At 34.0% G+C, this 69,215-nt stretch overlaps 8 protein-coding genes across 28 annotated transcripts; 4 read left to right on the top strand and 4 right to left on the bottom strand.

Annotated features, from left to right (window-relative positions):
* The first annotated feature begins 2,121 nt into the window (after positions 1–2,121).
* Positions 2,122–7,564, top strand: LOC133700812 (uncharacterized). Of its 2 annotated transcripts, none has more exons than XM_062124489.1 (7): positions 2,122–2,288; positions 3,358–3,657; positions 4,975–5,145; positions 6,357–6,443; positions 6,583–6,641; positions 7,036–7,186; positions 7,256–7,564. In XM_062124489.1, exons 2-7 carry the CDS (start codon positions 3,367–3,369, stop codon positions 7,319–7,321), a joined length of 825 nt encoding a protein of 274 aa, XP_061980473.1. In that variant the 5' UTR covers positions 2,122–2,288; positions 3,358–3,366; the 3' UTR covers positions 7,322–7,564. The 2 variants fall into 2 exon arrangements, with proteins under 2 accessions (XP_061980473.1, XP_061980474.1); XM_062124490.1 differs by having other exon boundaries at positions 3,355–3,657.
* A 4,507-nt stretch (positions 7,565–12,071) lies between these two features.
* LOC133701854 (putative disease resistance protein At4g19050) lies at positions 12,072–18,671 on the top strand. The gene is made up of 3 exons (XM_062125992.1): positions 12,072–12,210; positions 13,706–17,558; positions 18,358–18,671. The coding sequence occupies exon 2, from the start codon at positions 13,708–13,710 to the stop codon at positions 17,506–17,508; it is 3,801 nt and encodes a 1,266-aa protein (XP_061981976.1). The 5' UTR covers positions 12,072–12,210; positions 13,706–13,707; the 3' UTR covers positions 17,509–17,558; positions 18,358–18,671.
* Positions 18,672–21,563: 2,892 nt separating this feature from the next.
* Positions 21,564–22,959, top strand: LOC133700360 (protein BOBBER 1-like). The gene has a single exon (XM_062123859.1). It carries the CDS (start codon positions 21,906–21,908, stop codon positions 22,722–22,724), a length of 819 nt encoding a protein of 272 aa, XP_061979843.1. The 5' UTR covers positions 21,564–21,905; the 3' UTR covers positions 22,725–22,959.
* Positions 22,960–23,164: 205 nt separating this feature from the next.
* LOC133702240 (growth-regulating factor 5-like) lies at positions 23,165–27,359 on the bottom strand. Of its 3 annotated transcripts, none has more exons than XM_062126534.1 (5): positions 27,267–27,359; positions 26,876–27,145; positions 25,714–26,050; positions 23,553–24,013; positions 23,165–23,448 (listed from the first exon to the last, which is right to left on the bottom strand). In XM_062126534.1, exons 2-5 carry the CDS (start codon positions 27,075–27,077, stop codon positions 23,414–23,416), a joined length of 1,035 nt encoding a protein of 344 aa, XP_061982518.1. In that variant the 5' UTR covers positions 27,078–27,145; positions 27,267–27,359; the 3' UTR covers positions 23,165–23,413. The 3 variants fall into 3 exon arrangements, with proteins under 3 accessions (XP_061982518.1, XP_061982519.1, XP_061982517.1); XM_062126535.1 differs by having other exon boundaries at positions 26,924–27,145; XM_062126533.1 differs by lacking the exon at positions 23,165–23,448 and having other exon boundaries at positions 23,497–24,013.
* Positions 27,360–29,920: 2,561 nt separating this feature from the next.
* LOC133700572 (uncharacterized) lies at positions 29,921–33,090 on the bottom strand. 2 transcript variants are annotated; one of them, XM_062124142.1, is made up of 3 exons: positions 32,654–33,090; positions 31,417–31,883; positions 29,921–30,548 (listed from the first exon to the last, which is right to left on the bottom strand). In XM_062124142.1, exons 2-3 carry the CDS (start codon positions 31,761–31,763, stop codon positions 30,065–30,067), a joined length of 831 nt encoding a protein of 276 aa, XP_061980126.1. In that variant the 5' UTR covers positions 31,764–31,883; positions 32,654–33,090; the 3' UTR covers positions 29,921–30,064. The 2 variants fall into 2 exon arrangements, with proteins under 2 accessions (XP_061980126.1, XP_061980124.1); XM_062124140.1 differs by having other exon boundaries at positions 32,658–33,089.
* A 9,383-nt stretch (positions 33,091–42,473) lies between these two features.
* Positions 42,474–52,779, top strand: LOC133702071 (protein ENHANCED DISEASE RESISTANCE 2-like). 3 transcript variants are annotated; one of them, XR_009843651.1, is made up of 23 exons: positions 42,474–43,332; positions 43,447–43,521; positions 43,920–43,973; positions 44,523–44,588; positions 44,884–44,987; positions 45,316–45,389; positions 45,471–45,587; positions 45,698–45,738; positions 45,840–45,940; positions 46,884–46,979; positions 48,041–48,105; positions 48,185–48,256; positions 48,347–48,502; positions 49,531–49,754; positions 49,826–49,865; positions 49,971–50,125; positions 50,244–50,345; positions 50,857–50,901; positions 50,983–51,123; positions 51,442–51,537; positions 51,634–51,735; positions 52,170–52,475; positions 52,615–52,779. XR_009843651.1 is itself a non-coding variant. In XM_062126259.1 (22 exons), the coding sequence occupies exons 1-22, from the start codon at positions 43,195–43,197 to the stop codon at positions 52,275–52,277; spliced, it is 2,166 nt and encodes a 721-aa protein (XP_061982243.1). In that variant the 5' UTR covers positions 42,474–43,194; the 3' UTR covers positions 52,278–52,779. The 3 variants fall into 3 exon arrangements, 2 of the variants coding, with proteins under 2 accessions (XP_061982243.1, XP_061982242.1); XM_062126259.1 differs by having other exon boundaries at positions 49,977–50,125; positions 52,170–52,779; XM_062126258.1 differs by having other exon boundaries at positions 52,170–52,779.
* Positions 52,780–54,385: 1,606 nt separating this feature from the next.
* Positions 54,386–56,370, bottom strand: LOC133700574 (abscisate beta-glucosyltransferase-like). The gene has a single exon (XM_062124144.1). It carries the CDS (start codon positions 56,127–56,129, stop codon positions 54,516–54,518), a length of 1,614 nt encoding a protein of 537 aa, XP_061980128.1. The 5' UTR covers positions 56,130–56,370; the 3' UTR covers positions 54,386–54,515.
* Positions 56,371–59,571: 3,201 nt separating this feature from the next.
* LOC133702249 (protein LPA3) lies at positions 59,572–68,498 on the bottom strand. Of its 15 annotated transcripts, none has more exons than XR_009843693.1 (12): positions 68,321–68,496; positions 68,115–68,243; positions 67,904–67,951; positions 67,775–67,814; positions 67,586–67,686; positions 67,145–67,337; positions 66,970–67,068; positions 66,554–66,671; positions 60,884–61,011; positions 60,680–60,784; positions 60,540–60,590; positions 59,572–59,934 (listed from the first exon to the last, which is right to left on the bottom strand). XR_009843693.1 is itself a non-coding variant. In XM_062126549.1 (10 exons), the coding sequence occupies exons 1-9, from the start codon at positions 68,393–68,395 to the stop codon at positions 60,891–60,893; spliced, it is 924 nt and encodes a 307-aa protein (XP_061982533.1). In that variant the 5' UTR covers positions 68,396–68,498; the 3' UTR covers positions 60,026–60,799; positions 60,884–60,890. The 15 variants fall into 15 exon arrangements, 2 of the variants coding, with proteins under 2 accessions (XP_061982533.1, XP_061982532.1); XR_009843695.1 differs by having other exon boundaries at positions 59,572–59,900; XR_009843691.1 differs by lacking the exon at positions 59,572–59,934 and adding an exon at positions 60,026–60,252.
* Between the last annotated feature and the right edge of the window lie 717 nt (positions 68,499–69,215).

Raw genomic sequence — 69,215 nt, 5'->3', positions numbered from 1 at the left:
TAATTTTTTCTATTAACGAAAAAAAATATTTTTATTGCATATAAACTAATAGCAATTAAAATAAAAATCTAAAAAAATTCTAATAAATATAAAATAAGTAAAAAAAAATCTCTTTAATCAAAACCTTTTTCCCTCATTAATGTATTCTTTTCTTATTTGTTTTTTTACAGATTTTTTTTTATGAAAAGTTTTATTTTTTAAAACAAAAGCTTCTCATAATCTTAAGTGAATCTTCATAAAACAAAACAATAAAATGATGGATTGATAGTTTTGAGATGAATATATTAAAATAAAAATAAAAATAATAATGATAATTTAGCGAGGAAAAGTTGTTGATGACCTGTCTAATGTATAAACGAGCCTTTATTTATTTAGCTAGGAAAATTTTAGACATTAACTTCAATTATTTATAATTTTTTCTTGGCTTCTACTGTAATAAATTATAATCCTCAAAGCTTACTTCATCAATATTTGTTATATTCACATAATTTTCAAACATATTTATCTTTATGACAACTATAAACTTATAATTAAAATATTTAACATAGTTTAAATTAAAAAATTTATTGAGTATTAAAATTTGTGATTTTTTTCAGTTATCTTGTCCTTATTACTTGGATTATAAATTTGTCATCTTAACTTGATTTGACACATATTAATTTTTTTTTTATCCTTATCACCTAATTTTATTCTTTCATATTTAATTAGTTAAGAAATAAATTACATTGTTTTTTTATCTCATAAAATATAGTAAAATAACAAGCTTGCCATTGGAAAAAAAAAATCATGTCTAAATTGGTTCTTTAGTCTTTTCACTTCAACTTTTTTTTTGTTTTGGTGGTTATTAGGTTTGCCAATAACTTTTTAATCTTTTAATAGAGATAAATACTAATTAAATTAAAAAGATTGTTTCCGCAAGCATCATATCGTGGGAGATACCCACACACTTTAACAACAAGTGAGGTGCCTCCTGGTGGCATAAAATATATTTTTGTCGGGTCGTTGGAAGTATTGTCTTATCCTTTTCCTCCTAGTATAGCACGTCCTGGCACGGGGTTTGTCACCAATCAACCTTTTTTTTTCCCTTTATTTTCTCTCTCATTCCCCTACAAATTATAGGTTCGTCCTTATTATTGTTGATATTTTAGTTTTGGTCTTTATTCTTTTGATTTTTGCTCTTAGTTTTTTTGTAAAAGTTATGTTTATTTTAAATCTAGTCTTTTAATTCCAATTTGTTATATATATTTTTTTCTATTTTGGTGCTTATTCTTTTGATTTCTATTTTTTTTCTTGTTCTTTTTGTAAAAGTTTTATTGATTTTCAATTTCATCATTCAATCCAAGTTTATGGTGTATTGTTTTTGTTTTTCATTTTGGTCCTTATTCTTTTAATTTTTTTGTTATTTTTCTTTTCAATTAAAAATTCAAGTAAAAGATTTACAATTTCCCTCTAATTTATTTTTTATTTTGATTTTCACGCTGATGTTTTTAATTGCTTTTGTTTTATCTTTTTTTTTATTTCATCGTTTGATTTTTTAGGGATTGAACTTCATAATTTTTTCATGAATATTGCTTCCAGTCTAATGACTCAGGTCACGAGTTTAAAAAACTAACACGAGTTAATATTCATTTTTTGGCTTATTTTATTTGTTGATTTCATTCGACATTAGTTTTTTTTAAAAAAAAATTGACTTTATAGTTTTCTTCAATATTTTTGTTATCGGGCTATCCCGATTCCATGATCTAAACGATGTTTTGTGGGTTAACATGGGTTGGCTCACTTTTTATTATCAAGGTTACATGTTTATAATGTTATCTCAAGTTGACTCAATAATTTGTGTAATTTTTATTCAATTTCTTACTTCTAAAAGTTTATTTTCAGATTGTTATGATATTTTCTTTTAAAAAATTTATCTGTTTATTTTTATTGTCTATTTTTTATTATTATTTAATTCAATTAAAATTATCTTATTAAACTCAATCAAAAGTATAACATGAGTTATTGGTTTTTTTAAAATTTGAAACGTGCTTACGTCACCTGAGGCAATGTTTTTTACGGGGAGAAAATTGAAGCACCGCGGCCACGTCTAATTAAAAGCCGATGCCAGGTGCCAAACACAAATCAATCGACAGATCATTTTATTTTTTACGAAAAGATTGAAGAAAATAAATAAATTTTGAAACTAAAAAGAAGAAGCCCTTTTGCATTCAGCAACTTAACTCTCCATTGCAACACCATCGCCCGCGTCAAAAAAAAAAAAAAAACCCGATGGAGGCGAAGTAAGCAAGGTAATCTCTGAATCTCTTCATCTACAACAGTGTTTGATTTTAAGCAATTTCCATGGTTATTGATGGTGCTTTTTTTTCCTTGCACTTGACTCTTAATCTAGAAGCAGCCTTCCTTAAATTTCTCTTTATCGTGAATGATTCTATGCTTTCTTTCATTTGGGCAATGGTGCTCTATAGAATTAATACTAATGATCGTTTTGTGGAAGATTAGGAGACGTCACACTTCACCGGGCTTTGCCTCTGAATGTTTGCCCTTTGTCTTTTACGCATTACCTGGGATAGAAGGCCTCTCAATTTGTTTGCTCTGTTTGGTCTTTTAATAAAGTGACAGATTTCGTTGATTTTTTTCCTTTGGGCTTGTGGAGAAGGACGGGCTATAAGATTTCGTGGGATTGTATCATTCTTTTAGTGATTTGGTGTATCTACATAATCTTTATTTATCGCATCTTGCCAAGGAAAATTGTTGCGGTAGAAACTAGATTCCCCCCTTTCCAGTTATTTGAGTGTTAATTCTGTGTGTGTGTGTGTGTGTGTGTGTGTGTGTGTGTGTGTGTGTGTGTGTGTATTTTCTACTCTGGAGGATCACTTATTCTTTTGTGCATTCCAATGTCTATGATATTTTATTTTCTTATATGAGAGAAACGAGCGTAATAATTTTTGCGAAATCCATATTTAGTCCATGACCAACACAAAGTAGGTTGAGGCTATGGGATTTTGTCTTTCTTTCAATTTGAAATGATGCAAAGGTCCCTTTGCTCGCCCTCCAGTGTTCTCAAGGCTAGGATTCGAGCATGATTCCCCGCCTCTCCTCAAAGGGCCATTAATTATGGGAAGTTTGCTTTGGGTTCATGTGTGTACAGCAAAAAGAATAAATTTCTTTCCTTTTATTCTAAGTGAATTCCTATCTAGCACATATATCATGTTATAATCGTGTCTAGCATGTATATTGAGGAAGGGTTTGTTTTCATTTTTCCCTTTACTCGATTATTTATCAGGGATCAAGTATCTATAATTTGATCCAATTTGGAAATTTCTTCTTACTGAATATTATCATCATATGCTATAGTAGGTCTTTGTTATGTCAGAAGATTTAAGGGGTAAACTTGGACCAGATCACTTCAGTTACTATGCAAGCGAAGTAGAACGATTGTTGCAAGATGAGGATAACCATTTTTTGACTTCACAAACTGCTGAAATTCTTGGAAATAAACATGAGCATGCCAAATGGGAGGACAGGCTTCAACCCAGATGTGATTTGGGTTCTTCCTTTAGTAATTCTGTTGGACCACGGCTTTCGGATTTCCAAAGAGAAATGTTGAAGTTACGTCTTCAGCAATCTGTGGTGGTTCTAACATCAGAAGTCAATGAGGTACACTCCCTCTCTCTTCTGTAGAATGAAGGAAAGTTCATATTTCATTGTACAAAGTTTGCAATTTGATAGATGCTGTGTGGTTGTTTTACTTGTGATATTCCTTCTATGGAAAAATGATTATTTTTTTCTTGGAATATATGATGTATTCTCTTGGAGGTAGATAGTGAGATGGGGCATATTCCTTTGGTTTATTGATTTAATTTTTTTGTTGTCAGTTTAGTCAGCAAAGGACAATGATTCATAATAAAGACAGGTGGGACACATTTTCAAAGTTTTTTGAAGGATACATAAATTCTTCTCTTCAGAATTGAAGACACTTTCTTAATTCTGGAGATACAAAAAAGTTAAGGGTACCTAGGTGTAGATTGCAACATTGTGGTTAGGGATGATGAGATTAAGGAAGGAGGAGAAGTTATTCTTGCAAGCTCTTTAATGACAATTGACTGGGAAATCTTAAAGGTCTCTGTGAGGTGTGCCTTGCAATTTGCTTTGGTAATCCATTTCCTCATCTAACCAAAGAAGCTGAGAGGAAAAAAAACTCGATGGATATTCAGTGAGATCTGTTTTCATATGGGTACTTATTCTGTGTTATTAACATTTCCTACCACGAGAGGTTTAGATTCTATTTGTCTTGGAATTAGTAGTTTTTTTTTCCTGACCAAAAATATATAAACTTTGAACTTAGCAAAGCCAAGACTACAGGGCTTGTTATTTGTTTTGATGAAGCAGGGGTGCCTCATCATGACCATTATTGGTTCCTAAGATACAAAACAAAACAAGGAACATCAGGGAAGATATTGGAAAGAAAGCAGAGTGTTTGGTATGAACATGTGTGTTTAGAGTGCAGTATTAGCTGAAATGAAAAGGTTTAAAGGTAGATGATGTATGGAAACACAAAAAAGGATTGAATCAGAAATGATTGCATCTGTTGTAATGTGTCTGGTGGAAGTGGCTTCTATTAAATGTAAGTTGAGGAAGGGGTTTCTGAACTTTGGCCATGTCTAGCAAAGGTTGTGCATGCAATGATGAGGATGTATAACTAGACTGAAGCAGTGAGAGAGGTAGATAAATAATGTTGCCAGTTGAAGTCATAAAAAAATTATTTAACATCATAGCAGCTTACAAAAAGTTTGGTCTATTACATAACATAATGAAAATTGCTTAGCTTTATGTTCACCGCCTGTCATGTTTGATGTGTCCAATCATGTGGCGCCTCATCTCATTTGTTCCTCACTTTCTGCATGTGCACATTGTTCAGTTAGCTTAATGGCAGTATTATTAGCAAGAAATAATTCTTTGATATGGTTGAAACAGATGCTTGATCCGGTCTTATCCATGTGCCGGTTACAATCACAGCTCACAGCAAGACCTGCATTATCTAAAGCTGATGCAAAGCAAGTTCCCTCTCAGAAAGTTATGGTTTCTTCATATTCCTCATCAACCAACACTCCTTTGGCTGCTAGTCCTTCTAACTCTTCTACAGAGGTTATACACCCCTAAATTCCTTTTGTCATTTATCTACCTTTAATCTGTTGATGTCTTAACATGCAATAAAATGCAACGAAAACTGTGGCATTTATATTCAGTTTAAAATACTTGTGACTAATAATCATGCGGTCTCACTTCCTGGTTTAATATGTGTGGGTTTGTTATATGGAAACTGTAGATATCATCTTTCAAGGCATTTGCTCCAATGTCATTATTGTGTTTGATTTTGTGAATGCCATGGTGTTTGATTTTCTGTTTGAGTTTGGTTTATGGAAACTCCTTACTGGAGAACTCCATCCCATTCCAAAAATCAAGAGTAATGCTAGAGATACTTAAACTTTTGCTAAATTTATTTTTTCTAAATGGCATGACAGCTTGTGATTGGGCTTTTATTAATTACTTCATCCTTTAATTGTGTGTCATTGAATGTGATAAGACATACATTTCATAATTTGAAAAAACTTTCCCTATCAAAAAACACTCAAATTCAAACTCCATGCCATTCCCAAAATAAAGATATAGATCTATCTGTACAAGATAAATCTTCAGGATGACAATGGATAAAATGGCGATCTCAAGTCAATTTGATGCAAATCTTTCTTCATGTAAATATACAGGAATTCTATTCCAGTAAATATTGTGTTTAAAAGTGTGAAAATTAAATTATCATTTTTTTCAAGATAATGACAACCATTTTGAACTTGTTGGCAAAACATATGTTGTAAGAAATTGTTTGTTCTCATACTAATATTCTCTTTTTAAGAAACTCATTTTCAAGCAATCTCCTCTTCACGGATACACATAAACAGACATGCATCTTGATATTGCTTTGATACTGGCAAGCTTGTATTGTCTGAACTTTTTTTTATGACTTGGAGATTTACTGGAACTAAATATTGCTTGATCTGGTTTTAATAGAATTACTGTTTTCTGTTCTTTTCTTAAACTATCCTTTTACCCCTTTGCAGTAAAAGCAAACTGATAAAGAATTAATAAGTAGACGTGTCTTTTTTGCTGGTAATGTGTATATATTATGAGAGAATAAAACAAATAACAATGAACTGGCAATATTGAGATTGTGGATATGTTTGCATGTGCCTTCGTGATATTTGTCTTCCCGGTTGCTAAAGCCTATATTATATGAAATATATTAATTATATGTTGATATATCAAGTATTAATGCATGGATGAATGTATCTGTCATTTAGGATGATGATATGAAGTTCCTTCTAGAGAATAACAGCTCCCATGTTGAGAAGACACTGAAGAAATATTCTGATGAACTACTTTCAACAGTAAGCTTTTCAAAATTGATGTTGTCTGTACCATTTCTTCAATATCACATGTTGCTCAGAATTAAGAGTTTGCTGTGTGCTTTGAGAAGCTGTTATACGTGATCAATAGCCGAACTGAGGTTATTTTTTCACATTTTAGTTGGAACACATGGAGCAAAAGCTTGAAGAACTTCTTGATGCAGTGGCATCTAACTGCAGGTAATATCATCTCATGGAACAGAAAAAAAGTTGGTATGGTAGCTTTCTGTTTTCTTCATATGCTTTCGATTTTATAAACCTAATATAATTATCCTTTTCTAACTGTGTTTGGCTGGTATGAATCTGATGGTTTTAGAAATTACGAATCAAGCTGAAAAACAAAAATGATGGGCCAATATTTTAGTGGATAATGCACAATTCAGTGGTCTATCTGCAAAATGATAAACATTGTTTGATTAATCAAGGTGCCTAATTCCAAACTGGTGAAATAAAAATCCATGTTACAGTAGCTCTCATTCTGATTTCTGAGATAAAAATATGTGCTGTATAAGCAATGTATTTTAAGTTTTAAAACTGTTTTTCCTTGCCTCACAATGCCAACTACAACTTGCAGGCCAATGACTCATACTGAGAAGCAGCAACTTCAAAAACTAATTAAGAAGCTACCACCGAAGAAGCTTGACCGGGTAGTTGAGATTGTTCAACGTAGCAAGCCAATAGAAAGCCAAGACCATGATGAAATTTTTGTCAATTTAGAAGAAAAGGTAGTAAAGTGCAGCAACATAAGTTTTGGAAAATGTATTTAGAATTCTAATCCTTCAAATGTGTTGCAGGATAACGCAACAGTTTGGAGATTGTATTACTATGCTGAAGCAGCGGAGAAGGCTAGACTCCTCTAATAGCAAACATCTATTGCTCGTGCAAACAAATGACGAGGTGGTGCATTTAGTATAATCAGAGCTGTGATCCTGAGCTGCGAGGGCTTGGCATTAACTGTCGCTGATTTTTCAGAAACATACTTTCCTTTCTATTTTGTTTCCTCTCATTTGTCTAAACACTCTATTCAACATCATGAATTTATGTAGCTAGCAAGGGGAGATCATTGAGAATTCAGGCAATTAAATCATTCTTTTTGAAGTGCATGTGAAACTTGAGATCAACCAAAGCATTTTTTCAAGTGGGGCTGTAACAAGATATACTACCAGCCTTGCGCTTATGTTATCAGTTCTACATTTCATAGACTTGGGAGCAGTTTGGAAATACGTTTGACCTTAGGTATCCATGAGAACTCACGTATGTATGCCATGAGTATGACTTAACATAGATGACCATGATTGACTCTCGGTTTAAAATTTCTCCTTAAAGATTCGACTGAGTGCTGCTCCCATTGAGTCTCTAAAATCACCATGTATTGACTTCATTGCTCATTCCATAAATTAAAAAAAAAACATTTATTTTTTGTCCCTAATATTTTTTATTTTTTAAAATTAAAAAAACACACCAATTACAATGTGAATGCATTATGATTATTTATCACATTAATCTATACCATGTTGCGCAACTTGAGTTTTAATAATTGCCAAAAATGAAGTAAGAAATAGCCTGGTCAACGAACGATTAATTTAAAAATAAAACCAGAAATCATACTACGGAATGCTCCCACTCTGTCATATGAACACTTATTAAACAAATAATAATAATAATAATAATCAAAGTGGTTAAGATGTCTATATTCATATATTGACAGACTGATTATTAGCTTAGCAAGGTTTTCTTTCTTTCATTCATTCTTTGTATTCTTATTGTGCTAATAACCAAGTAAACTAGATATTCATCTGCGCTAAGTTACGTGGCAGGTTGAATTTTTCTTGAACATAAAAAAAATATTCAGATATTGTCAATATTTTATTTTTTTTGCAAAAAAAATTAATTGTGTGAGGGTTGACCCGATGTAACTGATTGACTTTGCGAATTCAAAAGCAATCTGGAAGACATGTATAAATATAGTTTGATTAAAAAAAAATTAAGATCATATCTTTTTTTTAATATTAATATAGCAATATATTGGATTTATATATGTCAACAAGGGTTAACATCTCAAATCCGCAACTCGGTTTATGAGACTATGAATACCCATATAAAACAAATCAAAACAAATTATGAAGTTTAGTTCTCAATCAACCAAATATTGAAGGACAAAATTAAAAATTAAAATCAATTGAAAAAATGACCTAAAAAAAGACCGAGTTATCTTGTCAAACCCACAAATTAAATCATATAAAGATAACCTTTTAGGAAAAAAAAATCAAAATAGATTACAAAGTTCAATTCTCAATCAATATCAATCTAATGTTAAAGTTTAAGGCCATAAAAACAGAATAATCCAATAGAAAGCAAATAAAATAAATTATAAAACTTAATTTTTAATTAATCAAATAAAAAAATTAAAAAAAAAAAACTCAATTAAATTAACTTGATAAACTCACTATATGTGTTAGCATCAACATATATCTTTATTTCCTTTTATTTATTTTAAATAAAAACAAAGTTGTCACCCCAACCCACCCGCCCACCCACCCGCCATCTCTTTATTTCCTTTTATTTGTTTTAAATAAAAACAAAGTTGTCATCCCACCCACCCACCCACCATCTCTTTATTTCCTTTTATTTGTTTTAAATAGAAACAAAGTTGTCACCCCACCCACCCCACCATCTCGTTAAGTATATATAAAAGAATAATTGATTAAAAAATACCTCTATTTTTTTTCTTAGTATTTAGTACTACACAGAACCGGTCAGTTTTTTTTTAATATAAAAAAGATGGTAAGATGATATAAAAATACCTAAAAACAAATATGAGATTCAAGTTATTCAACCAATTAAGTTTAATAAGTTCTGTTAATTTAAATAATACAAATAAATAAAATATAATAGCAATAAATAAAATGACAGCATGAAAAAACCATGAAGCTCGTCAAAAGCAAATTGAATAAACTTATGAAGCTCAATTACCAAATAACTCAATATTAAAGGGCGAAACTAGAATAAAACTTAATAAAAAACAACAAAAAAAATTCAATTTATCCCGAGTTAACCCGCTAACCCTGCGATCTTGAGTATAAGATTGAGATAACACCATAAAAAAGAAAGTAAAAAAAAACACAAAGATCAACTCCCAATAAATCAAATGCTAAATAAAGGAATTGAAAAAAAATTAATTTAAAAAATTACTTAAAAAAGACAAAGTTAACTCATGTTAACCTTCGAAGTCAGGGATCCTAGTCATGAGCCTAGACCAATCCCATAGAAGTTAAATTTTAAAAAATAACACAGTAAAATTCTTAATCAACCAAACATTGAAGTAAAAAATTTATAAAAAATAAAATAAAAAAGATCTCAAACAAAATAAATAGCAATAAAAATAATGATGATTAAATTTGATATAAAAAATTTTGAAATCAAATGTTGATGGATGAAATTAAAAATAAAATTTAATTAGAAAAAAAAATAAGCAAATAATAATAACAAAAATGAGGACTAGATTTGATATAAAAATAAAATGAAATGATGAAATAAGAAATTGAATAAAAAAATCAATCAAAATAAGATAGAAAAAAACAAAACAAATAGTAATAAAAAAATAAAGACTAGATTGTATATAAAAAAAATTGAAAGGACACCTTTGTATTTTGGCAAGGAGAAGAAAGAAAACAAGGAGAAGAAAAAAGTCTATTAAAACTCAATTGCTACTCAATTGTGTAGACACGAGGCGCAAACAAAAAGATCACAATGAGATGCTTTCAACATTACCCTTGAAGTCGATGTTTGGGTGTGAGACAATAATACACACATTGTCCACTGGTTGGCGCCTGCTTAATACGCACCGAAACTCTTTTTAAAATAATATTTATATTTGTCAAAAAATCAAATCGCCCCGATCAACTTGTTAATAACTAAAAAATCAATTTGAAAATACCAAAAAGCCCTTGGAGGCAAGCTTGACAACTTTTACTTGCAATGGTAATATAGTTTTTACAATGTGCATATTAGAAAAATAAAAATATTGAATTGTCTCCTAATAACCTTTTAAATCCTTTTGCTTTTAAAAGTAATATAGTATTTGCATTGCGCATATAAAAGATAAAAATATTAAATTGTTTTTGATTAATATTTTTTAAAATTTTTGCTTTCAATAATAATATAATCTTTACAAATGCATTTAAAAGATAAAAAGTGGAATTGTCCATGATCAAATTTATAATGACCAATGCCCATATGAAAAAGATCAAATTACCCCTATTAACAACTTCATTGTTTTATGCTTGAAGGGCAAAACAATAATTATATTGATACGGTAAATAGTAATCTATGTATAGAAATACAACGAGCTCTTCATGCCAATATATTTTTTTTAAGAAAAAACATTTACTATAGTTAAAATACTTGGAAATAAAATTTTATTAAAAAAAATTCATGTGTATGCATCAAACCCACCTACCACGGAATCCAATCCCGCAACATAAAGACAAATAACCTACTACTTAAAATATTGTTTCAAATTTTGAACTTGTCTCCCAATACATACAATAGTGAGATTTCAATATTTTTTGGACTTCCAGCTTTAAATTGAAATTGAAATTGAAATTGAAGGAGTAACTTGTAGTTTTCTCTAAGAGGAAAAATAAAGGGCAAGCTATACGTTAATTAATATCAAAACTATAACCTATATCTCAATTGAGTCCCTAAAGTATAAAGATTCTTCTCAAACAAAAATGATCTTAACTGGACCCCCCAAGTCAACCCTATTCTAAATACTTGCTTAGATACAGGTCCGTGCAAAGCGATCATGTCAGCAGAGGGTTCTTATTTCTCAAATCTGTAATGATTTGGGTGAAGTGTATGATTGATAAGCTGTGATGTTTGAGGACTAAATTTAGAACTCCAAGAAATAAATGAGAGAGAGGTCTCAGTCAACTTTGTGGTAAATTTATTAAACCTAGATCGCTCAACAAGTAAAACTTCAAAAAAAAAAAAAAAAAAAAAGAGGTCTCAGTTAATTTTATGGCATAGTTATTACACTCAGATTAGTTCAACAGGTCGACATGAAATCTGGTTAATTTAGTAATTAAACTAATTTGGATAAGATAAAAAACTGATAAAAATAAAAAACAGTTAAACCCGGTTAACCCACTTGGTTTATCCGTTACCCAAGCGACCCAACAAAATTTGATAAAAACTTTTTATTTTTTAAATGTATTTTTTCTCTTAGTAAGAGATTATTTTTTTCATATTTTTGGGTTGGTTTTTAATTCTTTTTAAAATTTACTATATAAATATTAAAAGATTATTTTATTTTTTTAAGGATTTGAAATTTTTTAATATATATTTTATGTTCACAAAAAAAATATTATTTTTTCAATATAAAATTTAAAGTTTTTTAGTATATATATTATACCTTTACAAAGAAAAAATTATATATTTTTTTAATGTTGAATAAAAAAATTCCTTTTAGTTTAAATACTTTAATTTTAAAAATAATATAAAATCTTTTAAATAAAAAATGTTTTGAAATAATTATTTATTAATTTTTTTATATAAAACATTAAAATTTTAAATATTTATTTTAATTTTTTCAAGTTCACCAAAAGATCTGATTCCTTTACCAGTTCAACGCCGATCAGGATTGATAAGTGCAGGAAATAAAACAAGAGCCGTGCTACCAGTGCCCATTGCAGAGAACTCTGTTGAGAAACAAGGGCGCTTTCAGCTCAAACCAAAGCATACCCAGGTTTTTAAATTGTCATCTTTCCTTTCTCATACTTCTTAGTAGTTCTGTGTCTGTCCCATAAACAGAAACATAGCACATAAGCATCTCATTGTTTATGAAAGTGATTTACATGCAAGATCTTGTCTTTTTACTTTTCCCTACTTACCGAAACAATTTTTTTTATTTTTTACCATTTTTGCTAAGATTTCTTAGACTTGCTGGGTCCTTTTGATGTAGCAATGAATGAAACATGAGGTTAATGCTGATGTTCTTTGAGAGTTGAAGGACAGAGGAAAAGGTTTACATCTTTTTATTATTTTTTTGCTGAGGGGAAGAGTAAAAATTCTTGATCTTGTTGAGGGATCAAGGTGAGATTTTAGGGGTGGAAAGCAAAGATGGGGGGAGGGGATGTCTCTTTTAGGATGTGGCCCTGTCAGAATAGGAAAGAATGAGTTCATGATGAGTTAGATCGAGTCTACAATTGATGCATGAACAGTTCTTTTCTTTTCATGCCATTTTAGATCATCGAGAAAAGGATTTAACCTATCAACAGAAATTATGGATGAGAATTTGAGAAGAAAATAGATCTTTTTAATTTTTCCGCTTCAAATTCTAATCACTTCGAGATATGTCAGTAACATGAACTAGGAACTCAAAACATACAGAGACAAAAATAATGGCTAAAAAATCGGAGATTATTTATTCCCTTGGTGATATATGATAGTTCAACAATCAAAATCAGTCAAAACACTCTACTAGCCTAGCATAAAAAGCTAACAAAAGCTGAAACTTTTGAAATGTATTATTACTGGTTATTTTTTTTTCATCATGAATTTTTTTATTTAAATTTAAACATCCTTCTATCCAAAAAAAAAAGACTATTGAAAAGTGAACTACTTTAATCAGTTAGTTTCTCATTCATAAGATCCTTAATCTGTCAATATCTTGGATAAAGCTTGTTTCAATTCTATATGAAGTTAGCTTAAGGCTACTTTTTTTTTAGTGTTTGGATTTCTGTAGCCTGCTTGCAAGTTAGGCTTAGACAAGTTTTATATAATGGAATTAGATAGATTTTGCTTTCTGTTGATTGATTGTGCAAATGAACAAGTCTGCAATTCTTTTTCATGATTTAAACTCTTGTAACCCTGAGGCTTTTCTATACTTCTTACTTTCTATAGGGTGTAAGGCGTCCACAACAATTCCTTCCTATAGAGTTCCTTAAGCATAGATTGTCAAGTCATAGTATCACAATTTCTTAATGCACAAAGAGTGAAAAAAAAGAAACCAGGATGTTTTTGAAATTGAGTTTGAGATGGCTTTTTACACACACACACACACATGCACGTTGAGAAAGAAAATGGATTTACTGGGTACTATCAAAGTTGTAGTAATTGTTGTATTCATGGTAACTTTTAGGCCATGTTTTTATTTATTAATTTCTTTCTTTCTGTCCTTCTTTCTTTATTTCTTTTTAATCATAATCTTCCTTTTGTCATTCTTGGTTAATTTGTATCAGCAATGGACTCGAAGACAGGGAAAAAGATAGTGAACTGGTTGAAAGAAGACGATGAACCAAGACTTATTCTTGTTGGCAGTGCTGGAGTAGGGAAAACATGGATGGCAGAGCAGACTAGAGAATATGCAATCACTGAGGGTTATGCTGTTCTCTGGGTATCCATGACTGTAAAACACGATAACATGTCGCTTTACAAGATTATTGCTCACCAGTTGTCTCTACTGTCCACTATCGAGAAATTGGAAGAAGATTACATTGATGAGGAGAAGGAGGAAAGCCCCGATAACTTGAAGAAGAAAGTATCAGAAAAGCTTGAAGAGATCGGAGAAGAAAACAAGCCTCTTCTGCTAATTCTGGATGATGAGGAGCCCAAGATATATGGAAGCAAGGACTTGCTGGAGTTGGAACCTCTGTGTAGTGTGAACTTGCAACACAAACTGAAGATTTTAATTTCCAGAAGAAACATTGATGATGGACAGACTGCTGAGACTTCCCAGGGAGAGATTAAGATTGAACCCCTGTCTGAAGTAGACTCATTGTCTTTATTGAGGAAAAGAGTAGTGACACGAGTTTCTGAATCTTCTGCTTTTGAAAAATTCTCCGAAGCTACTGCTGAAAAGAGCAAGGGTTTACCGGCCGCAATCATCCTGATGGCTGAAGCCCTAAATCAAGTTGGAGAACGCGATCTAGATGGTGCTTTGGAAGAAGCAGCAGAGGATGTATCTTCGTTCCTGCACTGTGCATATGGAATGTTACCCAGTGGTGTAGTAACTGATTGCTTTTGGCATTGTAGAGAATTCTTTCATAACTATGGCGGCCTGCACTACAACAAGTTGATCACTTACTGGATAATGGAAGGCTATTTTGATCCCGTTACTGATGTTGAGAAGGCTTATGAGAAAGGACACTCTGTTTTGATGCAGCTTTTGGTTCGTCACATGCTTAAGATACAAGAGGATAATATTGTGATACTTGAAGGTGCAACACAGAGCATTGTTGATAATCGCTTGGGTGGATTCAGTGGGACAGCCAATCTTGGACTGGCTAGCTTGGTACCTGGTGGTGAATTGAAAGGACTTGACAAAATCACACCTATGGATGGCATGATAAAAACACTGTGCAGTGGTAAAAAAGGGAAAGAGGTCCATGCATTACTGATTCATGGAAGCCGTCTTTTAAGGGAAGTCCCTGAAAAATTGTTTCAGCGCATGGATGGACTTGAGGTACTTGCTGTTTTTGATCTCAAACTCAAACAATTGCCGTCATCTTTGTCTCAATTGAAATGCCTGCATGTGCTTGTGCTCAGAGGCTGTGATCTATTAGACAACATTGATCACATCTCGCAGCTCAAGAAGTTAACTGTTCTTGAGATATCTGGGGCTAGTTCCTTGACAAAAATCTCAGATGATTTTTTTGCACAACTGACTCAACTTCAGAGTCTCAACTTATCTGGATCCCAGCTTCAAGACTTACCTCCTACTATTTCCAAACTGATTGAACTGCGTTGGCTCATTCTGAGAAGATGTAAGAGGTTGGAAAGTCTGCCAAAAATACATGAACTTTCAAAGCTTGAAGTGTTTGACCTCTCTGATGCTACCTTGTTCAATAATGTCCAAGAAAAAAGCTTTACAATTTTTAAGAAACTGAAAATTATTAATCTTTCCAATACCCAGATTGTACGCTTACCATTTATCAGTGACCTTGAAGATCTAACACGCATCTTATTGAGAGGCTGCACAAGCTTATCAAGACTGCCCAAGCTAGAAAATCTACCTTGCCTCCAAATTCTTGATCTTTCAGATGCTGTTCAACTGAAGGAGATCAATGCCCTTAAATTCCTTGATCAATCAGGAATCACAAGAAAGCATTCAGCTTCCTGCATTGGCAATCTTTCTGAACTCTATTTGATGGGCTGTCATAAACTTAAAGAACTTCCATGCACAGAAAACCTCACTGGCCTCAGAGTACTTGATCTTTCTGATGCTTCTAGCTTGGAAAGATTCATCGACAAATCCTTTAGCCATCTGAGCCTCCTTCATTCTATCAACCTCTCAAAAACCAAAGTGAGAAGTCTTCCATCTCTGTCCAACCTCTGTAATCTTTGTTTTCTATTGCTGAGGGGCTGTTTATGCTTGGAACAACTAGACGTTGGAGGGCTTACTAGACTCAAGGAGCTAGATCTCTCTGGTTGTGAGAATCTGGATGGATTGCAGGGATTGAATGCCCTTCAAAAACTGGAGGTTCTTGATCTTTCTGGTTGTGTTGCTTTACCAGAAATTCAAGTGCAATCATTCCGGAACATGTCTCGCCTTCAGAAACTCAATCTCTCTGCAACAAAGGTTGAGAGTCTAAGTTCTCTAAATTCTAGCTGCCTTTGTCAACTTGTACTAAGAGATTGCACGAACCTCAAAATCCTTCCATCTTCAAAATCATTGTCAAAGCTTGAGGTGCTTGATCTTTGTGGTGCTAAGGCTTTAGGTGAAATCCTATCAGATCTCTTTGCACACATGATTCACCTTCAAAATCTCAACCTATCTCATATCATTCTCCAAGAATTTTCATTTGTTTCCAAATTCACCAAGCTCAGGCAGCTTTCACTGGAATGCTGTCGTGGCTTAGAAACAGTGCCGTTTTTGACAGAACTTACAGGACTCGAGATTCTTGATCTTTCTGGGACAGATGTTTGCTCTCTATCATCCCTGGAAAAACTTAGCCACCTATCTAGGCTTTTGCTCAGAAAATGTTCACGCCTACATAACTTGCCATCCCTGAAATCACTTATTCGACTAGAGGTTCTTGATATATCAGAGAGTGGCGTAAAAGAATTTCCTTATGAAATCTCAGAAATGGCTCATTTAAAGCACCTTTATATGACAAACTTGAAAGTCAAAGTTGATTGGGAGAGAATTAAGCGCTTACCAGGTCAGTTTGACTTTTCTAACCTTGATGAAATTGATGAAGTTGGTAAGAATCCTTCCATAGTTGTGAATGGGACAGAGTTTTTTCAAAATTTGAAGAAATACGATGCCAGCTTGCTAAAGAAGTACCTGGAGCAAATTTTTTTCTGCATTTGTCCTCCTGTTGAGAAAGCTAATGGTGGTGGAATGTATCTTCAGAGAGAGGATATTATCTCAAATGATGCTTACTTTGACATAAGAGAGTTTCCGCGTGGTAATGTTCCGGCTATAGAACTCTGTGGATTTGAAAAGTATCCCACTGGTGTGGAGTATGTCCTTGAGCAAACAGAGTGCATCTCTTTGGTTGAAAATGGGTTTATGAAAGGCTTGTCTAGTTTGGGCTCTGACACCTTGAAGTTGAAACACTGTTGGTTAGAGAGATGCACCGAAATGGAAAATATTTTCTCTGATCATAAAGATGTCAAACTGGGGGAAAATCTTGAGGTTCTGTGGGTTTCAAACCTTACTAAACTCAAGAGCCTATGCAGTTGGAAAGTGGGATCTATAAACTTGAATAATCTTCAGCATCTGCATGTGGATTGTTGTCCAATGCTGGAAGAGGTTTTTCCTTTAAAGTCAGGGCTGGAAAACCTCAAAATAATGAAAATCAAATTTTGTGAGAGATTAAAGATGGTTTTTAAATGTGATGGCTCAGTCAACAGCGAATTGCCAAAGTTGCAAGAGCTGCATCTATTTGAATTGCCAGAGCTGACACATTTTGGGGCCCGATATCCACGTGAAGTCAAGCCTAATGTCTTTGCATGCCCAAAGCTGAAACTGGAAGTGTCAGGTGACTTCTCAAATGGACAAAATGCATCTGCTCAGGATGCAGGAACTGGAGCATAACAGCATTCTGTGCCAGTTTCTGAGTCTGAAAAAGGCCCTCAGCCAACAAGGTACACCAATGGACATACTGGCCATGCTAAACACCACGTTTATATGTTTTCTGGCATCTTGTCAGATATTTTGAAAATTCACATCCCTGCAGAGACTTGTTTCATTATAGTTATAAGGTTTTGAATTACTGATAGTCCCTTTTCAATTCTGCAATGTTATTTCTGTCCTATGCTCCCAACTTCTTTTCTTACACAACTCTGTAATTTTTCGTATGACCTGTCAAACTAGTTTTGGATTTAGGTTGTGTTTGGGAATGTTCTAAAAATTTTGATTTTTTTTTGTTTAAAATAAATTTTTTTTAGTGTTTTCAGATCGTTCTGATGTATTGATCTCAAAAATAATTTTTAAAAACTAAAAAATTTCATTTTAATGTATTTTTAAGCGAACATCACTTTGAACTGCATTGATATAAATCCTACATGCTACTCTTTCTGATGATTGGATGTCTTCTTTTTATTTTTAATGAATCAACCAATTTCATATGAAAAAAAATGACAGCAAGAGTTACAAAAAGCTATTAAGGAGATAGCAACCGAAGATGGTGCCAGCGATTACTTCCAAAAAGAAAACAAAGCACCTACTCCATCCCATCCAGGATGTGGACAAAAAATGAATTCTTGTAGCGAAAGTTGTTTCACATCCAATTCAGTGTAGATCACTGAAACCATGAAAAAGGGGCATGATTGTAGTTCTTGTTCTAACGCTATTTTTTTCTTCTTCTGAAATTTGTTCTTTGAAACTCCAGTCTTTTTTATTAATTAGTTATTTTAACACTCTTTATTGTCTTGTGTATGACAGTCGCGTGCATTGTGCTAGATACAAAGCGCCGCGCCCAAGTATTGATCCAACAAATTGTGAGGGGGGGCGATCGACATTACATGATGCAAGGAGGCTGCGGTACCTTTGAGGCAAATATGATTCACGTCGGCAAAAATTATTATTTGTAAAGAAACAGACTATCCTTTTATTCCATGTAATCTTTCTTCTCCTTCGCAAGACTTGTTTTTCCATGAAATTTACACTGACGTTAAATATCGGAGTTTCCATGTTATGGGACTTCTTTACTATGTGGTGAGCAACATTTCAGGAATAAGAAACAATCCAAATTCTATGTTTACTTATTGTGAAAAGTTATTACAAGGGAAGTTGTGGACACTATGGTTCTTTTATTTACTTGATCCATAATAAAACCTGAAGGCACTGGTTACTCTTAAGTAAACCGTAGTTCTTTAAATCTTATGCCCCTTGATTCTGCCTCTAGGCTCGTCCTTTGTCAAGCAAATCGAAAACTATAAGCAGCATGTATTTTATTCGGTTCACATACCAGCCTAAAGTTCTTGGATGTTTTTTCTCTTCCCCATATCCGGCCCGGAAAGGAAGAGAAAAAATTAAATAAAAAGAAAAAAGGAAAAAATGTGGACGGATATTCATCCAGGAATATTGCCTGGGGTACAGGACTGGGTATTCTTGATTAGTCACATTATGATATCATTGTAGGTGGATTGTAATATTTGATGTTGCTGCGTGGCTGGCTATATCAGCGTTCTCATAACGTTATTTGTTTCCCTCTCTTTTATTGTGTTGTCGATGCTGCTGTCTTTAGTCTTTCCTTAACCCAGAGAGAGAAGAAGCAGCTGAAATGCGAGTCTCTACCGTTGAAGCTTTTGTGTACATTTATGTGATAAAGCATGCAAGACCTCAAAACGTGTTTATTTCTGTATTTGTTATCTGTTCGATTCTTTGCTGCCAGACAAAGGGTGTTTCTGGTGATTAACCTGGTTTTCTTCTTCTTCTTCCTCTCAAAGTTGATTGCTTCATAACAGTGTGATATTGTCACTAACTAAAGCTACATATCTTCTTTCTGATGACAGTTCACAGACTAAAATTACATATCTTCTACATGATGACAGTTTCTATTTCCTCACTGCAGGGTTTTCAAGAATTATGCATTTCATTCCCGGTTGCTAATGGTAGTATAAACTATGATTGGTTTTTAGTTTCTTTTGTGTTTCGCTCATTTTTGTCACTTTGGCGGCATGATCAGCTATGCTGATATTTTAAAGAGTTACTGTACTCCATTGATATATCAAATAGTTGTACCTGGTCCATTAGCATTTGTACTCGGTTCTAAGTAGTTTGGCAAGAAATACATTTTCTTGTACTTGAGCATCTTCATTGTACTTTCTGCAGAATAAAAGAAATTCAAACAAGGAAGAAAAAAGAAGATTGAAATAACATATGATAATTATCTTTGTTTTCTAGAGCTATATCAAAGTGATTATTGCTGCCAATACAACCACAAGGCATGAAAAACTTCTATTCAAGGAAAAATATCGGCCATAACCAGAGCAGAAGCAACCAACAACATGTCTCGACATCCTGTTGAATCCGTTCTGGAGAAATGTGTAGCGGTTCAGAAAAGGTGTTTTAGCATATCGAAGTCATGGTAATTCATCATCCAAGTGCGTAGTGGAAAATGCGTAGCTATAATAATTATAATTATTATATAAAAAAAAATCTAAATGGGGGTGTAAAAAAATATCAATTAAAGGAAAAGGATCATTTTTCTCTTTTTAAAATAAAACAAATAGCTAACTATTAAGGGCAACATGATATATTTCACAGGTCCTGTGTCCGGGGATGTATTAATCTTTTTGTATTTTTAATGCGTGGTGAAATAGCTACATTGCCCTCGAAATTATTTTTTAAAACCAATGCCTACGGATGTTTTTGTAGTTTTATTTTTATACATACTAAAATAACTAAATTACCCAAAAAAAAATTTATTCACTATTAATCGGGAGTATTTTGGTATCTTCACTGTTTTTTTTATATAATCAAGTTGATGGAAATATAACTTAGTAATTTTAAAATATAGTATTATTTATATAAAATATATATTTTTATACAACTTAGTAATAAATATATTTTTATATTTTTTCATATATAATTAAGTTGATTTGCATTGCACACATCAATGTGCGAGTTGCTTTCTATGTCATTTTGCATGTGAAGAGGTTTAAGGCGACCAAATGGTAGTTTTTAGAGTAATATTTGAATCATCTTGGCAATCTTTTTATTTTTGGATGATACATTTGTTGAACAAAACTCCAGTTCAGCATCAATAGATTTTACTTTTTTCTTTTTATTTTCTTTTTTCTTCTCAATTTTTGCGTCTGACCCTATAAAATTTTAAAGCAGCCTTTCAATTTGTTTTTCCTTTATATTTGGTCATGTTTCTTCTTATTATTTATTTTATTTAAAGCAGTTTATAAAATTGATTTTTTTTAATTTTAGAATTCTAATTTTTTATGTATCGGATTTGATCTTTGTTTTTTTATTGCAATTTGTTTTGTTTCTTTTTTATTACTTCTTTAAAACAAGCTTGCATTGCCCAAACATCTTTTTTTAACCGATAAAAAAATGTTACTCCCGCGGCCCACAAATCTAGTTTCAAATAACTTGCATATTTAACATATTCATTTAGGCTAGCTCAATGTTTATTATTTGACTAGATTATACATGTTTTTTCTGCTTAGTCAAGTCTATGCCCTGAATTATTATTTTTATTTTTTAAAAACATGCTTGCTGCACCTATTTTTTTTTAACTAGTAAAAAAAACATTACGGCTCACACCTAGAAATCTAGTGTACGACTAAGGGTCCGTTTGGAAACGCGGTTGAAATCGTGTTTCCTCAAATTTTGAATTTATTTTTGTTTTTTAACTAAAAATTATGTTTTTTTTTATGTTTTTAAATCGTTTTGATGTGCTGATCTTAAAAAATAATTTTTAAAAATAAAAAAATATATTATTTTGATACATTTCTAAACTTAAAATACTTTAAATCAAAACCGCTACCTCAATTACTAAAATTTACAGGACCGGTGAGCTTATTTACAAGCGTACACAGTAGCAGATCCTCCAAGTCCAAGTGCCATCGTAGCATCAAGCTAAATCATCGTATGCTTTTCAGGCCAAATCCAGCTTTTATACAGTCCATGAAAGTTTTCTGTACTTGGGAAACTGCCGAAGGTTTGTTCCTCCAACCCATTCCCAGAGTTTTCCAAGACCATTAGCTTGAAAAGTACATAACCTTTCCTGACTCATCAGCCTCCTCTTTCCTTTCCTATCCTCTCCTATGGAATCCTTTGATTAAGGAAACAAGGCTTTTTAATTAGAATAAATCCGAGTCTTTTACTGTGAAGGAATTCGTTTCAAGATTGCGCTCGGATTTCCACAAAGCACCCCTGCCTCTATATAAACCCCAGTACCACCCTCCACAGAACAAACATCAATACGTGGCATTGCTATTATCAAACTCCTTGTGTTGTTCAACAATCCAAGCATGGCTATTCTCTCCGATCACGAAGGGCCTCAACAAAAACAGCAAACCCCAACATCTCCTTCCTCATTCTCCTTCAACACGGTTCTTGATCCCTCAAACCCTCTAGGGTTTTTGGACTCTGCCCTAAACTTTTTGTCTCAAAAGTCTAATGTCCTAAAGAACGATGTCTCTCCCCTAGTTAAGGAGTTCAAGAAAAGGATCAAGGCTGAAGAGGATTCAAAGAAAGCGGAAGAGAAAAGACGTGCCGAGAAAAAGAAGAGAGAAGAGGAGAAGAAAAGGATGCGGGTTCCGAACAAAGGCAATGGTCTTGACATGGAAAGCCATTCATGGGCACAGACCCTGCAAGAAGTAACTATCACTGTTCATGTCCCTCCTGGAACGAAGTCTAAGGATGTTGTGTGCGAGATAAAGAGAAAATCTGTGAAAGTTGGACTTAGAGGCCATTCTCCAATTCTTGATGGTGAACTATTTGAGACAATCAAGATTGACGATTGTATCTGGAATCTGGAGGACCAAAAGACTGTTTCTGTTCTTTTGACAAAGTGTGACGGGATGAATTGGTGGAAGTCCTTGCTGAAGGGTGGTCCTGAGATTGATATTCAAAAAGCTGAACCAGAGCCTAGCAGGCTGTCTGATTTGGATCCAGAAATAAGGTCCACCGTGGAAAAGATGATGTTTGATCAACAACAGGAACAGTTAGGTCTCCCTACCAGCAAAGAGATCGAGAATGAAAGCCTCTTGAAGCTATTCATGGCTCAGAATCCAAACTTCTCCAACAAGAATCCAAACATTGACTTTTCCAACGTGAACATGAAGTAGACGGTTGTCTTTGGGCTAAACTAGAGTAATTCTTAGGGTTTAGATTGATGCTGGCAGGATATTATGAGATTAAGTTGTGCAAAGTCTATCCGCAATTATTCATTACCGTGATGCGCAGTTTGTAACGAGTTTCAGTTTTATTTTCTTTCTCCGAATGACTAAATAGTTCTATATTGCATAATGTGGTTTAAACGCCATGATATAAAAGCAAGAGTAATAAGTCTGCTTTACCTTTCCTCTTTAGTTTTTTCCTATGTTGAATTATATTTTGCGGCATCAATTGCTTGTTCCTACCTTTAACCCCCCTGTTCATCCAAATTGAACAAAGCTATCAATTTTCTTTAAAGCGGTGGTAATGCCAACCAAATTCTTAATTATATGCGCATAACCTTTCAAAGATCTACTATCATTGCAGTATAAATAGTTAAATGGAGATTCAATTGATCATAACAAAATCAACAAGCCAAATACTGAATTAACATTAACGTTAATAATAACATCTATGATATTAGATTTTATTGTGGACAAAGAGAACTTCACGCGCATTCTCAATGTAGTCAGAAGTCTACCACAAAAACATAGTAGGAAACCCCAAGTACCCAAACATAAATTACAACGGAGCTAGATCCCACAGCCGGAGTAGGAATGTCCTTGTACTTGATCAAGCAGAGATATTTTGAAGGCATCTCTTAATGAAGCATCCCAATATCTGGCTCAGAAACATCTGCATTATAACATGAGAGGATTAGAACTCATCTATTTGTTTTCCACCAAGTCTTGGGGGCATCTAGGTTGCGGAAAAGTATGTTCCAGATAAACCTGTCTCACCATTTGGGGAATGATAACTCCTCGCAGCAGGGTTAGGAGCCATTGGAATGGCCATTGATAGCTGAACAGCAGACGAGTTATTGTTAGATCTTTGATCAGTGAGATAGGAATCCATATCCCTGCATTTTGGCCACTCGTCAAAGAGAGGCTGAAGAGACTGATTTTCCCGCCTCATAGATCCTGATGAACTGAACTCCCTTCCAAATAAATAATGCTGCTGCTGTTGTTTTGACGATGCAGCATCAACAGTTAGGGGCTCAAAATCCTGCAGTGTCTGTACTTGTGGGTAGTTTTGCAAAAGAGAACCATTTCTTGATTCTGGCACAGGGTTTGCAGGGACTTGGGATGTGAGATGCCAAGTGCTGTCCACAGTAGAGTTCATTCCAAAGCTTCTTGTATTTCCCAAAGCTTCTGGTAGGAAAGTTTTCTCATCTGCTTCAGGCTTCGGTCCATGGAGAGACCTGCAGTTCCAGTTTGCACAGAACACACCCAGATGGTTTCTTTATAAATAATTCCACAGCCTTAGGATATGCTTCAACAGTTTGTATCAAATAAACATTTTTTCCTTCACAACATATGTTAAAGATCTCCAACAAATCCAAGTTAGTCTTTAGAAATTCAAGTGCAATCAAGATCATGATCTATTAGTCTAGTGGGAGCAGGTCTGTTGTAAGCTACCTGCTCCATTCTCTTCAAAACTATCTTACAATTCACACAATCAATTCTTGGCTTAATTAACAAACTTACACACAACGTTGAATATAAAAATTGAAATGGGATGCAGGAACGACCAATGCATCTTCAGAAAGCTAAGCCATGATACAATGGAGATACACAAATGATGACTGTGTATACATGGATGGACTAGTGGAGCAAAATTTTGAAACACAAAAAAGAATAAAAAATACCATGGTGACAAGAATAAATCACTCCAACACTTTCAGATGTTTATACGACCAAAAGATTCAAATCTCATCAACATTACTCCTACAATAAAACTATATCACTATTATAGTTTGAAAATAGATGATAACAAACCAAAATGAGATATCACAGCAGCAATCCAAAATCACGATTATAGACCATACTGTGCGCATGAGCTAATGACACCAATAATGGCTAAATTTGGCAGCACCTGCAGCTATACAAATAAGACTGGTGAAAAGGGGGGATTTTAATGTTTGTACCTCATTTCCTACTCGTTTCACATCCCCTTTAGAGAGGCTGAAAATGTGATACTATATTTGATTTAGAAGGAACAAAAATTCTAGACAAGTCTGAACTATATTTCTGGGTGATAATTTCTTAAAGCTGCAATAGCATTCAAGTAATCTGAGTATTAATCTGAAAGAACAGAGGCAATACAAAGACAAGCCACATTCTGTATGTCATTGTATGGATACTGGATAGCATTGTAGCAGATGGTTTTCGTTGGTTACGAAAAAATGTTTGTTGCCTACTCCAAATAAAGGATGAGAAACCAACTAGTGTTGATATTTTTAGAACTACTATTGACAAGACTCCTTTAAAATCCACAACAGGCTAGCAAAAGCAAAGAAGGATAAGGTAAAGACAAACCCATTCAAAATATATAAAGATTTCAACTTGTTATGTCAGCCTCAATTGATGATAAGAGATATGAAATTTTCATTAGAATCAATGGTTGATGAAAAACGTTGGAGTGCTTTTTGAGTAATGTGTTAAAAACAAGGTCATCAATTTCACAACTTAATCTAATATGTAGCACCTAACCTTCATGATTCATCAATGCAGTAACATCTTGTTTACCTTAACATGCAAGACCATGACTCTTGCCTTTATTTTTACAAAGCTAACAAGTAATAGAAAGTTAGTTCTCAGAGTCACTATAATCACCAAGGTGCTTCTACATACTCAACCAAAGGTCAGGAAAACAAAGGATTGGGGAGACCCAAGGGCCTTGGCTTGCTTAACGCAGCATAAGGGATGACAATAGCTTTATGTAATATTTAAATGGCTTGGGGTCAGCATGTTGCTCAAACAATCACATGTCACTCAATTTACACACCACATTACCCATAAATGTACCAAAATATAAACATAGAATGCTATCAGGCACAAATCCTTTAACAAAACCTTTGCTCAACATGCAGTCTGGCTAGTGCAAATATCGATCACGCACCTGTAGTCTTTACTATTAACACCATAAGGCATAGACTCCATCTGCCAACGTGACATATTACTTCCCAAGCCTAAGGTCCCAGGATTAGTTGGATACCCTCTGCTCCCACTGCTGCTGCTCCCAGTTGCAATTTCTGATGCCACAGTTGACAACGACTGAGAGGTAGTTTGTGATTCCACAGGCTTTCTTGAACGGTTACGGCTTCTATTCATATGCCGCTCACAGTACTTGGAGTCTGGGTGAGCATCTTTGGAGCACCTCCATTTCTTGCCATCTGTCCTCCGACACCTTCCTGGCTCCGAGTCAATCTTCTTCCCAAAATAGGAACAGTAGCTCACTGCAAAAAAGGACACATATAACATGTAATGAACACAAAAATATAACCTGCAACTCTAAAATTAGTTGATTAACTGGATATCACCAAGCCATTCAACAAAACAAGTGCATGCACAAGAGATTTGCAAATTAAGATGATTTCACGTGTCAGAAAACTGCATTGCCAATTTCCAGTACAATTTCCCCAAACCATTTACCTAGAGTTAAATTCAATTACTTGATGGTTACTCGTATGTCTAATTGTATACTATTTCTCACCTCACTGTTATAGCATTTAACAATCCGAAAACAAGCCCCATAAAACAGATAAACAAACATTACAATTTCCAAAGAGGGAAGAAGAAAAATGCATTTTTAACCAGTCTCGTACAGTTGAAAGAACAAGCAATTAGCTGAATCAATTAAGACGATATACAATTTTGAGGAGTGAACAGTAAAAATTCTCAAAACTTAGACTGACCTTGCCAACTTTAATTTAAAGAAAAAAAAAGCTACGCACGTCACAGACGTACCGATCCGTTCCAATCTTAAAGACACCAACTTCAATTGAAATAAAAATTTTATATGCAATTCCGATGAAAGCCCTTTATTACATGTAGGTCAATCAATTAGAGTAGCAGCCATGGCACAGGACATGAAAAATTCCTCACAGATCAAAATGACATCCCCAACTTCTTTTATTTCCTCGTTCATTAAAAGCAAACAAGTCCCCAGCGTACCAAACTTTATCAATCTTAAAAAAACTTTAATTAACACTAACAAAAAGGAAAAAATAACGAAACATAAAAGAGGTAAAGCCAAGAGGTTTTCTGTTTCTGTAGCTTACAATTTGATGGGTGCAAGAAACCAGGGGAAAGAAGCTGAAAACTCTTACGAATAGGAAGGAGAAGGGAAGGAGGGACAGGTAACCCTGCATTTAAACACTTAAAGATAAGAACTTGATGCTCCAGCTCATGCCACTGAGACACCGTGAAACCTGGTGGTGATCTTGACCCCACCGCCGCCACTGTGACTGATGAGTTGCTCATTTCTTTCACTTCTCTCTTCAACTTCACTTGGGTATGACCGGCTGCTTCTACTGCTTCATTAAGCAACCCTGTTCAACAAATAATGGAAAAGGGAAGAAATTTTGGGGTTAGCTTGTGAGATATAAATATCTTAGCAAGTGTTAACTGGGAATCAGAGAGAGAAAGGGAGGATCTTTTTATTGCTTTTACCTTAGAATGGGAGATTGAAGAGGAGGGTTTGGACATAGCTGGGGGAACGTTGGCTGTCGGGCGGGGGGGGGGGGGGGGGTGTGGTGGTGTGTTCGGTGGGGGAAAATGGGGCTTTTTATTTTTGGGTATTTGAAGCTGGACATTAATGCTTCGATTTATGGGCAGACAAAAAAGAGATGTGGAAGTTAGATGTCCTTAATTGGCCTCCTGTTAATCATATGTATGTTTTAAGAAATTAGACTTTTGTGTAAAAAACTCTATTTATTTTGGAATATAAATAAATTGCGACTACATCCACAAATTAATATCACTCAAATTGATATTATATTAAGTGGATGTTTGGAATAATAATAGAAATTGTTTTTTTAAGTATTTTTTTACTTTGAAATATATTAAAATAATAATTTGTATATTTTAAAATTTACTTTCAACATTAATACATTAAAAATAATACCCTCCGTAGCATATGAATTTAATTATTTGTATTTGATTCTAATTTTGTTTAATGGACTTCTGGCTTGGTGGTAGTGGTTGCATGGTAATCATGGATTCTATTGTATTGAGCCCAACTCTCCTTGCTTTATAACACCAGTGGTAATTAATAATTATTATTAAGAGCGTGTTTGACAGTGTGGTTGCGGGTGCTTTTCAAATAACTTTTCGTGCCAAAATGCATGCCAACGATGTTTTTTCATTTTTTAAAAATCATTTTTAACATCAGCACATCAAAACGATCCAAAACATACAAACCATATTAAATTTTAGCAAAAAAAAAAACAAAAAATTTTTAAATTTTTTAAGAACACGGCCGCAGCCGCGTTCCCAAACGGTCCCTAACAAAACAACTACAGCGGTTTCATTGTTTATAACAGTGAAGTAACTGAATTATTTTTTTATATTTTGATCAAATCTTTTTATAGCCTAATTAAAAGAAATTATGCTTGAAATTATAGTAAAGATACAAAATTAAAATATAAAACACAAAAGAAATATACAGATAACCCCACATTAGCAACAATTCCTCCATTTTAGTTTAAAAATTCTCTTTCTTTTTTTTCATTTTTTAGTTCTTAAAGGGGGGAAAGAGAAACCAGCTAAAAAACAAAAATGAAAGAAAAAATTGTTTGTTTGGCCACTCTTTAGAGAACTTGTTGTTTTTGGTGTCAAATAATTTTATTTGACAAGAAAATTTTGATTGTCGTAGGTTTTGGATATAAACATGCTTGTAAAATTTTGACTATGTTTTGATTTTTTTATTTGATTAATTTTTTTTAGTTAGATAGTTTTGAATGGGTTCTATGATGTTTTTCAAGTAAAAATAAATTTTCAACTCAAAAAATTCACCATAAAATTTTATGTTATCATTATGGTATTCAAATTTTAGACAACAACAAGCGATGTATCAATTGTTACTGTGTTTTCAAACAAAATAAGAACAATCAATACTTCATCCATCCCTTTAAAAAGAAAAAAAAACTGAACATGTTGGGCTTTTTTTATTAGAAAAGCTAAGACATATTATGTCACTCAAACTTGAGTGTCTGGGTATTTTTTTCCCTTTAAATTTTGTTTTTGTTTTTTAATGTTAGGTTTTTATTGGTTTTTTTTGTTTTTATTTTATTTTATACTTCAAGTTTTAGTTAGTTTTGAATGGATTTATATTTTTTATCATATAATAAAATAAGAAAATAATTGATCCCAATGAAGTATGTGATTCAAATCACGAGTTTAACAAGTTAACTCAGTTCATCTAAGTTGTTTTTTTAACAAGGTTACATAAAATAAATTTTCATATGATTTTAATTTAAAACTTAAGTTAAGAAAATGGATGGCTCGGGGGTTTTAAAATTTGACTCGTTGTGCTAGGTTTAATGACAATGTCAATGTGTCTATTTTTATTTGTGTCTATTTTTATTATCATATAATTGGATAAAAAGTAATTTTAAATTTTTTTTATTAAAACTAGTGGAGTATGATCTGGATCGCGAGTTTGATGTGTTAAGCAGTAAAGTCTAGGTTGATCAATATATTATTGTTTTAGTATTAAAAAAAACTCATCTTGAATTTTTTTTAAGATAAACCACACTTTTTAACAATCATCTTGATTGCTTTTTAACCCATCAAGTCGATTGAATCATGTCAAAACATCTCTAACATGATTTAATTTTAAATTCATAATAGATAAGGAATTGGATCAAGAAGTTTTGAATTTGTCCTACAAATCAAGTTTAATAACAATATTAAATAAATTTTTATAACCTACTATTTTTACATTTGAAATTTTTTTATTTGATTTTTTTATTCAATTTGTTACTCATAACAATAAACTAATTAACTAGTAGCATATATAGACTTTGATTAAAAACAAATCACATATCATTTAAATTATATCGATGACATTTGATTCACAAATAATCACTTTCTTGAAAAAGTGATTCTTGAAAAATTGACTCTCAAGACTTTTGGAATTTTTGTATTTACTTAATAATGTAAGATCCTTAGCATTTTTATGTTTAATGTTTCCTTGAGAATTTTAAAACTATTTGGATTAAATTATAATCCTATAATTTATTGTTGTTATAAGATAAATATTCTTGTTAAATTTTTATTGCTTGCACTAATAAAAGTTAAAGCAACGTGTACTATTAAGGGTCTTTAAAAATATTATCATGGAAATTAATATAGTATGCTTTAATATTCACAGGACATACATCTTCCTCATTAGGCAGAGAAAAACTATCGCTAATAAATACAAAATGAGGTAGAAATAGGGTGAGATCGCATACCCTATTTTGATCTCATTCTAATTCATCGGGAAGAACATGCAAGCTATTAAGATCAGAATGCCCATATCTTGAAGCTGCAAAACCATATGAGGCCGCAACTGTGACTAGGACACCAAAGACCAAGGAGAAGAGCTGAAAGTCTGCAAGCAGCTCGCCTCGAACCAGACTGTCCGATGATCGACACACAATCTGATCGCCCTTAAGCTGACATCCGTTGGGCATCATGGGACCGTAGAGAGTGAAGGCAGTCTGATAAAACCAGAGGCCTTGGAGAGTTATAGCAATGCCACTGGATAAATCAACAGGAAAGCTGGTTCGGAGAAGTGCCCCCGCCACAACGGATAAAACACAGAGGCCTATCAGAAGGACAAGGAGGAGATGGTAGTGCCCTTCAAGCCCTTTATGGGTTGTTGAGTGAAAGTAAAACAGGAGATACTCTGCAGAAAATGCCGCTGCAGCAACCAAGCAGAGGGCTCCTTCTGGCAAGGGTAGAAATCTGAGCACACAGTTAAACCAAAAAGAAAGTCCTTCAGAAAAAGTCAACTCACCATTTTTTTTTCCTCTTTGAGGACTAAATAATAGAAATGAAATCTCAGGCGAGAATGCCAGTGTGCGTTCAGAAATAATTTGTCTCACGCATGATTGTTATTGGTCTTCCATTTACCTAAATTAACAGGGTAGAAAACATTAAACACATGTTTTGGCAATTATTGCATTATCTGTAACTGCAACCTACCAAGGAAAGGAATTTCTGTGTTCAAGATCCCATGAACAAAACCATGAAAGTTGTAATAAACATCATTGGAAATTCACAAAGATTTGGAGTAAAGTTCGTCTGAGTTTATTATCTGCATCTTATGATCCCTATATAATTCAAAAGCATCTCTATTATCCACTTTTCATCTCTCCACAGATATGTAATTGAACTATTGCTATCCAGTAACCACGTCTAGCTGCTTTGTTGGTTGCCTCGTGCAATTGAGTCCCTATCTAGACCCTTTTCTCCTTCCAGCTGGATGTGCTGTTTTAAAGCTCAGGCTGTCCAAACTTCAGAATAAATTCAACATGTATGATCATGACTGCTACAGAGCACTAAGGTCTAAGGCATGCAGAACGAGGACGACAAAGTTAACTGTAAAGACCAATCCGATTTTGCCATTTGTAACACCATTTTCTTATGTATAGAAAATAAAAACAGAAGTCGTCCTATGCTATTTTGCATCAGATTCAATTGAAAGAAGCTAATACCAAATATGAAAATTTTAATTCCTTCTTTACCTCGTTTGCTCAGGTATCAAACAGATATACTCAGTGTCATAAAGTAAAAAATAATCTACAAACACTAATACTATGAAAAGACCAACCTTGTTTTCTCTGATAGCAAACTGACAACCCCGAAGATAAAGAACATGAGAAGCATTCCACCGTGCTCAAAATCATTCATATGATGAGGATTCAAGACTCCGTTGATAAAGAATTTTAGGTGCGTAGAGTACAAAACCTCAATACACATATCAATAAGGGCACCACCCGCTACAAGATAAAGCTCCAAGTACTCAAGCTTCCCATCAAAACCAGGCACAGGGTTCCAAACCCGAACGCGAAATGACTTTGGATTCGATACATATCTAACCAAAGAGCTCCATATATGCCATACACCAACCAATAGAAACAATGTTCCTGGTAAAGCATGCCCGATGAAAGAACCCATCTTTTGGGTCTATTAGTGCTACTCTCTCTCTCTCTCTCCACTCTCCTTATTCAAGGACAACACTGAAATCCTTTTCAACTTGTTTGTTTTCTTGATTCAACAATGGGTTCTGTTTTAAAACTGGGTAAAAACAAAACAAAGAAACGAGTTTAGACTTTTGGTGCTAATATTTTTTTTAGTATTTTTGGCAAGCAGACTTTTCAAGTTTGTTTTTTGAATGTATCTTCATCTTAGAAGACCTTTTCGAAGCAAAGGAAGCTTCTGTATAACAGATGAATAGTAATGGGTTTCGTGGCTGCTCTGTTTTTGTTGACGAGACAATCAAGAAAATAAAATAATAAAAAAGTGCAGTTTTTTTTCAAAATAAACAAAGAGAAATTGAAAAGGCAGTTCATTGCAAATCTGTAAGATTCAGTCGATGCGAATCTTTAACAAATTATTGCTAAATCTATCAATAACCTTATGCTTCATCTCCTGGAAGAAATTTTCTCAGGAAACAATCAGACTTGGGCAAAATAAAGTCAAAATTTGATGGTATCTGAAAAAAGAAATCCTACCGTTCAGTCAATTACCGAGAAAAAAGCTTGAAAACAACCCTTTTTTAAGCCATTGATATTAAAAAAGAAAAAAATCACGAATTCATTCATAAGCAAAAAAAGCGAAGAGAAGAGAAGCAAAACATTCTTTCTTTTGGAAAGAAGTCTATCAAAAACACAGATCTAGTATATCCCCTGAACACAGGAAAAACAAAAAAAACAAAAACAACAACAGACAGAAAGAGAGAGAGTGTGAAAGCAACAACTACTGCTAACCGAAATGGTTACCATGCAGGTATATGAAAAGTGCGGTAATAATTACGGTATGATACAAACAAAAAGATATCAACGTACTTACATGATGCTATGACTGATTTGAAGAACAAAAGGCTTCGGGTGGAGAGCATAATTAGGATCCAAAAAAGTCACTGCTTGCTTGAGCCCCCTACTCCATAATTAGATATTGTTGTTGTTTAGAGAGAGAGAGACCTTTTAGAAACTGAAAGATGATGATGGTGGAGATGGTGGCGGGATCTGAAAAGGAGATTGGGAAAGGCAACAGAAAAAGAAGATGGGAATAATGAATGGATCCTTATAAGATGTATAGAAGCCAAAAAGCATAGCATAACTATATATATATATCGAATAATATGGTTGTCATTATCTATATTATTTTAAATTTATCCATGGTGTATAATGCCTCTGGCCGTCCTCCCGTCCTCGGCGGCTCGACGCTATTGCTAGTGCTAGTCTGGTGGTCTGCATGGAAGACATGTCCTCCTCACTCCCCGGTCTATATCGCACGGTGCTTGGCATGGAGTACATTTAAACGACAGCCAAAAAAAAAACATGTTACTTTTAAAATGAGGTAATAGATGTACCTTTATTAGCAAGCACATGTAATGGTCTCATTGAAATGTGATTGGCAACGATTTAGGTGGATGTTTGTATTTGTGTTTTAAATAGTGTTTCTGAGATAAATTAATTTTTTACTTGAAATTAATTAATTTCATTATATTTTTAAATTATTTTGATATGTTGATATAAAAAAATAAAAAAATATCATTTTAATGTATTCTTAAGCAAAAATCATTTTGAAAACACAACCACTACTACACTCTCAGGTACCTTCTAAAACATGTAGAGAGATCATTATGCATGTATATACAAACGAAAAAAAATTATCCATCGCTACAGTAAAAAAAATACTTTTTAGAGTAATTAGGTATTTTTCAAAGACTCATCGGTCATTAAAGGATTAACAAATGATAAATGTGTCTTCTCACTATTTTAAAATAGCAAAATGATTGATTTACCCCTCTGTTAAAAAAATTATTGATCAAGGGTATTTTTATCTTTTAATTATTTAGAATATAGTTAGAAGACAGTTTTTCCCTTCAAATAAAAAAAAAACATTTGTCCATAGGCATTTTCATCCTTTCACTTTAATAATAATTTATTTTGGTTCAAAAAAATGCTATATGTCAATGCATGTGACGTCTCTCAGTGATCAAACATGCCCTTCCATCGTGTTGTTGGAAGCAATATCATGTCATTTTTCTCATGGTGCAGCATGTGATAGAGGTAGATAAACAATTGATTTTTTATGATCCTTTTTTTCTCTCTCTCCTCCCCCCAAAAGTTCATGTTTGTTCTCTTTATTTTTTTGTATTTTAATTTAAGTCCTTATTCTTTTGTGCTAGTTTTTTTATAAAAGTTTTGTTAGTTTTCAATTTAGTCATTCAATTAAAAATTATTATGTATTATTTTTTTAAATTTGGTCTCTATTCTTTTTATTTCTATTTTTTAATTGGTATTTTTATTAAATTTTTATTGGTCTTCAATTCCATCATTTAATTAAAATTTATGATATTTTTTTTCCAGTTTGATCCTCGTTATTTTTTTTCTTGTTTGATAAATTTATTCTTCTCTTAAATTCAATTCTCCAATCAAATTTTTTATATTGCACTTTAATTTATTTTTCATTTCAATTTTCACCCTCGTTCTTTTAATTAATTTTTTTTATTTTAAATCTTCTTGAGTGATTGATTTTTTTCCTTGATTTCACCATTTAGCATTTGATTTGTTAGAGACCGAACTCTATGACATGGTGCTTTTGGTCTAATAACCTGGTCATTGATTTGAATTGTTAATGTGGGTCGACTTCTTTTTTGGCTCATTTTTTTATTTCATTGTTTGATATTATTATCACTACTAATAAAAAAAGACTGGCTTTGTGGTTTTCTTCAATTTATTTTCTATCGAGTTGTCGTAATTTTATTATCTAGACCATGAGTTGTATAAGTTAATCCAGGTTAACTCACTCCTTTTTACTCGAGTTATATGTCTATAACACTAACTCAAGTTGACTCGATTTGTTTTTTATCATTTTTTTAATTCAAATTTGTATTTCTAAATTTTTTTTCTTCTCAAGTTATTGTGATCCTTTTTTATATAAAAGTTTTATTTGTTTATTATCGTTATCTATTTTTTATTGTTTAGTTAAAATATAACCAACTTATTAAACTCGGTCAAATTTATAATCCAAGTAGTTTTTTTCTTATTTATTTTAAATGCACTTGCAACACTTAGACCATCACTGTATTTTTCTTATTTATTTTATTTTATTTTTGGTTTTTATTTTAATTGATACATTTTTTTAATAATTTTTTTAATCTATGTTTCAATTAGTATCTCTCCTTTATGATTTCTTATTTTTCTTATTTAGCCTTTGTTAATATTTTTTTAAAAAAATATTTTTGTATTTATTTAATTTTTGAGGATATTATTTTAATTCATTTATAAATATTTTTTTATGTTTTATATAGATTAAATTTTTTTAAAAAAATAAAAAATATTTTTTAAAAAATAATATTTCTAATATGCACAGTCTTATATAATATATTTTTTTTATTTCATTCAAATTTAGTAAACAACTGGGTAAAGCTGCAAGGTATTTACAGTTTCACTTTTAATTATTGTTAATGTTTTTTTATTTACATAAATAGTTATTGATTTATTTAATTAAATATTTATATTTATATTTTTTATTTATATTTAGAGTTTTTATGTAAAAAAACATATTAAATAACCTTTTATGTTTTTTTTTTTTAATATATATGATTCGTGATGTAACGCGGATCAAATAGCTATTGTGATTTCATAAGAGTTTATATATATATATAGTGATAGCAAAGTTTGACACGTTGGTGAGAAAATATAAATCAGTGGCAGGCATATCTTTTTCACAAAGTAAATTTTATTGCTATGGCTCTTGCATAATTGGGAGAACGGAGGACAATATACCCATATATCAAGAAATTGGATTTAAATGCATTTGAGGTTGCGGACCAGTGATAAAGGGGATTTATTCTTCTTTTATGCATCAAGGTTCAAGTTTTAGTGTGCATATCTGTCATTTTTATGTTGCTTTACATATTTACTGGGTTTGCAGAATGTTCAGTAAACCTGATAATTAGTTGTGGTGCGTGTAAACTGACCCGGATAATTCGAGATAAAAAAAAAATATTTGGATATTAAAAAATCAAGAAAAATCTATATAAAAAAATAATCAGGAAAGCGGTGCATTCTCCCTATAGCAATTAGCAAACGAATGAGAAAAGCCATTGTCGCACCTTTCATCACACTAAACTAACGAGGGGGCGTTTGATAGAGTTCTTATTTCTTGTTTTTAAAATATTTTTAATTAAAAAAATATTAAATAATTTTTTTTTATTTTGATGTGTTGATGTGTGTGTATATATATCCAAGTAAAAAAATATTTTAAAAAACATAATATATCATAATTAAAAACACACATTAAATACCAAAACATCATTTTTTTAGATACTTGATAAAAAAAATCATCACATGTGATGTTAAAGTTTTTTAACGGAACAAAACACCGTCAAAAAGAGAAAGTTGACATGAAAAGAAAACATTAAATTATTAAAAGATTCACGGTCATATAAATTTTAGGTAATTTTAAAATTTTTGATATATATATATATATATATATATATATATATATATATATATATATATATATATATATATATTAAAAAAATGAAAAGGGTGATGAATTTACTATGCTAAACACATTAAAAAAATCTATTTGCACATGCAAACAAAAAAACAAAAAAACTTTGACAGTCAAACAATTGTTTTGAACTTATCCTTTTTACTTGCATAGTAAAAATATCTTCTTGCTCTTGGGAGGGGATGATGGAATTTCTGTCATTGCCCTATTAGTTCTCCCGTTGTTATTTGGTAAAATAAGAGATAGTTTTGTCTTTTAATATATTAAAGGTTTTTTTTTTTTTTTATTTACGTGGGGTGTCCGGGCTAGCTTGCGCGCACCACGACTATTCCCCACGGCCCACTGGACATCCTGCAAGCCCAGAGGCAGGTTAGGCACCGCGGGGGTGACAGGCGTGCACATAGAGGGTCGAACCCGGGACAGGGGCGGAACAAGTCACACGGTTAACCACAGCAGCTAGGCCCTCGGTTTTTTTTTTTTTTTATGATATGTGTTGTGCACGCGTTAACATGTCAATTGCTATGTTGTTTTCCGACAATACATGCAGCTAATCTTGATAACCAGAAACGCTGTTCTAAGATGTCTTTAAAATCATTTCAGTATCTCCTTTGTATAACGGTGACGCATGTACAAAATAACCCTTTGATTTGGCTTCGATCATCATTTTTCTTCTTCTTTCTTTTCTCTTGCTCCCTTGATTTTTATGCTCTACCTTGGAATATTTCAAAACAACCCTCAACTTCTCTTTTTTTTTTATTTAATCCCTAATCTTTTTGTTGATATTTTTTTTTATCTTAAATAGTTTATAAAAATCAAAATTTATTTTTATTTCATCCTCATTTGATTTTTTTTTCATCTGTCATATTTGATCTTATTCTTTTAATTGTTATTTATGTCATCTGAGATATTTTTTTAGTTTATCCTTATTCTTTTTATTATTATTTTAAAAAAAAATTATCATTTTTTATTTACTTTATTAGAGATTAAACTTTGTTATCTGCTTTCCATGTCCCTTTTTTATCCTTTGTTTTTTTTTGCTAGACTATCTGATGTCTTTTTATTTTTTATTATTTGTTAATTTTATTTTTTTAGAATAAATTTTATTTTTTAATTAAATAGAATTGATTGATTTAATATAAACAGAAACTCATTTCATTGTGTTTTGTTCAGTGTGATTTTTCAGGGCATTGCTTTAGCGACCTATGTGATTTTTTTTGTTATTGTCGTGCATCCTTTTGCAATAAAGTTGGAATCATCTCAACAAACTCTTTCTATTGTGAGCGATGTCTATGATAGAGTGGTGAAAGGTCTCAAGCGATCTTTTTTTTTCTTCTTACAAGAATGATATCGATTTAAATCAGATTATTAAATCAATCAATTTTATTGGATATATTCAAATTAATGAACCGGGTACTGAATTTTTTTATTTCTTTAAAAATATTATCATTTCTTAAATAATTTTTTTAAAAATTAAAAAAATTGGAGGTGGTGCACGTTCCAGTCTAGTATTTTTAGAACCACGTTCCCTTAAATTTTAATTTTTTGTTTTTTTCTAGAAATTATTATTTTTTATTTTTTTAGATTGTTTTGATGTGTTAATATTAAAAATAATTTTTAAAAATAAAAAAAATATTATTTTAAATAAAACATATTTTAAACCATAACTATTAGTACAATCTCAAATAAACTCCCTATCAAATGCATAGAAGAATCAACAAGGTAATACTTCGGCGGCCAAGAAATGCAGCTGTCCAGTGGGTACCCAACGCGCATCAATATGGGCTTGATGTGCCCCTTTCTGCTATGTTCTATGGACTTGTCAACTTTGGATCAGGTTCTGACTAGTCCCTAATCGTGGACCCTACATTCAAGGCGTTGCAATTCCCTACCTACTGGTCTAGCCCATTTCTACTGAACCCAGCAATAAAGAGCGGGGAGGCCTCAAGGGGCGCACCAGCGATTTTTATAAAGAAAGATTTTGTCCTTTCTCGTGAGAAGACAACTTTGTCTCTTCTCGGGAAACGCGTCAACAATCATATTCTCGTCCCGCTGGTCGACTTCACGCATCGATGGAAAGCGCCATCGAATAAAAGTCCAATTTCAAAAAAGGAGATTGGCTCGCGTCCCCTTGCTATTCTCGTTGGCAATCTAGACTTTGAATTCAAGAAAATAAATTAAATAATCGAGAAAAAAATACGAAAACAACTTGCCTCGGCCTGTTCACACTGCAGTGTTGCGTCCCGTTTTGACTTTTGTGCTGGTCTTATAGCCGCTCGTTACACGGGGAATAAACTTTTAAATTAATTTTTAACATAAGCGAATAAAATGTTTATACCATTTACTTGTGTTTGGCTATCCTGGATTTTTTTTATGTTTTCTTTAAATATTATTTATATTAAATAAAATATATTAGTATAAATTAAATAATAAAGTGGAAAACTAAAAGTAAAAGCAAATACAGATGTTTCACACCATTTGCATATTTTATTTTACACATTTTCATCCTTTTTATATTAGAGGTTATTTTTCATCCAAGGATTTTTGCTTTTATAAGTGTGCCATTAAAATACAACTTGTTTATGTAAAATATAAGAAGAAATCAAATTGTATATAAATTATAATATTCTCTTTCAAAAATTATTAAATTAAACAATATTTAAAAATATAAATCAACATTTTAAAAAAATAATACTGCACATTTTAAAAATTAAGAAAAAAAATTATTAATAGAACAAGAAAGATCAATGGAAAAAAAAGAAGAGAAAGAGACCAGGTCCACAAGCCCAACCAATATTAAAAGCTTAGGTGTACCAGACATATTGCAAACATTTTAGTTGCACAATTAAGAAGTAATATAGATTTAAGGATAAAGAATTTATCATTAACAATAACAAAAAAACTCATTATTTTAAAGTGTTTCAATAAGTAAATATTTTTTTAATTTTAATTTAAACATGATTAATTTTATTATTAATTTATTATGAATGCCTAAATAAATTATTGATGCCTCGAAGCTATACTATGATTGTTGAAAAACAAAAAATCTAGCCATAACAAAGCAATGACAGGGTAAAATGGGAAGGGAATTTATATTTTCTACTCACTATCTCCTCATATTTTTAGTATACAATAAAAATAAAATTTTATGATGTTTAAAGAGTAAGTATGGATATATAAAAATATTTTTATCTAGGTTGATCTATTTTATCTTTCTTGTTTCTACCTTCTTTTTATATCTAATTTTTTATTGTACATAAGTATGAGTTTTTATTCCTAATCACCATAATTTTTTTACAACAAGGTAATCTAGTAATCATTTTCTTAAAATTGACCCATAAAATAAGAAGTCATTGAAAAACTCACAATGTCACCATTTTCTATTAGATTTCCTTTCTAGCATAGTATGGAAAATAAATTAGCAAAGTAGAATAGGTAGAAAAAGTTTGACGAAATAACATAGTTTAGTAAATGTTATGATTGTGGATAAAATATTTTAAAAAATTGCAATGGAGGATTACAATATTTAAAAGGAATGATCAAAATGGATTGACAAAAATTTCAAGAAGGAGAAAAGACAGAGAAAAGAAAAAGAAAAAAATAAATGAGATCTTGGAAGCACACCAAAATTTCAATGATGACACTCCTAGTATCGCTAGAAAAATTTTAATATGATGAATCCAATGACGTTAAAAAAACCCACCAATAATGATTGGAGTAAGCCACAAGTTTCGTCTAAATACAGTGGATGACTTGTTCGCCTTCGAACATCATGTATGACCCACTCTAGTAATCGTTGATGACCTTTTTTAATGTTGTTGGATTCATTATCGAGATCTTTTTTATAATACCATAATTATCATCATCAGAGCTTTAATACATCTTTGAGGTCTCATTTTTTCCCCCTTTTCTCTATTTCTTATTTTCTCATTGGAATTTGTGCTAATTCATTTTAACAATTTTTTTTAAAATTTCATTACTCCCAAACGTGATATTTATCAAATCGTGTTATTTTACCAAAACTTTTTCTACATGTGTTACTTTGCTATTTTTTTTTCAAATAGTGCTAATTTAAAAATAATTCTTGTTTTCCAAAAAAATCTAAAAACCATGATGACGCTAGCTAAGATAACGTTACAAAACTGACCATTAATCACAATCTCCCACGCGTGAACTCTTGTTCTCTTAACTCACGTGAGACCTCTCAAATCCATCAATAAAAATCAAGTTTTTTCCTATATTAGCCCAATGAAAAAAACATATTTTCCAAACTAGCACAATTAGGAACATATTTTCCAAGGTAGGACAACTCAAGTAGTCGCGCAAGTCATACTTGTATGATTAATCGATACGTGCATATAGTGCATGCATGACTATTCAAATTAAAATTACATAACTCGTTTTCCTTTTATTTTTTATCCTCCTCTTCCTTCTCCTCCCTAATGTCGCCTTGCCTCTCACTCTTTCAATCTTTTTATCCATCATGAAAACTCTGCCTCTCTCTTTATTATTGGTTTTTTTTTTATCTTATGCAAACCCTAACAAAATTTAATTGAATTAATGAATCTAAGATCCTTCTAATTCATGTTTAAAATTGATAATTGAGTATTCCAATATGAAAATTAAGTATTGCAAAAAAATATTTATACCATTTGAAATAAACCCCTAAGATAACTTAATGTGCCCACTTAACTCAACTTAAAACTAGGCCTAAAATAACCAAAACTAACTAAATAAAATGAAAATAATAAAATAAATATTCTAAAATTTTATTCTGTAGTGTCGCCACTACTCCTTGAAGAATACACTAGAAAACTTTTTTATCCTAAAATCTTATTTTGCCGCCACCTTTAGTGTCCAAGGTAGAATATGATTTTCATTCCAATCAAATATCCTTAATAGACTATACTTTATTTACTCAGATAATACATGATTTTCTTGTTGGATTATGAAACACAAAATACTTGACAAAATAAATTCAATGATGCCAAATTACTCCCTTGGCCGAAACCCAAGGTCCTCGAGCCCATATTGAATATGAATCAAATTTATTAAGACTTGTTCTTCTTGGGTTGTTAATCTTTTGTAGCCCACCTTGACCCACGTGTTTTATAGAAGCCCTAGTGACTAGGCCTGCTATAACTACTAATAGATCCTTTCGTGTGGGTTGGATCAGATCACTATCTCTCCACTCACAACAACAACTAGCAATGCCATCACTAATGTGGGATTATTATGTTATTATGATGATACCATCATTGATACTGATAATAATATCATTTACAATGAAGACTGTAATGAGTTCTTTAGTTTGATATTAGACAATTCATTCATCGAACTAAAAAAATTAATATGTGGAGGCATTAAGTGGAGTTTGTATGAAATTGAAGTTGACATTACCTAGATGATACAAAATGGGGTCCGTCCAAATCGTTATGTTTGTGTGCCCATTGCTAGTGATGTGAGTTTTAATGCAAAGATTGGGTTGCCTATTGCAAATGAGTTACAAGTTTTAGAGTTTTGCTTGAGTAGGAAACCTAAACGAGAAAACTTTTTGAGTTTAGAGTTCACTCAGATTCGAAGTTACATTCAAAGAATTACACAAGCATCGCATACAACTAATTCATATAAGATATATATGAACCTAACATTGACTCAAGAAATTATGCATATTGAAGCTCAGTTGAGTGTGATAACCGTTTCATACTGTTATGATGAATCTAAATTAAGTGATAAGAAAGATGATCGTCATGCTAATAATATGATAGAGAAAGATAAGCTAGGCGAGCCAATAAACCAAACCACGAGGCTTCTTATTTTTAAGTTTGAGAATGCTAGCGAGTATGCTCATGTGATATTCATTAATTGAGCTTTGAGTAGTAAAAAATCAGGGTTAACTATCAAGTTAGATATTGCTGGATAAACCTTTTAAATCAAGTCTAATTTAATTACTATAGTTAAACAGTAATATATATAAAAATCATCATGATACAAGATTCAACATGCTATGGATATTATAAGAATTAGAATTCATTTGAAATATTAAAATTGAAAAATCCTCGTGCATGTCAATCCAATGGCCAATCAAATAACTTGATTTAAGAGCGCATATAAGTTACGCATGACCACCTGCACGACTGCATGAGAAATAATTTTCCAACCATTTTATTTTGTAAAATATTTTTTACGACTGTGGTAACGCGAGAAAAAAACTCAGTCAAAATCTCTCCCAAATCCCGCTGTTACTTGATCTCTTCCTTCAGAATCAACCTGCAAAAACGCCGGCGTTTTCCACCTTCGTCCCTGATCCCGGCAAATGTCACGACCTCCTTAAAATTCCTCTCGCTCTCGTTCTAGAATATAATTATATATATTTTTTCTTTTTCAGTCTCTATCTCTCTTAAAATATAAATACCTGACTCCGCCCCTATTGATTTTTTTCTTCCTTTTAAGATTCAACTCACACCTTTAAAACTGCAAAGCAATCCTTCTTTTTGCCCTTTCCTCTCTGTACACTTTCTTTTTTCCCTATTCTTCTTTTGGTGTGTTCGTTCGCTTAAAGTCAAAATATTCGTGTTTGGAATCATCGAAAACGTGGAAATTTGAAAATGAGAATTCAAATCCTTGATTCCGTTGTACACGGTTTTCAATTCTAGAGATGAGAGATCAAGTCAGTCAGTTTTTATTTTTCTTTTCATTTTTTTCGTAACGGTGTTTACGATATCGCAGAACAGGAAGCGAAGATTTTTCAGAATCCGAGCTTCCAATTCCGCGAGATTGAATTTTGAATTTTTTTGTTGTTCTTAGAGAGCTGGATTGGTATCAGGGTGTAAATAAGGTGGTTTGGAGAGGGTAAAAAATGTCGAAAGTGATATACGAAGGGTGGATGGTGAGGTATGGAAGGAGGAAGATCGGGAGATCGTTTATTCATAGGAGGTATTTCGTTTTGGAGCCCAGGCTTCTTGCTTATTACAAGAAAAAACCACAGGATAATCGGGTAATTACTTCTTCTTCTTCTTCTTCTTTATTATCTGAAATTTTTAATGTTTTTGAAAAAAAAGGAACTGACGTGAGTAATAATAAAAGTGGTGTGAATGTTAAATTTTTTTAGGTGCCAATCAAAACCTTGTTGATTGATGGGAATTGTCGGGTAGAAGATCGAGGCCTGAAGGTTCACCATGGACATGTAAGTTGGGCTTTCTCTATGTTGCTTGGGACTCGGTGATGATGCGTTGTCAGTGAATCGGATAATTCGGATTAGGAGTCATTAGCTAATAGGTTATAGGCTAACCCTATCTTTATTCCTGTTAATATGTCTGTGCTCGTTGTGAAACTGAAAGTTAAGCAAACATTGTGATTCATGGATTGTAAGGAAACTGCATTTTCGGAAGTTGGCGATTGTTTAAATTAATAGTTTTCTGCTGCTCTCTGTCTGTCTGGTGACTTTTTTTCTGCTATCAAACTGGTTGCTTTTTGTTGATAGCTTACTCAATGTAATGTTATTTTTCTGATGAGGGATTGCTACAATGTAATCTTGTGGAATTTCGAGTTGATTATAATGTTTTCCTTTTCTTTTTCCTGCAGACTCTTTATGTTTTATCTGTATATAACAAGAAAGACAAGTATAATCGGATCACAGTAAGCAGTTTTTGCTCTTAGTCTTAGTTTCTAAATTTGTGAATTAAGATGCTATCCTTTTTTCTTCCCAGTAGTCCAGTTATTTTTTGTGTTGCTGTTTTATAAATCAAATTATAAGAAGTTACTATCTGCTCTATAGCATTACCTTTTCATTTGCCTTTGTACTAAAGTTTTACCTTTGGACTCCTGGGTGGTGCTTGCTCTTTACTCTGCCACTGATAGATTAGTTTAAATTTTGGTTTAAGATTTTGGCAGCTTTCTATTGAGAGCTAATTCTCTTGGTAAATTGATGATCACCTAAGATCATCGGAGCTTGGAAACTGGAAAAAAAATCATGAGACCACCCTGCCTTTTCAATCCTGAATATTGACCCTCATTTATTCTAGTTATTATAACAGCGCCTCTTCTTGTTATCTGCCATAAAAATATGCAGAAATGACATATTTCCATGATTACAACATGATTAACCTTCATTAGTTGTTCATTTGTTGTGGCATCATAACTTTAAGTGCAAAAATACAACCTTCGTGCGCTGTTTTCTTGTTTCAGATGGCAGCATTTAACATCCAAGAAGTATTTATCTGGAAGGAAAAAATTGAATTTGTAATCGATCAGGTCAGTATGCTTCATTAGCTGTGAATTGTGATCATCGCTATCCAACTCCCATTTCTCATTTGGATTTATTAAAGGCATTGATAATATTTAACCATTGTACATTTTCCTTTTGAAGTTGTCGCTTCTGTGACGACTCCTTAGATTATACATTCTAGTGTAAAGTAATCTGGGCGATCAACGCAATGTTCAGTTGATTCTTTATTTAACATTTTTCAGTTTCATGCATTCATATACCTGTTAGGCAACTGGATCAAATGATTTATATAAGAATGATTGCTTGCTAATATATGTGCAGCATCAGGAGTCCCAAGTTCCCAATGGTAACAAATATGTCTCATTCGAATACAAATCTGGAATGGAAAATGGGAGGACTGCTTCTTCATCGGATTGTGAAAGTCAGTGAGTGCCTGTTCAACATAATTTCTCAGCTTGTGTTATCTGTAATACAGTTTCTCCTGTCATAGAACTTTGTGTTTGCTTGCTATTGTATGACAGTAGATAATGGAAAACCTATTCTGTATTTTTGCTATGTTTAAATATAATTTTTATTTCATCTTGCCTGATATTTTATAGTTTTTATTATACTTTAAGCTAGCATTTTGCACTGCTATACTGATCCCAATTGTTGATGCTAGTTTTATTAATCATTTGAACTGCTGTTGGAGCCAGTTTTACCAATTATTCTAACTGATGCGGAAATCTTGGATAAAAAAATGATTGATTGCAGGCTCAGTGCACAGGAAGATGAAGATGAAAATGAAAATCATCCAAATTTGTTGCGGAGAACAACCATGGGAAACGGTTCTCATGCTTTCCTTTTTTTTATCGGCTCCAAGTTAATTTGATGCAATCTTCGAGCAAGTCTTATTTTTTTATTGGCAGGTCCTCCTGCTTCAGTATTTGACTGGACCCAGGAATTCGACTCGGAATTGACAAACCAGAATCCCAACAACCAAGTATTCTCAAGAAAGCATTGGCGCCTTTTACAGTGCCAAAATGGTGATTTGTTTTTCTTAGCCTTTAGTATTATTTAGCATTTCATTACAGTAATGATATTCAAGGAAGCATAGCAGTTTTGGTTACCGCCAATGTTTGCCTGTATATGACAGGACTCCGCATTTTTGAAGAGCTGGTTGAAGTTGACTACCTTGTAAGGAACTATTTCGTCTTTTGCATTTAGTGAATGACATCATTTTGCTATGTGGTAGGCTGTTTTATAGTTTGACACCACTTCTTGTTTTCATGATGCAGCCAAGGAGCTGCAGTCGAGCGATGAAGGCTGTAGGTGTTGTTGAGGCTAGCTGCGAAGAAATATTTGAACTTATAATGAGCATGGATGCTACACGTTTTGAGTTGGTGTTTTCCTCTTTCATCCAAATTTAATAGCATGGCTCTAGAAGCATTGTTTATAGAACAAAAATTGTACTCTCTATCCACACACACTCCTGTGCTTTTGGGTGCATGAGCATTTCAGGCTTGGATCAAGAAGCTGTTTGGTTTCGAGATGTTTTTTGAACTTTAATTATGTTAAACTATCTGAGACCTAAGCGTGCATGCAGAAGTTGATGCTCGAACAACTTTGAAAACCTTTAATCAAGACATGCGATATCAAAAATATTTTTTACATTAAACTTTTGAGTGTCTTATGTACTTTTCTGAATGGCTGAGAACGTATTATCAGCAATTCTTTCTCCATTGTATTCCCCCCATTTTTTTTTTCTGTGCACAATATGTATTACCCATTATTGATAGAACATAATTTTATCCTTTTATGATCTGAGCCTTGTTTTGGTGTGGAGGGTGGTTGGGAGTGGGCTAGTAGTTAAATCTCACTGTGACTAGGTCTATGATGCTCACTAGTGTTGTTGGTCATTTGAGATCACACACATGATTACCGTGGCTTGTTTTAACTGAATTGTATAGCAGACTTCTCTAATGCTCTGAGTTTGAATTCTAATTTTCATTATAACAAAAGTCCGCAGTATGATTTATTTAAAATCAAGACATGTTAGCATCTTTCTTTGGAGTAAAAGAAGTGTGTGCATGTGTGTCCGCACTAGACTGATAAGACACTGTAATTAGCATGTGTTAATAAATCCTGCTTCTAAACATGTACGTCACTTGCATCTTAAACTCTTAATACATGGTATGTAGACTTATTCATGAAGCACTAGTGCAATTGCTTGAATGGAGTTGTTTTTTGGTTTTCACTTTTGTTCTCATGTTTTGCCCATGTTTTGCCCATGTTGTCTGCTTACTCAATTCATGACATCATTTTTTTCATGCCTTGTGCAGGTGGGATTGCAGTTTCCAGTATGGTAGCGTAGTTGAAGAGGTAGATGGACATACAGCAATACTCCATCATATACTTCAGCTGGACTGGTTTCCAACGTAATATTCTCCCCTAAATAAATCACACTCTTGCATATATTATGATCATATGGAAGTATTTTGCACTGGAGTTTTATTAGTCATGTCTAGGGTGTGAAATATTTAATAGTCTTATCAAACTTGAATGTACTTTATTCTGCTTTTTTTTTGTCCCTCCAGTTTTGCTCTGTAATGAATTGTTTAACAGCCTTACAGGTTTACCCAAGTTTGGTTTATTTTTAGACAAGGAAGCGTGATATAAATACTGGATACATGCTGTTCTTAAAAAAGTTAGGATAATGATACATTGGGAATATGCTGATAAAATATGTATTTATGTAGTACCATCTGCTTTGTGTCAAGTTTAACCATAAACGTGAATAAATGTTGACTTACAGATTATAAGTTCTTAAAACCGAGTAAGAACTTTAAGCTAATTGCAAAGAAGCACATGTGTTAAGTTTGTAATTATGTTAGCCAAGGATGCAAGTTTTCCTTGAATTTTACAAAATATATACTCAAGTCATCTTAAAAAGTGTGGGTATGCAGTATAACAGCATAGCAATATAATCCTGTCTGATTATGTGGGTATGCAGTATAACAGCATAGCAATATAATGATCTCTGATTGTGGCTTAATCGGTTTTTCACAATTTACATGCTCCAAATAAAAGTCATATAATTAAAATATGGAGGGCCTGAAATAGTTTCTCTTGACGTTAACATGCCCAAAGATGAGCAGGATTCCTTTTTATCTATGCATACCAAACACTATTTTTAAAAAGTGTGGGTATGCAGTATAACAGCATAGCAATATAATCATGTCTGACTTGTGGCTTAATCGGTTTTTCACTATTTACTTGCTCAAAATAAAAATCATATAATTTAAATATGGAGGTCCTGAAATAGTTTATCTTCACGTTAGCATGCCCAGAGATGATCAGGATTTCTTTTTATCTATGCATACCAAACAATATTTTTAAGAAAACTACAGTCTGTCCAAATTCAAGGTGGTAGTCCTCTTGCTTGTGGAAATGGGGCACTTCTGTTGTTCTTTATGACTTAGAAATGAATGGGTTGCAGATTTGTGTGGCCGCGTGACCTTTGCTATGTGCGATATTGGCGGCGAAATGATGATGGCAGCTATGGTAAATAGTTTGGCTTGTCCACACTTTATTTGATCTTCTAACTCGTCCCAAGCTTTATAAATTCCTTGTTATTTTGCAGTTGTGCTATTTCGTTCCAGAGAGCACGAGAACTGTGGTCCACGACCAGGCTATGTGCGGGCCCATATCGAGAGTGAGTTTCATACAGTGCCTTAGGTTTATGATTAAAAATCTAAAACCAGAACTTAGATATTTAGTTTTTGGCTATATCCTGTTTTTGCAGGTGGAGGTTTCAATATTTCTCCTTTAAAACCTCGTAATGGGAAACTCAGAACGCAGGTGCAGCATCTTATGCAGATTGATCTGAAAGGATGGGGTGTGGGTTATGTTTCATCATTTCAGCAACATTGTCTTCTTCAGATGTTAAATAGTGTTGCTGGTGAGTTACTTTTTCTACAATTTCTCACTTATATCTTCTGCTGTTGTAAGGATTTGATGTCACTCTTATTTGCTAAAATTTTGAAACACCGTATGTTTCCGCGGGTACATACTTTACGGTTCTTCCTTAGTTTAGAAGCTGATATTGGGTGGCATGGAACAGAAAAGATAAGGGAAAAACAGAATAGTAGAGAGGATATAGGATAGAGAAGAGGGAAGAAAGGGGCAGAGCAGTAGTGTAAGGCAGGGGAAGAGATGGAGAGAGAGAGAGAGAAAATCAACCTTAGGAAAGCAGAAGTTTCAAATCTCTGCGATAACTCAGCCACTGATAAACATGTTAACAGGAGTCCATATGTAGGCACCAAACCCTAATGAAACCCTAAATAAAATAATAAACGTAATAAAGTTTCTAAATACAATTAAAGGTTATAAAAGCCTAAAATAAGTAGATTTTCTTATTAAGATAGAATATAAAATAAAACATAATCTCTAATTTTTGTATGATAATTATATTGCAAAACCTTCATTTATTCTCCATCATTGGGGTTGGAGGAATGGCTTGAAATTCTAATTTTTCTATACCCACATCCTTTCAGCACCCAAGTTGCTGTAGGAGTTTATTCAGCATTTCCTTTTTTTCCCCCTTCAACCACATCGGGATTGGAGGAATGACTTGAAAATCTTTTTTCTCTGTACCCACAGCATATCAGTGTCCAAGCAACTGTAGTTAGTCCATTCAGCTTTTCGTTTTCTTTCGTTGATTATTGTTTCATTTGTTGATTTGATTTTTTGTGGGGTCCACCAATTTTGCATTGGATATTTTGTCATTGATGTTGTTTAAGTAGTGTTGATGGAAAAAGTACAATTTTGAAATTATCAGACAAGAAAGTGAGCAAGAACTTGTAATAGTTTCATTTTTGCTTTTAGTTTGATTTTTTTAGTTTATGTTGGTGAAATATGCAAGCATTTTTTCAGTCTTTTCGTTGCTATCTTTTCTGGTTTATAATCTCTTGTTGCTTTTTCTGGCAGGACTGCGTGAATGGTTTTCCCAGACAGATGAGAGAGGTGCCCCTCCAAGAATCCCAGCGATGGCCAATATGGCTTCAGCCCCTGCTTTGTCAAAGAAAAATGTAATGCTGCAAGAATCTTCTGTTCATCCGACTCCACCTTCTTTCAATCTGATAAATGCTGCTGGCCAAAACTCTGTAAGGAGGGATGGATACCCCGATCAAATAGCTGAAGAAGAACAAGAGGTACGTTTTATGCCTGTTCCCTAAATGTATTTTGCGTTGTCTTGTAAACACGTTTTTGTCTCAATTTTCAGGCTTGCCAAACCAAGCATGAGAATGATGCGAAGAGAACAGGTGGATGACAACTGCAAGCCTGCAATATTACTTTGTTTTTTTCATTTCAACAAGTTCAATCTTTTGGGGCTCTATTTGGATATTTAATGACAAATTTTTTAACAGCTTCAGAAGAAGAACCAGTTGATCAAATCGATTTATCCTGTTTTTCGGGTAATCTACGTCGTGATGACCGTGATAATACCCGTGACTGCTGGCGAATATCTGATGGAAACAACTTCAGAGTCCGTAGCAAGCATTTTTGTTTTGACAAATCAAAGGTTCTTTCATATTCTCGTCATATTTCCCTTAACATATATGCACTGGAGTTATAAAGTCATCATCTTATGAATTTGTTAGGCTCACTTTTGTTAAATTCTATGCGAGTTGCATATGAAGGTTCCTGCAGGAAAACATTTGTTGGATCTTGTTGCTGTTGATTGGTTCAAAGATACAAAAAGAATGGACCACGTTGCTAGGCGTCAAGGATGTGCGGCACAAGTAAGTACCTCTCCAGCTAACCCCTCCCTTGTTCTGTGCTGTTCATCGCAGACTTCCAAATTGACTTTGGTCAAATAGTCTTTTTTTCTTTTTCTCTATGGTTGTCATATCAGGAGCCTTGTGTGCTTTTACCATGCACAGCTCCAATCTGTGCTGCAAAATATTAAAATTTATCCCATTTCAGGGAATTGCAGTGATTTTTCACCATGATAAACATATTATTCCCTGTAAGGTTGGATTATCTACACCTACCTACTACTCCTCGCATCAAGTTTCGCCTACATTTTGCCGGACAATGAACCTTGTTAAATAAAATCTTAACTTGATCAAGCTGTAGTTAGTTTATCATTGGTTCAAAGCTGTTTTCAGTTGTCAATTTATCCGAGGTCCTAAGAGGTCAATCAACATAGGTCAACTATGTTTTTTGTTGACAGTATAATATTTAGCAAGCATATGGTTCTTGATTCTGTTAAGGTTGTAACATGTTTGTGGACTTTAAATTCTTCTGTAGGTTGCTTCAGAGAAAGGGCTTTTCTCTGTGGTTTTTAATCTGCAAGTAAGTTTATTTAATTTGTTGTGAATTTCGATAGTAGCATCTGGAGGCTGGAAAAGAATGACCTTGTTTTTCTTCTGGCAGGTACCCGGCTCAACGCACTACAGTATGGTATTTTATTTTGTGACAAAGGAATTAGTACCTGGATCTCTCTTGCAACGATTTGTTGATGGTGATGATGAATTCCGCAACAGTAGGCTTAAGCTTATTCCATCAGTTCCCAAGGTACTTGTCTTTCTGTTCCTCATTTTTGGAAAGTGCATTTGCCAGGATGGTGGGACCGTCAGAAGCCGTGATTTTTATAGCTAGATGAGTATGTATGATTCACGTTGGTGGGCAGCAATGCTGGCGAGCCCTTAGGAACTACCCTTTGATTGCCTAACATGCTAACAGATTTGTATATCCAGACTTATTTTTTCTCTATGAATTGACATGGAACCATGTTGGAGAAATTTCTGGAACATAGTTGCTACTAAACATTTTAAAGATTTGATTGAGCCAGTATGAAAATGATTGAGTTGCTTTCTGTAATTAAACATGCAGGGCTCATGGATTGTCCGGCAGAGTGTTGGAAGCACCCCGTGCTTATTGGGAAAAGCAGTTGATTGCAACTATATCCGTGGTCCCAAGTACCTAGAAGTAAATACCATCCAAATTTCTTTAGTACCTGATATTACTCTTGAGTTGCTTTGCCAACACCAATTGTATGGTCCAACATGGTTTGTGTTTCTGTAGGTTGATGTTGATATCGGCTCTTCTACTGTTGCTAATGGAGTTTTGGGGCTTGTAATTGGTGTAATTACAACATTGGTGGTTGACATGGCTTTCCTTGTACAGGTATGTGTGCTCTGTTCCATGGAGCCATCTCAAATAATTATATGATCAGGAAAGCTACCAACTGAAGTTCTGGGTAAAAATACTATCATGCTCGTGACCAGGCTACTGGCCTAAAGCGGTGGACTAGGCCATGCACTGACTGCCTAATTAGAGCTGTCAAAGAAATAAGAAATCTAAACTAAACCTGCTCAAGTTAATGGAAATTTGTTTGAGCCCATGAATCATTCAACCTAATTATTAAATTCTGATCTGTTTTGATATCTGCTAGAAATCAGTCTTCTACCTGGTTATTATAATACAGTTCTCAAGTAATCAAGTTGCACCCCCAATTTGGCTATGAAATTTGCTCTGAAGAGTTTCTAGCTGGGGAAAATAAAATGAAAGGAAGTGCTTTGCCCATGTATGTTCGTTTTCTTACATTCCCTTCTGCACAGGCTAATACTACTGAAGAATTGCCGGAGAGGCTGATAGGTGCTGTTCGTGTTTCTCATATAGAGCTCTCATCTGCTATTGTTCCCAAACTGGATCCAGATACGTCATGACTGTCAGAAACCATTGATCTCCACTGATTTTACCCAACCATTTGTTTAGATGCATGCACGAGTCTCACTTGTTGTGTCCTTTACTGGAAGTGTTTTCAAATGGAATTTTGCATGGAAAAAAAAAAAAAGATGGCGGAAGGGAATCTGTTGTCTGCTAACTGTTCCAGCTTTCAATGTCGCGCTTACCATCGGAAGAAGGTGAGACAAAAATTTAATTTGAGTTGACATCATCATGGCACACGTCAGGAAGCATTATTTGCCATGCGGTCGTGTTTTGTCCATGACAATGCGTCATCGAGTTGAGTTGGGTTCTTACCCTTCGGCATTGCACTTTCAGGTGAAGAAGCTGAAAGTTAATGATGGAATCCATATCATTGGATAAAAACCACGGCAGTCCCTCTGTAAGATTCAGCAACTAAAGCCTGAATGAAACAATATGGTCAAATTTCATCTTGTATTTGTGAGATTTAGTCATTTTAATCAAATTGTAAGAGTTCTACCACTTAGAGTTTTTGAAAATAAATAAGGAAAATTATTCATCTAAGAAAAAATTACAATTTTTAAAAATGTCTTAAGAATATTCAATATAACATTGCGATTACAATTGTAAAATTCTTTTTACATATTAATTAATTAGAAAATGCTGAGCTATTAATTTTATTGAAAGATTTTCAGAAATAATTTTTTTAAAATTTTAATGGAAATTTTAGGAGAGAAATAAATTAATTTGAAGTGCAAGACATGAAAATCTCAAAAATTCTTAGCCATCAGAACATCTCTATTTATTTTTTGGAAAATTTTGATTTCTTAAATATTAGATTTTTTTTTATCTAATAAATGATTTCAAATGGTTATATTTTTTAAAATTTAAATCTGTTTCATTAAGCTTATAAAATAAATAAATGATCGGATAATCTGCGAAATTTTTTATTCCTTGAAATTCTGAAACTTTTATTCTATTGAAAAAGCTAATTTCTATTTCCATGAAAGTTTTTTTAATTTTTTTTTATTATTCCAAAATCTTTCTTTTAATTGGTTTTCATCTTACAATTTGATATAAGTTTGTCCAATAAGACTGCATTGATTAAATCTACAAATATCGGTTAAAATTGAACAACATTCTTTCATATATTACTCGCAAAATCAACATAAATGTTATGATGGCCTATCTTTTACCGTTAAAAAGCCTTTTTCTTCTTCTGAACTAGATCATTAAGCAGCTTGGTAAGGCTCTTAAACTATGCTATACTTTATATTCGAGTGATGATGGGCTCAAGGTTTTCTGTCTTTTAGATCAAACCCAAAAATGCTTTTGCATATTTAGAGTTAGTATAGATGTAGACCTTAAATCATTATGTGTCCCAAAGCTTACTTAAAAGCAAGGAGCCCAAATTGAATTTGTACAGCTATATACCTTAATTTAGGCCTAGGATGCCCTGACGCTCCAATTCTCCCCAAGACAAACCATCCTCGACTTGAGCTCGAGGTGCCTTGGAGCCCACTCGCTTTACGGTACCAATAACACTGAATTAGATGAGATAGTCCCTAAACCTTTTTTTTTTTTTTGAATTTGAGGAAACCTTATTCTCAGAAAACATATTTTATGAGCCCAGATAATTGAGTAAAACATGTAGCCTCGGATGCTGCTGCTTGCATACCTAGACATACAACTCATGATCAAACTCGGTCCACTCACCACCAATCAAGAGGACAAGACATACATGCATTAAATATGACAAGCTTCTCAGACATATATCACCCAAGATTCAGTCCAATGATTTTTATCAACTGTACATAGCCAATATAGCTTGAAATTATGGTAGCTTTTGTAGTGGTCTGTTATCACTACCGAGCCTTTGTCCAGAAGGAGTCCAGAACTTAAGTAGCAAGCAAATTGACTACTTTGTCCTTGTATTGACACACTTATGGTGGTTTGATGCTATATAAATAGCCTTGAACAGTAAAGTAAGATCATCTTCTTCCTCAGGTTCAACCCTTAAGTATGTATTTGTTTGCAACTAAACACCCATACATATACATATACATATCTTTACAAGGCTTGTAAAGATATGAAGGAATAAGAGAGAATCAACTGGAAGGAAGTCAACTGGAAGAAAAAATGAAGAGGTGATAAGCAAAATTATAGTGAGAACAACTTTCCATGCAAAACTAGATTTTGTTAAGAACATGACGGCTATAGTACATTAGAAGCTCCAACGCCGAATCACGTGGTGGAGCTCAAACTGCTTTTTGGTTAATGAAATCTCTGAAGGCGTCCAAAGAACTCACTGAACTCGTTGGAAACCCATGCTTAAATTTAGCACTAAGCAAAGCTGCCCTGTTCTTGACATCTTCATCTCCCCATAGACTCTCCATTCCCTTGATTATATCATCTTTCTTGATCAACTGTGAGAAATCATCAGAGACCATGCATCCAACCTTGAGATGTTTCACTACAAGTTTGGCATTGTAGTTTTGGTCGCCTCTAATAGGCCATGCTAAAATTGGGATCCCACGCCCAATAGCTTCCACCGTAGAGTTCCATCCACAATGTGATAAGAACCCACCAGTGGATGGATGGCTTAGTATTAGCAATTGTGGTGCCCATCCATGTATTATCAAACCTCTTTCACCAACCTTTTTGTCCAAATCACAAGGAAAATAACTTTCACCGGCCTTCGCACCAGGTTGACCCTCAACGAATTGCGGCGGCGGACCAGACCCACCCGAACCAGGCTGGATTACCCAAATGAATGGTCGGTTCGATGCTTCTAACGCATCCGCCAAGTTTGGATACTCTTCCATTTCAGGACCCACTTCGCTACCAAAGGACACATATAATACTGAACTAGGTGGCTTTGAATCTAACCATGCTATCACTTCTTCCTCGGTGACATTGGATTGCCGGTTGGTTCGAATTTCATGGTCATGAAGAAGTGAACCAGCCGATTTCCAATATAGTTCGGGTAATAACGGGCCAATACCCCAAACTGGTTTTTCAACTTGATCAGATAGATACTGAATGAATGGACGTTCAAGATCATCACATGTGTTGATCATATACGCGATGGAGCCCTTAACTTCATCCAGCCACGGTGGTGGTCCACCGAGCTTTGGTGGACCCATCATTTTCTGGGGGCCCATATCACCTGGTGGTCTAGGAAAACCACCCATTGGACCGCCTGGTCCACCGAGCTTTGGTGGGCCCATCATTTCCGGGTTGCCCATATCACCTGGTGGTCTAGGAAAACCACCCATCGGACCGGCTGGTCCGCCCAGGCCCGGCGGACCTCCTCTACCACCTGGAGGCCTATGCGGCCTACTTTTAAGGTCGGAATCTGTGAGAGCCATTTCCTTTGGTAATCCAGGGAGTAAACGGATCTCTCCGGGCTTCAATTCATCCAGGTGGCCCTTCCACGCGGCATACTCCAACGCTGCCGAGCAAGCACCGGATGTAAAAAACCCAACGGTTGGAACCTCAAACTTTTCAAAGACTTCAAGAGTCCAGCCCATCATAACATCAACAATAGCACACGCGGGTAGTCCCGAGTCCGGGTTCTGTGATCGGGTTGAAAGGAGGTTTTCAAGGCCTTGTGCCATCTGGTTGTTGTGCATATGAGGGGGGAAAGGCGGGTCGGGTCCTGGCTGCTGTAAAGGTGGTGGAGAAGAGGGTAACTCAGCTATTTCAAGAAGTGGATATTGGTGAAGATAGGAGGGGATATTGGAGGAGAGGTTGGAGGGAATGACAAGGGTGGTTCGGAAGTTTCTTGATGCGACGTGTTTGCAGAGTTCCATACTTGGCAGGAGATGGCCCTGCCCAAAAAATGGAACAACCCATATTTCTTGAGTCATTAATTACCGATACTCTTGGTTTCTCTGTCTCCCTAAATCTACCTTGAGATCTTGCTTCTTCACCAACTCTTTTATATAGGAGGTGGGAGATCAAGAAGACTTAACGAGAAAGAAAGGGATTAGCTAAGGATTGTCTTGACTGTTAGGTGTTTTTAGTTAGGCAGAAGGCCATGCCCTCATGAGAGAGAGAGAGAGAGAGAGAGAGACCGCGTTGGTGTTCTGATCGCTTTTTATAAGATAAAATCTCGAAGGAAGTAGTTTATAGGTGTTTGAAGGCTAGCCGTAGGATCCTAACTAGTTCAATTGACGAGGAAAAAGAGGAGGAGAATTTAAAGCAAAAAGAATCAAGAGAAATAGAAAAGAGCAGCCCTATTTCTTTCAATTGTGGTGCCCATCCACGTGTCATCAGAACAAACTAGGATTGCCACGATTCTCCTTGTCGGTCGAACCTCCAATTGCTCGCATTCCTCCAAGTGTGGGACCCACTTCATCGTCAATCAAATTTTATTCCCTCTTCCCGGACGGACAAATTGGGCAATTAACATAGAATTTAAAAAGAAATGTGGCGGCAAAAAGTTTTGGTTAAATAAGATAATTCAGAATTGTAATATTAATTAAATTTTAGTAGTTATCTCAACTATTACATGAAAATGCAGCAATAAATTTTCTAGGATTTAAATCGAACAAAAAATGTTTTATATGAGATTTATTATTCAGTTTGCTAATTTTACTTCTAATTTAGTTCATGATTTTAGATAATAAAAAAGAATTTTCTAATTTTAATAAAATTTGAACAAGATTTCTTCTATTTAAAAACTACATAAAAAATTATTTACTGCTTAAAAAATCTGTAAAGAAGCACAATAACTAAACACGATAAATTCTCATATTTTATATCATAAATAGTTTCAGAAATGTAAATAAATTAATAAATATACATTCAAAATAATTGTCAAATACTTAAATAATACAACATTCTACTAATTAAAATTTCAAAATATATCAACATAACTCATCTATCTATTAACATTTATGTTGTCTAATAGATGATTCGAGCTCATCAATAACACGATTGCATCCTATGTCTGTCTGTGTTTTTTGATTAGGAAAGATATTTAAATTTCATGACATGTCATGCTTTTGAAGCACGATAACTATCTGGTTGTGCTTAGAAATAGCAATATTTAATACATACAGTATTTCAGAAACACGACAAGATAAAAATATACTATTTTGTTAATTTTTTTCAAATGATGTTATTTTCTCGTAATCTTTAAATTACTGTGATATTTTTTATATATATAAAAAAGTCTCTTGACGCGACAAACAAGTAATAGAAAATCAAATTTTTATCTGCAAGCTTGTAATTTGGCATTTTATGTGTTCACAAATCTGCAGTTTCTCCTTCAATACACCCAATCACATTCTACCCAGTCATTTCTATGCGAATTCCTCCGAGATAGCTTCCTTCTTGCTCATAAACCGGGGGCAATTTAAGCAAAATGTTGCCACAAACATCTGCATTGGGATAGAAGTAGTTTGTTTCAAACTTGGCTTTTGGTGGCTGGAAAGGGCAGTCAGTCAGTCATTAGGGAAGGAAATGGATAGTTTGTATTCTATCTCTTCAAAAACTGTCTTTGCTTCCTGGGACTGTTCCTTCCCAGCAAAATATGTTTAGCCATTGATTTGTTGCTTAAAAAACTGTCTTTCCCCTTCAGAATTTTGTGTCAGGGTTTCTGATAAATTGAAAGAATTGTGTTTAAATTATGAATTTTATGTTAGGATTTAAATTTAAATTTAAAATTAGAGAAAATACAAATGGAGGGTGAATTGAACCAATGAGCTAGATTTGCTTGTGATGGGTCTTAAATTATAAAGAAATAATAAAGAAAAGCATGGTGTCTCTAATGGTGTATAAGGTCACCTAAGAGAGAACAAGTTAACATGCAATAAAATTATGTTTGCTTAAGAAAATTATGAGAGAGAAAAATGCATAATGTTGTGTGAGAAATGAATTTTAAATGAATGTAATTATGTTATATTAAATAAGTAAATCTCGTATACGATAGTGAACTGAAATAATTGAGTACAAAGTCAAATTCATGATGAATTAATGATTGAATAGTAAATAATATCGTGTGTCAAATGGTACAGTCAAGATAGCAAGTTCAGCATAATAGTAAGAGATTTTTTTACGAGTTTAAATCCTAGATAAGTGATCAACACGTTTAAGAAATCTAATTAATTGTTTTAAAATAGTCCAAAAATCCATTAATTATATCCTAGTTTAAATTGAAATGCATGAAAGATCAATTAAATGTTTGATTTCCCACGCATTACCACTTACGCACCATGAAATCTCTTATAGAATTCCCTCATGCTAAGCAAGCAAACACACGTACACACACCCCCTTGTTTGATTTCCCACGCTATGCTATGCGATAAAACAATTTTTTTTAATGTAAAAAAGGTAAGGGTTGTTAACATTTTTTCACTATCTAGAAAAACTTTAATTATAATTTGAAAAGTTGATATATGTATTTAATAAAATACAAAAAAAATTATATATGCTAGTAAATAATAATAAATATATTAATTTCAATCAAAAATTGAATCGAGAAGCTGAAATAACAATATAAATTCAATTATTTAATCTCACATGTGATGAGGTTTTTATGTTTTTTTTAATTTAATTATACAAAAATAAAATTATTTTTAGTTAGAAAATAAATAATTTAAACTCTATTGAAAAAAAATTATAGTGTAATTCCTCCTTTTTTTTATTAATATATATTTTTTTTAATTTTATTTTATCATGGGTTCTTAATTTGATAAAAAAAAATTAGAATAAATATAGATCATTAATACCAATATAATCCATTTTAACCGAATATTTGATTTATTTCCTACATCATGAGAATCCCATATCAAGTCATCCTAAACAAATCATCTAAATCAACCTAAAATCTAGATTAAATAAATAAAAAAAGGTCAAGTGACCGAATTCACTGTTCACATGCCCAGGATTTTGAACCCCAACTATTTTAATGTTTTTGTTAATATGTCAGCCAAATGAGGAATGGATTGCATCATGACGTCACTCGTGAGCTATGCTATGCTTTCTTAATAATACATTTATATCCACCGACATAATAGAAAAGAACTGGAAACAAAATGAGGTAATCGGATTTGACATGCTTAAAGCCATAGAAAGCAGCATTCTTATCTTCTTTTATTCACGTAGCCTGTTTATTTTATGTTTTAAAAAAATTATTATTTTTTATTTTTTTATTTTAAATTAATATTTTTTTTAATATTTTTAAATTATTTTAATAAAAAAATAATTTTTAAAAAATAAAAAAATATTTTAATATATTTCTAAGTACAATATATTTTGAAAAACTATCACAGCTATCTTTCCAGACACGCTCCGAAAACAACATCGAGTGATAAATGAATAGTTGATATTGACAGATTCATATTCATAAATCATCATCAGCCTGCTCTCTGTCAAACCAAACCAAGCAGTAAACATCAGCTCATCTTTTACAATCTTTAACTGTGGCATCTTGATATTCATTTCATTGCAGCAATTCAATGAGAATGAGATCTCTGCAGTGGCTCGTGTCTTATTTTTCTCTCGGTTTTGAGCTAAGTTCCCAACGAAGTTAATCATACAAGTGCTTAAGATTTTTGCCTTCCTATATCATTATCACCATCTTCGACAAAACAATTGCTTACTGCAACCCATAAAATTAAACTTGCGACCATCTGCACAGGAAATTACAAGGGTTTGTCCCTAAGCCTGCACATGCACCATACAACAACAGATTTACATACATGAATGGACACCACTTTCAACTCAGAAGTCTAGGCTATTATGCTATGGTTCGTCCTTCTATATAAGCACCTTTTTTCTTATTCCCAATCAATGTAATTCCCCACTCACATGTGGTTTCTCAACACAAACAAAAACCAACTTCATGTAGTCATATACATTGATCAAATAAATGTGAAATTTGCATCAGCAATCCACCAGAAAGGAAATATTACAGATCCATTAAAACTTCTAAACTTCCTCCTCCCAAAACTAGATGGGGAAGCTAGAAAATCTAAGCTTCACCTACAAAGATACATAACCAAGACAGCGTATAAGATTAGAAAAAAGAAAAAACCTTCCCAACCACAATCAACGACTCAAAGCACCTTAATTATGTTGAGAATTGATGAATAACAATTATGTGCAGTTCTTCCAAAATTCATTCCCAATTGCAAGACAAATCTAGGGGTATTTATCAGGAGTAAAAATGGTAAATCATGGATGTCACTTCTAAACTATTGCAAAACTATCAGACCATACACTATATTCAAACAGTAAAAATGGTCAGATTGAAATAGTTTTTTGAATACCATTCAGAGTTTTCAAGACATTGATAGATGGTTTACGCTTGAACCTGGAGACTGGAAACAACAGGAGTCATGACAGCTAACAGCACTAACAGATATGATAAACATGTCTTTCATAATTTGAAATAATAAAAATAGCACACCTTTTCTATTTCAAGGATGCTTCTTCAATGGATGAAGCAGAAAAAGTTGGCGGTAGCGTAAAGGATGAGGCTAGAGTCTTGAACATACACCTTGGACATATAAATCTGCAACATGGACAACTCAAAGACAGAAAAGGAACATCGATTAAAACTGTTACTACATGTCATTTTAAATTGAAATTTTCTCTGGGATCAAATGAATACCGAATTCTCAAACTGACGGCAGAATATCCAGGGCAACTTCTTTAAGGGAGGGCATAGCTTCCTGTTGATGCAAACATATATAGGCATTCCTAACTTTTCGTAGGACTTTCCAGGGACCTGGGTAGCACCTGAAAAACGGTTTTGAAAATAGAAGTTGTGGTTGAAAACAATAAGAAAATATTAAATCTATTGAGCCAAACAACCATTAGTTGCAAGCAGCTTTTGAATTTAGAAGAAGAACAAAACGATGAGGAATTAGTACTTCAGGCATAAGCAGAGGTTCACCAAGTAGTGGCTATGTTGGGTTATTCCCGAATTCAAACACACAAATTTACGTGGTTCGGCAACTTGCCTACTCCACGGAGCTACTGGTTTGTATTAATCAAGCTTAGAAACAATACAAACAAGAAAATAAGGAGGAGGAGAAAATCTTCTCTACTCAACTCAAGCTCTCTCTCACGTTTTTTCTCTCTGTGTTTTCACTCTTCTCTGCGTTCTTCACACACCAACCCACCAGCTCTTCACTGAGCATACATATATATTAAGCTAGAAGAGTGAAGGGCATAAATCATGCCATGATTTATGCCCACCGCTTGTGTCCACCATGTGCCAAGTGGGAGATTAGGTATTCCCACTTGCATATGGTGGGACATTGTTTGTCTTCCACTTGCTAACAATCTCCCACTTGGAGACAAACAATGAAATCATCTTTTATCCTTGAAGACCAACTGAAGTTTTGCACAACTTCAGTTTATCAAGTGTAACTCCTTTGGTTAACATGTCAGCTGGATTCTTGCTTCCGCAGACCTTTTCTAGCAGTAATTGCTCCTCATCTAGCAATTGTCGGATGAAGTGATATTTGATCTGAATATGCTTAGTCCTGGAGTGATATGCTGGATTCTTGGCAAGGAAGATTGCACTCTGACTGTCGCTATACAAAGTACCCTTTCCATTCATCTTGCCCAATTCTTTCAGAAAACTCTGCAGCCATACGATCTCTTTTGCAGATTCTGAGACTGCAACATATTCAGCTTCTGTTGTTGAAAGAGCGACGATCTTTTGCAAGGTAGAACTCCAGGAAACAGCAGTACCTCCTAGAGTATATACATATCCTGTAGTGCTCTTTCTGCTATCAACATCTCCTGCTAGATCAGCGTCTACAAAACCTTCAAGTTTCAAACCACCAGCTGTGAAGGTAAGACATGTCTCTGATGAACCTTTTAAGTATCTCATGATCCATTTCACCGCCTCCCAATGTTGCTTTCCAGGATTGCTCATATATCGGCTTACAACTCCCACTGCATGGGCAATGTCTGGTCTAGTACAGACCATAGCATACATCAAAGAGCCGATAGCTGAGGCGTATGGAATCTTATCCATGTATCCACTTTCTAGCTCAGTTTTTGGTGACTGGTCTTTGCTGAGCTTGAAATGATTCCCCAGAGGTGTACTTACTGGTTTAGCATTATCCATACTAAACCTGCTGAGAACCTTCTTGACATACTCTGTTTGTGAAAGCTTTAGTATGCCTTTGTCTTGATCTCTGATGATTCTCATGCCAAGTATTTGTTTAGCAGCTCCCAGATCCTTCATTTCAAACTGTTTTGACAATTGTTGTTTCAGCTTGTCAATCTCTTCAATGTTGGATCCTGCAATCAACATATCATCCACATATAATAGTAGAATGATGTAGGAGTTATCAAAATGTTTGACATAGCAACAGTGATCAGCCTGGCATCTTGTGTATCCCGTACTACACATGAAGTTGTCAAACTTCTTGTACCACTGTCTTGGAGCTTGCTTCAAACCGTATAGGCTTTTCTTTAGCTTGCAGACTTGGTTCTCCTTTCCTGGTATTTCAAACCCCTCTGGTTGTTGCATGTAAATGTCTTCCTCCAATTCTCCATGAAGAAAAGCTGTTTTTACATCTAATTGTTCAAGATGTAAATTCTCTGCTGCTACTATCCCCAGAACAACTCTGATTGTTGTAAGCGTCACAACTGGAGAAAATATCTCAGAGTAGTCAATCCCTTTCTTTTGTTGAAACCCTTTTACAACAAGTCTTGCCTTGAACCGTTTGCTTCCATCATGCTCAGTCTTTACTCTGTAGACCCACTTGTTTTGCAAAGCCTTCTTTCCTTCAGGTAGTGTGGTCAGCTCCCAGGTCTTGTTCTTCAGCAACGAACTCATCTCCTCCTTCATGGCTAACTCCCACTTGCTTGAGTTTCCATCTTGTAAGGATTCTTCATAACTTAGCGGCTCACCACCATCTGTCAGCAAAATATAATTCAGTAGAAGTGTGAACCGTTGTGGGGGCTTTACAGTCCTTGAAGACCTGCGAACATAAACAATTGGTTCACTTGGCTCTGCATCATCTTGTGTAGTGGTGGGTACAGATGTGCTTGAATCTTCTTGTAAAGACTCTTGAGTTTTGTTTTGCTCGGTAACATCGGGAAGCCCTTCTAATCTGATGAATTCAGATTTTTGTGGACTTGTATCTGAATCAGTCATATCTGTTTCTGCACTTGATCTGTCTTTGTATAAAACTTTCTCATTGAAGATCACGTTCCTGCTTCTGATAATCTTTCTGTTCTGATCATCCCAGAACCGAAATCCAAATTCTTCATCTCCATAGCCAATGAAGAAACATTTCTTGGATTTGGCATCTAGCTTGTTGCGAGCATCAGAATCTATATGCACATAGGAAACACACCCAAAGACCTTTAAATGAGAAAGTTGTACCTCTTTTCCTCTCCATACTTCCTCGGGCAATCTGAACTCCAAAGGAACTGATGGTCCACGGTTGATCAAGTAAACTGCAGTATGAACTGCGTCAGCCCAGAATGTTTGAGGTAGCCCTGAATGCAGCCTCATGCTTCTAGCTCGTTCATTGATGGTCCGGTTCATTCTTTCAGCAATGCCATTCTGTTGTGGTGTGCCTGGAATGGTCTTTTCCATTCTGATACCATTAACAGCGCAATACTCCTTGAAACCTCCATCAATGTATTCTCCTCCATTATCAGATCTTAAGCATTTCAACTTTAAACCTGATTCATTTTCAACCATAGCCTTCCACTTCTTGAATGTTTCGAACACATCAGATTTATTTTTCAGAAAGTAGACCCATACCTTTCTGCTGAAATCATCAATGAAAGTTACGTAATACCGAGAACCTCCAAGAGATGCCACTGGAGACGGTCCCCATAAATCTGTGTGCACTAGTTCTAGCTTTCTTGGTCTTAAGGCCCTGCCAACCTTTAAGAAACTAAGCTTCTTCTGTTTTCCAAGAACACAGCTTTCACAAATGTCTAGATCAACATTTTTAAGCTCTGGCAGTTTTCCCTTCGACTGAAGTATTTTCATCCCTTTTTGACTCATATGGCCGAGTCTACAGTGCCATAGCTGTGCTTGATTTTCTGCTTCAGTAGAGGCAATAATGTCTGCAAATCTTGTGGTCATATACAGGGTGCCGGTTTTCTTTCCACGAGCCAAAACCATTGCTCCCTTTGATACCTTCCACATACCTCCAGAAAAAAGGATTGAATGACCACTCTCATCAAGTTGTCCGACTGAGATCAGCTTCTTCGTTAGTCCAGGAACATGCCTTACATTTTGCAAGTTCCATGTAGATCCATTCATTGTCTTGATCTGCACTTCTCCTATACCCACAATCTTCATTGGTTGTCCATCGGCCAGATAGACTACACCGTGATCTCCAGCAACATAGTTTTGCATCATCTCATGGTGTGGTGTACAATGGAATGAAGCACCAGAATCAAGAATCCAATCATCAATTGGACTTTGTACAGCAAGAATCAAAGCGTCTTGCACCTCATCTGTGGTAGTGTTTGCAGAGTCAGCTTCAGGTTTTTTCGGTTTTGTGCAATTCCTCATGAAATGACCAGGTTTGCCACAATTCCAACATTCAACCTGCTTTCTGGGTCCGAACTTGCTTTTACTTCTGTATCTTGATTTGGATCTGCCTCTGGATAAACCTCTATCCTGTCTCCTCCCTCGAGTGTTAATGTTGAGAGCTGATCCTGAACTTGAACTTTCACCTGAGTCTTTCCTTCGCACTTCTTCGGCTAAAATCAAGTCTCGGATATCATCATATTTCAGTTTGGATTTTCCAGCTGAGTTGCTCACGGCTGTCCTCATACCTTCCCAACTGCTTGGAAGTGAAGCTAGTAAAATGAGTGCACGGATCTCATCATCAAACTCAATCTCTACAGATGACAATTGATTTGTGATAGTATTGAAGTTGTTGAGATGCTGTGTAACAGAGGTGCTTTCTGTCATCTTCAAGTTGAACAACTTCTTCATCAGGTGCACTTTGTTATTTGCTGATGGCTTCTCATACATCCCAGACAGGGCTTCCATCAGTCTTGCAGTGGATCTTTCTTTTGTAACATTGTGAGCAACTCTTCTTGATAAAGATAACCGGATAATACCCAAAACTTGTCTATCAAGAAGCAACCAATCTTCTTCTGGCATATTTTCTGGTTTGCTCCCCAACAGAGGAAGATGAAGTTTCTTCCCATATAAATAGTCTTCAATTTGCATTTTCCAATATCCAAAATCTGATCCATCAAATTTTTCAATTCCCGCAGCCTTTATTTCATCTGCCATTTTTACTGTTTCTCCGATTCGAATTTGTCAAATCTGACCTTACAGATGTGTCCGGAACGGCCAAAACTATTGGAAACGACACTGAGATCACCCCAATCGGACTTCGGATGGCTCCGATTTTAACAATCAAAGTTTTGGATCAACGGACGGTGCAGATGAAGCCGCGTGTCAGGCCAGAATAGTGTCTGCGAAGCACTGGATCAAAACTCACTGTTGCTGACGTGTCATCCACGTAAGCCAACTGGGACCCACGTTTGCTGACGTGGCAAAAGCACGCGTAATTTCGGCTGACGTGGCAGTTGATGACGTGTCTGATGACTGGACGTATGACGTGGCGGATGACTGTGCAGAGTTGCTGGCGTGGCTGCTGACTGGCTGCTTGCGTGGCGGGTCAACCCGGTTCAGTTGCAGACAATCGGGTGAAGACGACGCGTGGAGAGCGTGGAGCGAGTGGTCGCGCGTGGGCAGTGCTGTCGTCGGCGCGTGTTGGCGCGTGCGGGCATGCAGGACGTCGGTGCTTCGCCGGGTTTTCACCAGTGAATTCTTCTCTTCTTCCTCTACGCTATGGTAATGTCAAAAACACGTTTTGTGAACTTTGATTTTTGAGTTTGGATCAAACACCCTCTTTTTCAAGAACAAGCTCTGATACCAGTTGTTGGGTTATTCCCGAATTCAAACACACAAATTTACGTGGTTCGGCAACTTGCCTACTCCACGGAGCTACTGGTTTGTATTAATCAAGCTTAGAAACAATACAAACAAGAAAATAAGGAGGAGGAGAAAATCTTCTCTACTCAACTCAAGCTCTCTCTCACGTTTTTTCTCTCTGTGTTTTCACTCTTCTCTGCGTTCTTCACACACCAACCCACCAGCTCTTCACTGAGCATACATATATATTAAGCTAGAAGAGTGAAGGGCATAAATCATGCCATGATTTATGCCCACCGCTTGTGTCCACCATGTGCCAAGTGGGAGATTAGGTATTCCCACTTGCATATGGTGGGACATTGTTTGTCTTCCACTTGCTAACAGGCTACAAACCTGAAAAGGGTTCCTCCATTGCGCCCTTTAAAATTGTGAATGTAATATACAGTCTCCATCAATGGGAAGAGTGTCTTCAAAAGAGAGGCAAGCTTAGGATAGAAAAAGGACGGATAATCTTTGTACAATCAAGGACACCATGGGCTAAGGAACATAAAACTCGACTTAAATTTCTGAAAATCAGAAACCAACTAATGAAAGAAAATATGCCATGATGCACGGAGTTGAAGAAGAAAAAAATGGAAACATGAAGAGTGGAGTTCTAAAGTTAAATGATAATAATAATAATAATAAAAAAAAAACTGGAAATTGATTTTGAAGAGGAATGGATGAGCACAGCATGCAGTGAAATGGTATAGATAGCACTGAAAAGCTTTAAACGCTGAAATAAACAAATAAGATTTTGCAAAGGATACAACCAGATCTTATGCGGTCAAGTTCTCCATTGAATATAATCAGTTTCCGGGCTGTTTCCACAACAGCTTCTTTGTAAAGCTCTTCCACCACAAGCATTTCTGAATCGAAAAAACAAATAAGAGATATAAGGCCTGTGTGGAGTTTGAATCAACAAGATGGCAAGTTAGAAGGTACCATTAACATTGAAATATGGATAGGCAACTAGGAACAGTTCATCCTCTGGCTTCACACGGTCTGTCATTTTGACTTTTTCAACAAAACCAAAATCCTCGAAAAATGATGGCTTTGTCAAATAGTCCAACTTAAGCGAAGATCCTTCAAATGCTGATTGTCTTGCAAATTTAACTTCATTAGCCTCTGGAAAGAACTGAGACAAATCCATGGACAGGTTTGTTAACAGAGCCAAATGCTTGAATAAGTAGACCAGATTCAGAATGATCAACAGCATCAAATGAATAAAGAACTACCTAAAAAACCCTCCTAGGAAGATATGCAAAATCCTACTTGGGAATAAAATTTCTTAGATGTGAAATCATCATAAAAAAACTTTGTGATTTTTCCTATCTACATTAATGAAAAGAGAGAGAGAGAGAGAAGCAAATCAAGGATACTTACAATTCTGGTCCTTGTAGTCTTTTCTGGACTTACAAAACGATCACAGAATTCACGAATTAACTGCATGCTTCCAGTCATCTCTATTCCTCCTTCACCGTCACCTGGTACAACCATATATATTAACGGGAATAATAAAAATAGAAATCAAAATTAAGAACCATAAAGATATCAAAGGCAAGTGAAGAGAACCCGGTACAGATTCGAGTCCGGCTGTTGGGAATTCAATCTCCTGAAAAACAACAAATGCTCGTCGTTCACAGAATGTAATATTGTGAATTCTAATACTTTAATTAGTAAATAGCTGATTTAGTTACTAACCATCAGCTGTTTGTTATCTTCCCAAGCCAATTCAGTTGCTTTTTTGGCCTGTTAGTAATCAGTTATCAACAAACACACACACACACACACACACACACACACACTAAAACAAGAAAAAGGAAAGAAAAAACATCAAACAACTCTCAAGATTTCAAGCATCGGCACATACATACATACATTTTTTTTTTAAAAAAATAGATAAATTGCTTACTTGATCAAGAAGCTCCTCATAATCACGAGGAAATGGCACATCAAATTCAACAGAAGAACTTCTTCCATTTCTGGGTACTGTTAATTTACTTGCAATTCTGAAAAGGGCTTCCTTCTCTATCCAAAAACTCTGTCAGTTACAAACATCAAATTGGTAACTAACTGATTTTATATACATGCATAGTTAAAAGTTAAGAATTATTCTACTTTTTTATTTGGAAGTGAAGGAGTTGCTGCGTGAAGTAGTGAAGAGGCAATTGTTGTGGTGTAGGATAACGCCATTTCCCCTTTTCTTTTCTTTTTTTGGAACCACAAAGAGAGAGATAGAGAGGAGGAGGTTTTTTCAGTTGAGCGATTTATGCCTACGGTTACATGCTAGATGGTGGCGTTTAATTGGTTGAGGTCTAAAGGAATTCTACTATGTCGTTGCTTCGTTTAAATGCCACAGCCTATAAAATGTCGATACGTGGTTTTGTGTTTTCAAAACAAAATAAAAAGGACTAAATCGACTCTTTCTTTCAATCTTCACTATAACACAAATCAGTTAAGATTGAAACAATGTAAAGATGAAATTGTTATTGCCAAAAAAAAAAAAAAAACTTAGCATGTAATTAGAGGTACGATTATCTTTTTTAGGAGATATATTTTTCATTGAAAAATAATTAGGAATAAAATGGTTCTTTTTTTTGTTATAATATAAATCTTAATTTGCCTTTTAGGGTATAGATTTTCAATTTTTGAACGGGGGATTCTTGTGTTTTTTTAAAAATTAAACAATAAAGTTACAATCATTTTTTTCATATGAATTTTTTAGTTGAAATTATTTTTTCGTTTTATTAATTTGTTGCAAATTTGTTTGAGTTGATTTTCTTATTCTTTTTTCCAAGTATTTTGACTATATATTATAGAGTGTTGATTTATGTTAATTTAATTATTTTATAATTTTATAAAATAATTTTTTTAAAAAATATTTTTATATAATTACCGATGGAATTTCCGTCGGAAATTTCGTTGGTAATAAAAAATATTATTACCGACACGTATGTTCCGTTAGTAAATCCGTCGGTGATAATATACCAACAGATTTACTGACGGACAAAAC

The sequence above is a fragment of the Populus nigra genome, chromosome 8 (genome assembly GCF_951802175.1).
Source record: "Populus nigra chromosome 8, ddPopNigr1.1, whole genome shotgun sequence".
Lineage (NCBI taxonomy): Eukaryota > Viridiplantae > Streptophyta > Magnoliopsida > Malpighiales > Salicaceae > Populus > Populus nigra.
Note: the sequence above shows the minus strand (reverse complement) of the source record. Positions and strands in the feature narration are given on the sequence as shown.

Coding starts and splice junctions, on each gene's coding strand:
- LOC133700812 (XM_062124489.1), top strand. CDS start 3,367: ATGTCAGAAGATTTAAGGGGTAAACTTGGACCAGATCACTTCAGTTAC. Junction 5,146..6,356: donor CTTCTAACTCTTCTACAGAG/GTTATACACCCC, acceptor TCTGTCATTTAG/GATGATGATATGAAGTTCCT. Junction 6,642..7,035: donor GCAGTGGCATCTAACTGCAG/GTAATATCATCT, acceptor TACAACTTGCAG/GCCAATGACTCATACTGAGA.
- LOC133701854 (XM_062125992.1), top strand. CDS start 13,708: ATGGACTCGAAGACAGGGAAAAAGATAGTGAACTGGTTGAAAGAAGAC.
- LOC133700360 (XM_062123859.1), top strand. CDS start 21,906: ATGGCTATTCTCTCCGATCACGAAGGGCCTCAACAAAAACAGCAAACC.
- LOC133702240 (XM_062126533.1), bottom strand. CDS start 27,077: ATGAGCAACTCATCAGTCACAGTGGCGGCGGTGGGGTCAAGATCACCA. Junction 26,051..26,875: donor TTTCTTGCACCCATCAAATT/GTAAGCTACAGA, acceptor CCTTTTTTGCAG/TGAGCTACTGTTCCTATTTT. Junction 24,014..25,713: donor GTTAATAGTAAAGACTACAG/GTGCGTGATCGA, acceptor CTGGAACTGCAG/GTCTCTCCATGGACCGAAGC.
- LOC133700572 (XM_062124142.1), bottom strand. CDS start 31,763: ATGGGTTCTTTCATCGGGCATGCTTTACCAGGAACATTGTTTCTATTG. Junction 30,549..31,416: donor TTGCTATCAGAGAAAACAAG/GTTGGTCTTTTC, acceptor CTGTGTGCTCAG/ATTTCTACCCTTGCCAGAAG.
- LOC133702071 (XM_062126258.1), top strand. CDS start 43,195: ATGTCGAAAGTGATATACGAAGGGTGGATGGTGAGGTATGGAAGGAGG. Junction 49,755..49,825: donor TAGCTGAAGAAGAACAAGAG/GTACGTTTTATG, acceptor CTCAATTTTCAG/GCTTGCCAAACCAAGCATGA. Junction 51,124..51,441: donor TTATTCCATCAGTTCCCAAG/GTACTTGTCTTT, acceptor TTAAACATGCAG/GGCTCATGGATTGTCCGGCA.
- LOC133700574 (XM_062124144.1), bottom strand. CDS start 56,129: ATGACTCAAGAAATATGGGTTGTTCCATTTTTTGGGCAGGGCCATCTC.
- LOC133702249 (XM_062126549.1), bottom strand. CDS start 68,395: ATGGCGTTATCCTACACCACAACAATTGCCTCTTCACTACTTCACGCA. Junction 68,244..68,320: donor CTTCACTTCCAAATAAAAAA/GTAGAATAATTC, acceptor TGTAACTGACAG/AGTTTTTGGATAGAGAAGGA. Junction 67,952..68,114: donor ATGAGGAGCTTCTTGATCAA/GTAAGCAATTTA, acceptor GATTACTAACAG/GCCAAAAAAGCAACTGAATT.